The sequence below is a fragment of the Mobula birostris genome, chromosome 24 (genome assembly GCF_030028105.1).
Source record: "Mobula birostris isolate sMobBir1 chromosome 24, sMobBir1.hap1, whole genome shotgun sequence".
NCBI classification, from domain to species: Eukaryota; Metazoa; Chordata; class Chondrichthyes; order Myliobatiformes; family Myliobatidae; genus Mobula; species Mobula birostris.
Window position 1 is genome coordinate 39,571,539 of NC_092393.1, and position 72,089 is coordinate 39,643,627.

Sequence of the window (72,089 nt, forward strand, 5' to 3'; positions counted from 1 at the left end):
ATGAGGTGTGGAGGTTGGGAAGTCTTCTTTTCTCTTTTCCAGGTACTTAGGCCAATTTTTATTGCGTAATAGAATTTAGTGCCCAATGAAGAATTTTGCTCTAAGGTACTGTAGGAATGCCTTGGGAAAGTTTGGTACAATAGTATGCTTGTTTAGATTGGACCCTAGGATTTTTTTTTCAAGCCAATACCAATTTTATTCTGAAACCAGAGAATAATTGAGATATTCAGCTGGGAAGATTGTCGAGTCTTGATTTGGAAATCATTCCATTTCTCACTTCAGTATCACCTCACAAAATACACAGTACTCAAACTGAGATTTGTTGCACCAAGAAACCAAGCAATAAAGCATGGCTGATGTGTTGTTAAACTGCCTAAAAGAGCAGATGGGGACTTAGTTCCAATATTTGGAGAATAGCACAGGACTCTTACCCTTACTTTAGCTAATACTCTTAAATCAACAAGTAGATCACATTACATACAAACTTCTGTGAGTTTCCTTTGTGTAAACAGTAAGCTATCTTTCCCATTTTACAATAGCTCTTCAGAGAGTAATAAGTAGATTCAGCACTGTTTTGAGATATCTTGAAGCAAAGATCAAAAGTTCAAAGTAAATTTATTGTCAAAGTATATATATACCACCATATACAACTTTGAGGTCTATTTTTTGCAGGCATTCACAATAAATACAAGAAACATGATAGAATCAGTGAAAGACTGCACCCAAGAGGACAAATAACCAATATGCAAAAGACAACAATGTGCACAAATACAATAAGAAAGAAAAAATAATAATAACATTGAACAGAATATACATTGTACCAATAATAATATCTATAACTGGTATCATCCCAAAGCTACCAAACAATAGCATTAAACAATTAGGACGACACATCGATATTTATGTAAATCTCCAGAAAGCCACAATACTAAACATCACTAAATAGTCTGAAAGTTCCTTGCAATTGAGAAATGAGTGTGCTTGACTATGCCGATACCTCAGGTTTTTACCAGCCTGAGCTGAGAAAAAAAATAAAAGTACAATAATAATATAAATAAACAGTAAGTATCAAGAATGTGAGCTGAAGAATCCTTGAAGATAAGTCCATTGGTTGTGGGGACAGTTCAGTGATGGGTCAAGTGTAGTTGAGAGAATTTATCCCCACTGGTTCAAGAGCCTGATGGCTGAGAGGTACTAACTGCTTCTGAACTTGGTGGTGTGGGTCCTGAGGCTCCTATACCTTCTTCCTGATGGCAGCAGCAAGAGAAGAGCATGGCCTGAATGGTGGGGTCTTTGAGGATGGATGCCACTTCCCTTCAATAGTACTCCATGTAGATGTGCTCAATGGTGACAAGGGCTTTACCTGTGATGGATTGGGCTGTATCCACTAATTTTTGTAGGCAGTGAAAAGTGCTATGTAAATGGAATCTTTTCTTCATTTTGGAATGTATGCAGCACAACAGCCATAAAATTGTAGAGCTCCTGAAAAGAGGCCTTTGATAGGCAATAGACCGATTAATGTTTTGACAGATGGTCTCTCCTTAATGTGCATGTGACCTCAAGGCATGGTTAACAGATGCATGGGCCACGCAGGAAGAAATAGCTGATGATTGATAACTGTTGGTTATCTTGCTATAGGAAAGGTGTTATTAAACTGGAAAGAATGCCATAAAGATTTACAAAGATGTTGCCAGGACTCGACTGAGAGGTTAGACAGGCCTTATGCCTGTGTAGAAAACTGAGAGATGATCTTAAAGAGGGCTATAAAATCATGAGGGGCATAGATAGGGAGAATGTACTCGGTCTTTTCCTAGGGTTGGGGAATCAAGAGCATAGGCTTAAGGTGAAAGGAGAGCGATTTAATAGGAACTTGAGAGGCAACTATTTTATATGAAAGGTGGTATATAGATGTTGAATGAGATTGAGGTAGGTACCACAAAGGCTCTTAAAAGATAGTTAGACAGGTATAGTACATGGATTGGAAAGGTTTTGAAGGTTATGGGCCAAATGCTAGCCAATAAGTCTAGCATGGATGGGGCATCTTGGTTGGCATGGACCAGTTGGCCTAAAGGCCTGTTTCCATGGTGTGTAATACTATGGTTGGGGGCATTCCCAAGGGGAAAGTCACTGCAATGAGCAACTATCCTTTTAAGAAGAGTCTCTGTGAAGTGTGCTCCCAGCTTCAGGGTTTATGTGCTGGGGAAACACAGGCAGGCCTTGCCCTCTAGCAGCAAAACAGATTTTACCAGTACTATGAGGAGCTGTTTCTGTGGTAAAAGGCTAATGAATCTTCAGGCCAGGCTTAAATGAACCAAAATCATAGCAGCGGCATCCAAGCATGTATTGAATCTCATTTAATATCAATGGACATGTCTGGAATCCCCCAATTCCAGGGTTCATGAAACTTACAATGTCTCCAATTTTCCTTTCTTGCATTGTATATAAACTTTGGACTACAGTACACAATTTCTGCATCATTATCCATGCATGAATGCAGACAGTCAAGCAAATTAACATACACTGTATAAAAGATTATTACTCATATAAATTAATTTACATGCAATTGAAACTTATGAGAAAACTTAAACTCATCTGAGCTTGGAGTCATAAATCTGTAGTGATTAATGGCAGGGATTTGTAGATGGAGATGAGCACAGAGGATGGAAAGATGTATATATAGCAATGTAATGTTATTAAGGACTTTAATTTGTATAAAAATGTGATTACTCACTGGTACATTTTTGAAGAGTTTTATCTTGATATCTATTAAATGTCACAGCTTATCTTCCCTGATTCAATCTTCTCCTCTGATATACACCGTGATTCATTCCAAGAAAGAGATGGGGTAAGTTTAAGATGCTTATCTCCAGCCCCTCTGCCCCCACCAATTTTCCAAGGAGCTGAGCCTAGAATGGGAACACTGGAATGAGAAGAAGGAGATTGTAAATAACGAGGAAGAAAATACACAAATCAGTAGAGGTATTGAGTCTCTCTGCCATAGGAGTCAAGAGATGTTTCAAACACTTTTAGTAAGCACAGGCAGGCATTGGAACTAATAAGAGTGTAATGCCATACAACTAAAGATTAGAGTGTTAATGTTGGATATAAAATAAAAGCCCAATTATATATTACTTTGAGAATGTTTGCCTCAAGCTTCCTGTTCCTGTTAGCAAGCATGGAAGGAATATGCAGTACGCCCATTACATATTCATTCAGAGGATTGCTGGGATTGTGGAAAATTGTTGCTTCCTGTTCTTCGTTCACCCAGCAGAAAATCAGGCTTGATCAGTGCGACTTAAAAACTACCTATCCATTTCAAAGAAGAAGTTCAATCTTGCTGGAGGGAAACCATGAAATGATAGAAGAGGTTGAAGAGGAAAGGGACCAGGGTTTTCAGATCTAGCACAAGAAGCACAAATTCTGGCTTTTGGCAGGAGGAAAGAGATTCTGAGCCCCTTAGAAGAAGCCCTCCAGGCAACGATTCTGTATGTAAGAGTTGCTGAGAGGATCTGTGGGAGGACTTCAATTTCAAGGCTCGGTAGTGAATCAAATAAAAGATGAATGACTGCACCAGAATTGTCAAGATAACAATCTTACTTTCATATCAGTTACTCTCTCCTTGTACTTATGCCAGCTGCGCCTCACTTTTCAGGATAAACCTATCCCTTCTTTTTCTCTCTTCTCCTCTTGTACTTTCCTACAAGCATTGCAACACACAGCTCATTCTCCTGCAGATCACAAGGTGTGTGCCCCCTGCGCTGTGCAGATTTCACTCTTTAACATTCTGCATCATTCAGACCATTGTATTCACAGCATGCTCCACGAGCCTTTCATCAACAGCGGCCTGAGGTTCTGCAAAGCTGTTGGAGAGGCTACAACCAGAAGAGGTCAAATTCACCTACCCATGCTGCCTGCATCTGGAAAAGAAGCTTGGGGAAATCACTGCCGTGGCGAGTAGCATGTGTATCTATGATGGCAATTCGCTGACAGTTCTGGCAGACTTTTGTAGAGATCTCAGAGGAGGCTTCCTTTTCACTAGAGTGGAGAAACCAACTTGCCAATATTAGACATACATAGAAGGGAGAAGTCAAAAGCGTTCGAGAGCAACCATTGACTATCTTATGTATGAATAGTGATTCATAGTTTAGAACCATCAATGATTCCATAGAAAAAGTGCTCAACAAAATGCAATTTAAAAATTCTGGGTCTTGGCATATTTTATCAGGTCACTGGAATATATGACACTTCACCACAGCTGTAGGGTGGTAATGGAATAAGACCTGACACAAATACAAATTCATCATCTCATTTACAGTCTTAAAACGATGAATATTCCATTAGAAAATCTAGAAAAAAATGCATAGACATGGAAAACTTCTTAAACAGTTACACTATCCAATCAGTTTTGCAAAAAAAATGAGGAGCTCACTTCTGCAATTTGGATCACATTAATTATTTATTTGTCTGTATGTGTTCATATGTTATTACATGTGAAGACAGTGGGTTCATTTTCACTTTTAAATTCTGACTTTTCCCAAATGCTCTGAGGAAAATCTGTTAAATTATCACAAAAATTATATTGTCACAAGCACAAGAATTCTATTTGTACTAACTGAACCCCTTCACTCTGCAGTACTCTATAATTCTGTGCAGAAATTACACTTTCCATCTTTCAGCTGTTCATGGCATGGTAGCTAAAAATAAACACGAGGATTTGAATCCTGAATTGTAGTTAAGAAACTGAACTCAGGGAACAAAAGGATGTTATAAAGGGGAAGTTATATAGAGAGTAAAATATACATATCATGATTTGAATAACAAACTTGACTCTGGAATAAATCTCAGCACTAACCTGTGGTGATTGCATGCTCTGAGTGTGTCCTTTGATGTCCTTTTGGTTTTTGCTAGACCAGGAGTCTGTTTGGAGACTTTACACAGAAATATGAATTGACACTCAACAGTTTCCTGAACAGAAGTTCAGCTATGTTCTTTTGTGGATGGAGAAGAAAGAATTGGACCTGTTCAACAAGTGGGTTAAAAGATAAAAGTCCTGACAACATCTTTGAGAAATGCAGAACATACTTTGAGCTAAAATTGAAACACTGAGCCAAAAAAATCACCAGAGTATATTGGTAAGGCTTAGAAATATAGCCCACAAAAGCATATATGAAGTAATGGATGAAAGGTTAATGGTCCAACTCAGTATGTCCAAATGCACTCAAGTCTTTGATCACTGTTGTGATTGTGATGGAAGTCACCAGAGAGACACTGGAGCTGATGATATGGTAGTGTCATGAGCCCTGCAGGCTTGTGCGGCAAGCCATAGAGGGTTGGGCTTTGAGGTTTCTGGAGCACCTCTATTTATTAATTGTTGACTTAACTAGAGTTGTTAAGCCCTTGCACTTCCTGCTTAACCTTGTCAAGTTTACTTTGACTGGCACGGGATTTCTGCATACTGTGATTATTTAAAGTGGACTCCCAATTAGCACTTATTGCAGGGTCTTTGTTTTGGGAATGATTCGTCTTGCAGTGTTGCTCCATGTTGCCACCAAAGTTCTCTTGGAAATCCTATGTATACATTTTTATTTCTATCTCTACATGGGAGTCTGTCATTTTTCCACACCGGGGTTCTGTTGTTGCCAGCACACACCATGTCAGAAAGACCCCGCAATAAATAGACCCGGCGGAGGTTCAACAGCAGCTTGGACATCAGTTAGCTGGAGGTGAGAGTGTCTTCTATTCTCAGAGCATGTCCAGAGTCCACATTCCGAGTGTCCCATGTCTCCGTTCCAAGCTACTCCAGTTTATATTCAAGATTTCTTCCTAGGCTTTCTGGGTTGACGAGGTTCATTAGGTCTCCTATGGTATACCATGCTTCTGAGTTATTTGCAATGTTCCCAAGTTTTATGCAATGAGTTATACGCAAAGTTATGAGTTTACCAGCCCTGTCTTGAGAGCATCCGGTTAGTCCTGAGTTTACCAGCCCAGTCTCGAGACAATAGGTCTGTCTCAAGTTTACCAGCCCTGTCTTGAATTCCCCAGGGCTCCTTGTGCCATCAGGTGCCAGCCTTAGGGAGGGGTATTGCCTTCAGCCCTGTAGACCTGTGTGTGAGCCATTGAGCGATGAGCTTTGAAATTTCTAGAACACCTGCTTTTGTTTCTTAACTAGAATCATTAAACTCTTCTGATTTCTGTTTAATCTTGTCAAGTTTATTTTAACTGGCACAATGACATCATTTACTTCAATATTTTGGGTTGACAATACTTCCTTTGAATTGCATATAGTATCTACACTGGGGAATGCCTCTGACTGTTCAAACACCCTTGCTGGGACAAACTAATTGACACAGATATTCTAAAAACTTCTGAGGACAGAGAGCCAGCCAGATGCCAGAATACGCGATAGATCAGCTATTGATGGCAACTCTATCCTTGACCATGTTTAATATGCTAGGTTACAACATCAGTCCGGTCTGCAGCTTGAACTCAAGTCACAATGGTGCAAATAACTTAACCATGTAGCCTGGTTTGATCTAAGCCCATTGTCTTAATGTTTGGCCAATGCATATGGGAACATCTCATGGTCACCATTTTGCAAACCATATCTCTTAGGCTGAGGGCCAGCTTAACTTCAATTTACAATCCACATTAAGAACTGAAGACTGGTTCTTGCCTAAATTAGTATCTGCTATAGTCATATAACTCCAGAATACTCCCTGCCATACTCTCCTCTTGGCCACTGGACAGAAACATGTCCCAGGACAGCCAACTTTAAGCAAGATCTAATTAAGCAGGGCAGTGAAAATGTTCCTCACTTCGGATCCCTTCCCCAATTACTAACCTATGTGCATCAACATCTACGCTATCATCCCCAACTGGCTATCTACAAGACTGAGCAGAGGTGGCAAAAAAAAAATTCTAGAAATTTGGTCACATCCTCTTCTTGTGCACATTTTCTTTCATAATTCGAACTTTAAAATATAGACAATAGACAATAGACAATAGGTGCAGGAGTAGGCCATTCAGCCCTTCGAGCCAGCACCGCCATCCACTGTGATCATGGCTGATCATCCACAATCAGTATCCAGTTCCTGCCTTATCCTCATAACCTTTGATTCCGCTATCTTTAAGAGCATAATCCACCTCTTTCTTGAAAGCATCCAGAGACTTGACCTCCACAGCCTTCTGGGGCAGAGCATTCTACATATCCACCACTCTCTGGGTGAAAAAGTTTTTCCTCAACTCTGTTCTAAATGGCCTACCCCCATTCTTAAACTGTGGCCTGTGGTTCTGGACTCACCCATCAACGGGAACATGCTTCCTGCCTCCAGCGTGTCCAATCCCTTAAAAATCTTATATGTTTCAATAAGATACCCTCTCAGCCTTCTAAATTCCAGAGTATACAAGCCCAGTCGCTCCAATCTTTCGACATATGACAGTCCCGCCATCCCGGGAATTAACCATGTGAACCTACTCTGCACTCCCTCAATAGCAAGAATGTCCTTCCTCAAATTTGGAGACCAAAACTGCACACAGTACTCCAGGTGTGGTCTCACCAGGGCCCTGCACAGCTGCAGAAGGACCTCTTTGCTCTTATACTCAATTCCCCTTGTTATGAAGGCCAGCATGCCATTAGCTTTCTTCATTGCCTGCTGTACTTGCATGCTTGCTTTCAGTGACTGATGTACAAGAACACCTAGATCTCGTTGTGCTTCCCCTTTTCCTAACTTGACTCCATTTAGATAATAATCTGCCTTCCCGTTCTTACCATCAAAGTGGATAACCTCACATTTATCCACATTAAACTGCATCTGCCACGCATCTGCCCACTCACCCAGCCTGTCCAAGTCACCCTGCATTCTCATAACATCCTCCTCACATTTCACACTGCCACCCAGCTTTGTGTCATCGGCAAATTTGCTAATGTTACTTTTAATTCCCTCATCTAAATCATTAATATATATTGTAAACAGCTGCGGTCCCAGCACTGAACCCTGCGGTACCCCACTGGTCACCGCTTGCCATTCCGAAAGGGACCCGTTAATCGCTACTCTTTGTTTTCTGTCAGCCAGCCAATTTTCAATCCATGTCAGTACTCTTCCCCCAATACCATGTGCCCTAATTTTGCCCACTAATCTCCTATGTGGGACTTTATCAAAGACTTTCTGAAAGTCCAGGTACATTACATCCACTGGCTCTCCCTTGTCCATTTTCATAGTTACATCCTCAAAAAATTCCAGAAAATTAGTCAAGCACGATTTCCCCTTCGTAAATCCATGCTGACTCGGACTAATCCTGTTACTGTTATCTTAATTTAATGTTACTGTGTCTTAATTTCATCTTTTATAATTGACTCCATCATCTTTCCCACCACCGACGTCAGGCTAACTCTCTTCCTCCCTTCTTGAAGAGAGGGACAACATTAGCCACCCTCCAATCCACAGGAACTGATCCTGAATCTATAGAACATTGGAAAATGATTACCAATGCATCCACGATTTCTAAAGCCACCTCCTTAAATACCCTGAGATGCAGACCATCAGGTCCTGGGGACTTATCAGCCTTCAGCCCCAACTGCCTATCCAACACCATTTCCTGCCTAATATAAATTTCCAACGGTCAAGAAGGCGGTCTCTGCAAGCGTCGTGGAACTTGTAGAGCAGGACAAGACGTCCTGGTCATCCACTGCGCCTAGTCCCATCTCCAGCCATCTAGACTCTGTCTTGCCACTGGATCCAGTTGGGAATTGGGAAGAGAGAGTGAGGCTGACGCTGCGCAACTCTCCCTCACTTAAATCCAAATCACGCGCTAGTCTCGACATCATCATAATGGTGTTGAGGTCCTCATCGACGTCAATGATGGACGAACAACCAACCATAAGATGATGAGGGGCATTGATCATGTGGATACCCAAAGGCTTTTTTCCCAGTGCTGAGAAGGCTAACACGAGGGGGCATAGTTTTAAGGTGCTTGGACATAGCTACAGGGGGGATGTCAGAGGTAAGTTTTTCACACAGACAGTGGTGGGTGCATAGAATGCACAGCCAGAGATGGTGGTGGAGGCAGATACATTAGGGTCTTTTAAGAGACTCTTAGATAAGTACATGCAGTTTAGAAAATAGAGGACTATGCATTAGGGTTATTCTGGGCAGTTTCTAGAGTAGGTTACATGTCAACACAACACTGTGGGCCGAAGGGCCCGTAACAAGCTGTAGATTTCTATGAAAATCTATGCTTAAAACTACAAAGTTATGTACTCTGCAATCTTCTACTTCTGTGCCACTGAACTCTTGGTGTCTGTTGTATTCCCTTTAACATAAAAGTCTATTACACCAAAAGTATCAAAATTATCCTTAAAACTCACACTCACAAACAAGTATGCTATCATACAGTTCTCCAGAATAAATATACACACACCCCTCTGGTGTCCTGAATGGTCAGTAACCACCTTTCACAACTGGTGGCCCTGTCTCACCAAGCAAACCAAAACTGTCTGATAGCTGGTCTCTTACACACACACACACACACACACACACACACAGATCTACCAGTTATATCTACAAATTCAGCTGTCCGCTGTGTCCTTTGATCCCATGGTCACTGACCTGAACTGATCGAAGCGTGTGTGCTATACTTCAAAATACACAGCCCTTAGGCTGCTGAGATCACTGGGCACAGAGTGGGTCTCGAACGTATCCCAGACAAGTCCCCAAATGTTGAGACTGTGGTCAAGGTCACCGGGGAGACATTGAAGCTGGTGATATAGAAATGTTTATTGATCACAATAAATAGGCATTCTTGTGATGGCATTCGTGGAAGAGACTCACAACCCAGAAGTACATCACATTTTTATACCCTTAAGGTCAAAGGTAACAGTAGCTAATACAATACAATTTCAATAATGACATACATTGGGTTGACAATGCTTCTTTTGAATTACGTATCTACAATGAGAGACTTCAGTGAATGTTCAAACACACATTCTGGGACAAATTAATTGATACAGTCATTCTAAAAACTTCTGAGGACAGAGAGCTAGATACCAGAGTGCACAACAGATCAGCAATTGATTGTATCTATACCTGTGACCATGATTGATAAGTTAAGTTATATCATCAGCCTGGTCTGTCAGCTTGAACTTGAGTCACAATGGTGCAAATAATTTAACCATGTTTCCTGGTTTGATGCAAGACAATCAACATAACCCCCTTGTCTTAATGTTTGGATGATGCATCGTGAATATTTTATGTTTAACGTTTTGCAAACTATATCTCTTAGGCTGAGGACTAGCTTAATTTCAATTTACTACTTGCAATTTACAATGTACATTAAGAACTGAAGACTGGGTCTTGCTTGAATTAATACCAGCTATATTCACGTAACACTCCCTAACAAGGTAGCACAGTGCCTTACAGTACCAGCGACCAGGTTCAATTCTTTCTACTGTCTGTAAGGAGTCTGTAGATTCTCCCTGTGACCACATGGGTTTCCTCTGGGTGCTCCAGTTTCCTCCCACAGTCCAAAGATGTACTGGTTGGTAGGTTAGTAGTTCTTTGTAAATTGTCTGTGATTAGGCTAGTATTAAATTGGGGGTTGCTATCCTGTGCTATATCTCAATAAATAAATAACTAAATCAAATTAATCATAAAGCAGGAATTCACTTTAGCACAGGCCTTAGATAGAAACAAAGCACAGAGAGCTACAAGTAGACACATGACAACTCAAACAACTAACTTCGAGATTAGTTTAGGAACTAAAGGGGTTTTAAATAATCAAAAGTAATGCAGAAAGAATCACAGTGAAATTCATTAAACCATGAGATGGAAGAGACAACACCCAGAACTTGAAGCAACATGTTGATCAAAAGGCACTTCTCTAAAGAGCAGTAAAGCATTCTAATTCAAAGGGAGCCATAATCTTCAATGAAATAGTTGAAAAACTTCAAGGTTTTTGAATCTCACTTCACCATTAACAGTACCGTGATGTACTGTTCTATGTTCTAAAGTCACAATCAGGTTGAAGAGAAAGCTGAAACAGAACTCCAGGAGATGAAGCATAAGTGGGAACAACTTACACAGGGGTGAAATTGATTATCACATTTCTCATATTTTCTTACAGCATTAAAGGAGGCTGTTTAGCTCTTTCAGTCTATGCCAACACTCAGAGGATTCCTTTCAGTTCCATTGCTTAACTAACTTTCCTGTACTCCCCCTCCCTCACATGCCCTACCACCCCATCCACACCCACTGATTTTCCTGTCACCTACCTACACTTGGAGTAATTTACAGTAACTGATCAACACCCCATCCCCCTACATTGCTGAGATGTGAAAGGAAACTAAAATAGCCAGAGGAAATCCTGGCAGTCTCGAAGGAATAACATCAGATCCACACAGTTTGTACCTGAGGTCATGTTCGCTGTGCTATTGTATCAACAATGCTGCCCCATTGTGGTAGCAATTACTCCCAATGAATGGCTAAGGAAATGCCTAAACCCAACAGATTTAGATCAAGGAATTAAGGGGCTTCTACCAACTCCAGCTCTGGAAGAAATTATGACAGTATCGACCAACATTTGCATCAAACCTTACGCCAGAAATTGGTACTGGAATGTGAAACGTGCAACAATCTTCATTATTGATAACATTCAGTGCCATTTGGACAATACAAATTCCAACACACCAGAGATTATTTCAGCAGAAAGTAAGCAAGATCCCCAGGAGATACAAAGGAGCAGGAAGAAGAGTAGATGACATATAGATGAATGGAGTGAACAACACAGCTCATCTCCACTCTCTGATGAAACATGAGGCTTGGGCTAAATTCTGATAAATGTATTCCAGTTTTTAGGAAGAGAGATACACATTAAGGGTCACCTTTGTTGCAGAAATTTCATACAATATACAAACAATACCAGAAATACTCTTGTCAAACAGAGGTAAAAGAATGCCCAAACCTTGCCTCTATCTCACGCCAGGCTACATCTCTCAAGACAGCTATGAATTTGCTAGCTGAACTACTGAAAAGAAGTACAAAATAACCAAGTAAAATATAACTTGGAAAAGGAGAAGCCTCCTGCACATTGACTGATGCACAAATAAAAGGATGCCAGTACCACAACAACCATGTTAAATCATTTCTTGAATCATTAAGAGGGCAGCCAGAGCTTGTACGGGATTCAGATATGAAGACCTGGAATTCAGCTAAAAGTACTGATATCATTCCCTCAGGTCATACATCACAAAGGCTGAGAGGGCCAGCAAATGAGATGGAACTGAATCAATTTTTGGTTTGCACCTGAACTGATAAAAAAAAGAGAACACCAGCAGTGATGCAAGTGACATTGAATACAACATCTGAATCGGCAGGAAGCTCCACATCACTAACACAATGCATCAGCTCATGGCAGGGAATAATTGTGACATCCAAGACCATGAAATGGAGATGCAACACCCAACTACCAAGGCAATACTTGAGTGAAGTCATGAATAATGGATAAAGTTCACTGCAGGTAATAAAAGATCTCGAAATAGATACTCCAAGTTAAAAGTTTTCAGGGAAACAAACACAGAAATTTTGCAAGAATGACTTGGGATCTATACTGTTAAAGGCATATGCACATTCTTTATACTTATTTAACCACAGAATTCAGTTGTGTTTAATACTCTGTGTAGAAAACACACATTGGCCAAGATCTGCTTCCTTTCAGTAGGTGACTGCAGAGGGAACCAACAGCTAATTAACTGTGTTCCCAAGTTTCATGCCCGAACACTGCATCACAGAATTACTGAGCATTCCGGTAATTGCTCTGCCCTGCCGCTGCAGCCTTGTATTGCATTGGTTACTCAAGTATTACAGCATCTGTGGCTAGGGTACATACCAGAACCCCATTCATTTGAGCGGGTCACCAGTCTTACTGAATTAGGTCAGTGAGGGTTTCCGGTTTGTTTTAGCTTGATTTTAATAAATATTGCTTTCAATATATATCAATTGAATGTATGTATTTAAAATGCTAATATTTATATTCAGTTCATGCATTTCCCAGCAGGGACAGCTGGAGATAAATGGCATCTCAGACTGTTGAACAGCCATCTTGGGATTTGTCACCTGAGGACTCACCTCTGCTTTCTAGTCACCTTTGCCAATGAGCCCTCCAGCTCAACTGGTCCCACGTTGCCTCGACAAGTTAGTGTTGCAGGATAGGTGAGTGTGAGGTGGGGTCCTTCTTATCCTCTGGAAATACATGACCAGGAGTCTGAAAATAAACATGAGGCAAGCCTCAAAAGGTAATTGAGTGCTGGGAAACACAAGTCATATTAGTGCACTGGATTTTGTCTCCTAGATGCTTCTCTGCCACAGGCAGTCCATAAAGTGGAGTGGCCCATGATTACTCATGCAACCAGACCTGAGGCAGCATGTCCTGAATCCCTGATCTGGTGGCCAACTGATGGGCTGAGCTCTCAGGTGATCTTTTCAATGTCTCTAAATCCCCCTGGTGTTCTATTTATTTATTTATTGATTGATCTATTTCTCTATTTATTGATTGATTAATCATTGAAATACAGCACAGAATAAGCCCTTCGAGCCACGCTGCCCAGCAACGCCCGGTTTAATCCTAGCCTAATCATGGGACAATACAATGACCAATTAACCTACCAACTGATACATCTTTGGACTGTGGGAGGAAACCAGAGCACCCAGAGGAAACCCACACGGTCATGGGGAGAATGCACAAACTCCTTACAGGCAGTGGTGGGCATTGAACCCGGGTCTCCTGTACTCCAAAATGTTGTGCTAGCCACTACGCGGCCATGTAGAAATTAGAAATAGTCACGTATATTTTATATAATTTAGAATTCAGAAAAGGAATTCACACTTAACATATAGAAATTAATTAAAACTGTTCATGATAGATAAGTGCAAACCTTTTATTTGATCATCTATTGGTTTAGACGTAAGTTATTTGTGAAAACTGATTATGATGGGACTGGTTTTTAACAGTGGGGTGGCATCAAATGAGGATTGATTTTGCTTCGGATACCTCTGAGTTGGAAATTTAAACAAAACATTTTTGTAGCCCCACATTTTCACAGCTTTAATTTTGCTACTTGCTTTCAGGAAACATGCTGACTGTCATGTATTTATTGCATTCACCAGGCTTCAGAGCATCATATCGTGCCAACTTACTGCACTACCAGCTGAAATAGTCGAAAATGCTTTTCAACTGTATTTTTCTTGTTTAGCCTAACACTTTGTATAGGAAGCCAATTGTCCAGTAAAATATGAGTAGACTAAGTGAACAATAAGCCTAATTCATTGACCCTATTTGATTTGGATTTATTACAACAAAGTAACATAATGCTGCCCACCAATCAGCAGCCATGTCATCTCCTTGGGGAAGTTAAAACAAGATCCTCCATCAATTCAGTGCTGATAAAAAAAATTGATAGCTTCCTCCCTCACCCCAAAATGCTATCAAAGGGATTCATAGAGTTTCCAAAACTTACTTGTCCTTTTAGTTTTTAATATCCAACAGTAGGATTATCAGTTTCCCTGAAGGATTTATCCTCTTAGATTTTGAATGCTGGCAGCAATTCCTTATTGGCTGTTTGATCTAATTAAACTTCTGGTACATTTTGATGCTTTGCTGAAAAGAATGCATTGCTGATTTCCAAAGTAACTAAATTCATGCTCTTAATCATTATGAATTATCTGCACAACTCACCAAATGTAGTAGTGGCTACTGAAATTTCTCTTGCAGAAGAGAAAAAAGATTGCAAAAAGCACACTGTGTTTTATTTACATTGCCAGCTCTTCTCTTCCTACATCTCTCCTTCCTATGCACGAACAATTTGGTTAGCAATCCCATTCACATTAGTAAGCGCTTGTCAGAGAACACTATGGTTTAGCCAGAGATGAAAATGTTCTATTCCGAAAAAAAAAACCCCTTTCATGTCCTGATTCTGAGTGCTTTTTTCAACCATATTATTCCTCTTTGTGATCCAGCTGATATTCACAATTAAACATATAGAGGCATGCATAACATTTGTTCTGCCAGCTTATTTTCAGGATTTTAGTGTTGTTCAGTGGGAAAGTTTGCAGAAATAATTCACTAATGAGGAGAGATTGAATCAGCTGGAGGGTGACCATATAGAGGTACATAAATTCATGAAGGGGTATAGATAAGGAAGATAGCACAGTTTTTTTTCTTAGAGTACAGGAGTCTAAAATTAGAGGGCATATGTTTAAGGTGAGAGAGATTGATTTAAAGTGGACTGAAGCTCACGATTTTCACACCATGGGTTGTAAGTCACAGAGTCATAGAGAAGTACAGCACAAGAACAGGCCCTTGGCCCATCTAGACTACGCTAAAACCATTTAAACTGTCTACTCCCATCAATCTGCTCTGGGACCATAGTCCTCCATACCCCTACCATCCACGTACCTATCCAAACTTGTCTTAAATGTTGAAATCGAGCTCACATGCACCACTTGTGCTGGCAGCTCATTCCACACTCTCACAACCCTCTGAATGAAGAAGTTTCCCTTCTTATTCCCCTTAGACTTTTCACCTTTCACCCTTAACCCATGACCTCTGGTTCTGGTCCTACTCAACCTAACTGGAAAAAGCCTGCTTGTATTTACCCTATCTATACCCCTCATAATGTTGTATACCTCTATCAAATCTCTTCTCAATCTTCTACATTCTAAGGAATACAGTCCTAAACTATTCAATCTTTCCTTATAACTCAGGTCCTCCAGAGCCAACAAGATCCTTGTAAATTTTCTCTGTACTCTTTCAACCTTATTTACATCTTTCCTGTAAGTAAGCGACTGAAGCTGCACACAGTACTCCAAATTCGGCCTCACCAATGTCTTATACAACTTCAAAATAACATCCCATCTCCTGTACTCAATATATTGATTTATGAAGGCCAAAGTGCCAAAAGCTTTCTTTACAACCCTATCTACCTATGATGCCATTCTCAATGAATTATGGCCCTCAATTCTCAGATCCCTTTGTTCTACCACACTCCTCAGTGCCCTACTGCTTACTTTCTAAGACCTACTCTGGATTGTCCCACCGAAGTGCAAAACCTTACACTTGTCTACATTAACTTCCATCTGCCATTTTTCATCCCTTTTTCCCCAGCTGATGCAGATCTCTCTGCAAGACATGATAGCCTTCTTCACTGTCCACTACAGCCCCCAGTGCAAATTTACTGTTCCAGGTGACCACAGATCATTGACATAGATGACAAACAACAATGGACCCAGTGCCAATCTCTGCAGCACACCACCAGTCACAGGCCTCCAGTCAGAGAGGCAACTATCTACTAACACTTTCTGGTTTCCAATAGCTAATCCAATAAACTACCTCATGTTGAATGCCGGGCGACTGAACCTTCTCGACCACTTTCCCATGCAGGACCTTGACTAATGCCATAGTAAAGTCCACGTAGACAACAACCACTGCCTTGCCTTCATCCATTTTCTTGGTAACTTCTTTGAAAAACTCTATTAGATTGGTTAGACATGACCTATCATGAATTAGGCCATGCTGACTATCCTTAATCAGTCCATATCTACCCAAATACTTACATATTTGGTGCCTTGGAATCCATAAGTATGTAGAACAAGCCACTAGAGGAAGTAATAGAGGCATGTACAATTCCAATGACAATATTTAGAGGGGTACACAGATAGGAAAGGTTTAGGACAGAAGTTTTTATGCCATTTGACCAATACCATTAAGCAATGAGTCAGTGGACCCCTGGTTTAGAGGGATGGGGCCAAATGCAAATAGGATCAGTTCATCATAGACAAGTTGGGCCAAAGAGCCTGATTCGATGCTGTACAACTCTCTGACTCATAAGTTAATTGAAACTAAAGAAAATAAACCAGCATTTAGCTCAACCTATTTTTTTTTTAAAAAAGAGCATCAGCAACTATATCAAATGAAATGGGCGGCATTGGATACACCAGCAATGACACTGTAAAGTTGAGGGAAAATTGAGGATCCACTCCTGAACTTGAGGCTGAGTCACTGGTGCAGTGGAAGATCAGGCATGTGGATATCAAAGTCAAAATCAAAAGTCAGTGGGATAACAGAGTTACCTGAGTTTGTCTTTCAGTCATTCTCAAGTCACAGGAAGTCAAAATCAAAATTGGGCTGTCCTTAAACAAATACAAATCGAGATCAAAGTCTAGTTTATTGTCATAAGCATGCACAGGTGCAATGAAAAACTTACTTGCAGTAGTGTCACAGGCAGATGGCATTAGAGACGCAACATTCACAAGAAAAACATAAACATAAATAACATGAAATTGTACAAGTAAGTACAATCGTAACAAAGAAAAACGAAGTCCGTTGTTGTGCAAATTGGTTAGAGTGGTCAAGCTATTGCAAATGTGAGGTAGAGATTAGGATTGTGAAGGTAGGTTTCAGAACTGAATGGTTGAAATGAAGTACATAGCTGTTCTGGAACCCGGTGGTATGGGACTTCAGGCTATTGTCCCTCCTGCCAGATGGTAGCAGTGACAAGATGGCATGGCCTGAATGGTGGGGAGCTTTTATGTTGGCTGTTGTCTTCTTGAGGTGGTGCCTCATGCAGATACTCCTGCTGGAAGGGAGGGAAATGCCTGCGATGTATTGGGCTAAGTCTCACCAACTTCTTCTTTTCCTGCAATTTCAGATTGCTGTACCAGAACATAATGCACCCAGTCGGGATACTTTCAACAGTCCATCTGGAGATGTTTGTTAGAGTGTCCAGTGACATGGTGAACCTCCTTAACCTTCTGAGAATGTCAGGGACATACTGACATGCCGAGCCAGCCAGAGCTTCCCTGCAGTACCTCCAGCTGGGCTTCAACACAATCCAGCCCAATTAATCATTAAGTGCTCTTTCCGCTGTACTAAACATCTGACATCAAGACACGCAGGCAAATATGGACCCTCTAAGTGGAAGCAATTTTCTCAGGAGAAAGCATGCATGCGGAACAAGTGGGATTCATTTAGCTGGGGAGTTTCTCGGACTATTTTGAAAAAGCTATTATTCAAGTCCACCACCCATGTAGGCTGCACAATTGTGCTCTGTTTAGAATTTCAAAACAATTTAAAGTGAAAGATTTAATCATCATTATAGTTCCAGGTGGGCGTGTGCTCCAATTAATCATTGGCGTAAAGATCACATTCAGCATTGGTAGCTAGAAGTTTGATTTCACCCCTTATTCTTGCACTAAAACTTTTTGCACAATATGGAACCTGGGCTCATGCAAAACATTGTGAAGTTAGCTCATAAGATCTTTGAAACTGCATTAAATGGTTTATATCTATGAAAGATATATAATAAGTCAACTTACACAATTAGTTTAAGATAGCTGCTAATACTTTGCTGAGCATCTGTGACAGGATAGTTCTTCAAAGCAACACCCCACCCCAATCTCTCCCTACCTCCTGGCAGACAGATAGCAGCAATAACAAGCGATGTGAGAAAGGCTACAGTGGTGAAGGAGGGAGCTCCAGATTTCACATAATAAGATATTGAGGTTCAGGTGCATGCCCAAGATTGGAAAAGTCCACAAAAAGGGAAGGAACAGCCCACCCCACCACTGAGCACATCTACGAGGAGTGTTGCCACAGGAAAACAGCATCCCTCATCAAGAGCCCCCACCATTCATGCCATGCCTTCCATCAGAAAGGAGGTACAGGAGCCTTAGATCCCACCCAGCCAGGTTCAGGAACAGTTGTTACCCCTCAACCATCAGGCTGCTCAACCAATGTGGATAATTTCACTAAACCTCAACACCAAAGTGACTTCTCACTCTGAAGGACTCTACAACTCATGTTCTCAGTATTACTTATCTATTTATTTGTTGTATTTTGCACAGTTTTCTTTAGCACATCAGTTGCTTGCCTTTGTGCGTAGCTTTTCATTGATTCTATTGTATTTCTCTGTTCTACTGTGAATGCCTGCAAGAAAATGAAGCTCAGGGTAGTATATGGTGAAATATGTGTACTTTAGTAATAAACTTACTTTGAACTTTGAAACTGAGCTTAGCGAGGATAATCTCCCATTGGCTGGGGGCAGGCACATTTCTCTCAACATTTTGGAAAGAGTTCTGATTTAGATCCATGAAGAAAGCTGACTGTGCTGAAGGAGGGACTACTTCAAAGGGCAAAGAAATATGAGGAATGTAGTTCAACAAAGCCATTTGTCTTGGACCTCTCTGCTACCAGAGGATTAGGTGAGAGAATGTTAACGAGAAATGATGGCTTAAGCAGGAAATTGCAACAATACTTTGATCAGATTCAGCTGTTGTGAGTTGAGTGAAACACAATGCTTTGACCACTGGCACTTTATCAGTTCTAACTCAATGGGTACCCTCAAATATCAATTGTTTCATTAAAATGACCCTCCAAAGGAGTCTCATGAGGGCTTTCTCACTATTGAATGATTGTGTACTTCAATGAAAAATTTTCTCTTCAAGCATTTTTCCCCCCCGCCCCAACAATTTCAGTTCATGCCAATATATTACTGTTTGTCTCACTGTCAGCTGCTCTGGTTACAATACTGATGCATTGCCTTTGGTTTCAGCAGCAATCCTAAACTTTCAAAACCTCAGGAAATGTTTAACTTGCAGAAAAAAACTGATCTGGTGGAAGTGTGTCTTGCAGAGATCATGGAGCCACATATTAGGAAATAGAGCAAGCCTGTATCAAACCATTGATATGATAGGGTTGGGGAATTATTCACTGCAGACCTATGTTCAGTGCAAGTGACCCGCACAGAACATGTGAAGGACTATTAAGGATCACCTGGCCTCTCCTGACCAATTATTAGTGTACCAATTTGTTGTTAAAGGGATTAGAGTCTGGAGATGATGAGTTGGTTTGCGCTTGGGAATTTTATTAGAAGGTTCCAAACGAAATTGTCTCTCTGTTAGAGAACCTCTCATGGCCAATGTCTACCCCTCTTGCCAGCTGAATGGTGGGCAACAAATGATGGTCATGGTAAGCTTTCCTAGTCTCCTAGTCCCCTTGCTGCTCTCCAGACTCGACCTCAGTGCCCTCAGACTCCAGGTTTCCTTATTCTTCTGACCCCAGCAGCTGCTACTGTTACCATGGGCAAGGATTGCAGGATACGACATACGATGATGAAGTCTCACCATCTCTTTGGCGCGTACTGCAAGCCGCATCATGATACGGCACCAAAATGCTGTCTTCAGGAGATCATGACAATTGGTCCTTGTACGTGTGTATATGGAAACATGGCATTCAGTATTTTATGATCAATGACCAGGATTCGAAACATTCCTCATTCATGGAGAGATTTTGATTATTAAGTGAACCTTTATAAATCCTGAGTGCACCTTGGTCACCTTCACCCATGGGAGCCCAGCGGGTGCTGGCAGATCCTATGCCCACAGCACCTTGTGGTCCTCAATTAAATCAAAGAAGGTGATCCCAGTCATTTGTGAGTTAAAGGTCAGAGTGTCTAACTTATGCAGCAGTGAGAAGAGAATTTGAAAACTTGGAAAGAGTTGTACCAAAGAAGTTGAGAATCAATGTGATCTTAGCAACCACAGAGAGAACAGTGCTGACAAGAGAATGTTGGCTAAAGTCTTCTAAGTAATTTCTGGCTATCTTTGAATAATCTGTCTTTTGAACATTGGGGAGATATTGGTAGGATGTCTTGTCTCTGAAGACATTGCAGAAGTAATCCCTTCACTGATGGCTTTGCCTTTACCTTCTTCTCCACATGTCCCTGGCAAGTGACTAGTCATGACCATCGTAAATCCTCCAGTAATGGCACACCACCAGCCGTTTCATCTTTGAAACACCTGAGGAAACTATTTTCCAGAAGCTATTACCAGGAAAGAAAAAACAGTGTCCAGTAGTATTAGCACACTTTGTGGACTTGGAAGTTGTCTGTTCAACCTGAATAGTCATATACCTGAGATGAGCAGAGTGCTTTTCTTGCTAATCAAAGGAACAATCACTAACTAGCATTATGTGCATCTAGTTGTACTAAGTCTTCCATGATGGTCATATGATGCAACTTTGAGCCTACGATTAATGTTAAGATGTGCAGAATGTTGCATGAATGACTGAGGAATATGGCCAGATGTGCTTGTTTGGACAGTGACAGAAGTTTGCATTTGTTATCACTGCACTTTGAAACATATGTTTGCATGATCTAATTTGGACTAAATTAATCTGTGCATTAACAGCAGCAAATGAACCAATACCGTACCAAGTTTTGTTTCAATATCAAGTGATGCTTCTCTCTTTTTATAGTTAATAATTTGCCCTATGCATCCCACTTTGTGAAGTGCAAGCACTCAGGAATATTATTTAAATGGAACAATGGAAAACTTCATACACATAAAGCCATTGCTTTTCTCTCAGAGAAGTGGTGAAGAGGGTAGAAAGTTAGCAGTTTTTTCAACCTGGTTAAACTGATTATTAAACCAAGGTACAAGTGTTTTGTCATTGAGCTTGTGATCATTTGGGAAAAATGCAAGTTTGGATTTTGCAGTTAGTGATGAAGAAATGGTATCCCCTGGAAACTAGGAGAAAAATAACGTTCTTGTGTTCTTAGTAGTATTGATTTCCCTTTTGCTTATGGCAATTGTTGGGGGATCTCTAGTGCCCAGCTACAGTGACAACCTCAAGCAGGTAAATACTGTATGATGGAAGCGATCTGGTGCACAGCAAACCAGGAATGGAACAAAAACTAATTCTTTTAACGTTTTATTGACCACGAAAGGATAATGGAATATAAAGCAAATTAAAGTACATATATTTTTAAAAGCATGTCTATGAACAAATTTGGCTTGAATCTTCCGCTGACTGGTAAGTTTCCTGAGCCTTTAAACCTCATTTTCTTCCATCATGGTCTGGGGTGCAATATTCCTCTGTGTGGTAGTGCCCTGTTCCTGGGGGCATCAGTGCAGTCCATTACGATAGAGGAGGCAGGCTCACTGGTGGTCAAAGCCGACATGTAAATTGAACGTTTGTGCTTTGTGCTTCACATTTACAACCTTTGGAAAAAACACCTGGAATTATTACAAAACTATTATGTAATAAGTTTGTAATAGTAAAATGTGTTTCAAAAGTTTAAATGACATAGAACAGCCTTAAAATACATTTAAACTAACTGAATTAAATCAAACACTTCAGTTTAGTAGCACCCTCTCAGCAGCCTTTCCATTTATTTCAGGTATTTCGCAGTAGAAGCTGACACAATGGGACCTGATTATGAGTGTTATCTTCAGGTAAGGTTGCATGTAGATTCAGGTAAAGCATTTTGGTTCAGTTTTTGGTCAGCTCAACTGATTCTTGAAACCTTGTGAAGGGAATTTGTTTAGTGCTAGAACACATATCATCATTCATGATCACCATTGGCTGCTTCACCCTCAACAGATCATCTGCAAGTATTCCCTTATATGCAACACACATCAAAGTTGCTGGTGAACGCAGCAGGCCAGGTAGCATCTCTAGGACGAGGTACAGTCGACATTTTGGGCCGAGACCCTTCGGCAGGACCCTTCGTAAGTCCTGACGAAGGGTCTCGGCCCGAAACGTCTGTACCTCTTCCTAGAGATGCTGCCTAGCCTGCTGCGTTCACCAGCAACTTTGATGTGTGTTGCTTGAATTTCAAGCATCTGCAGAATTCCTCGTGTATTCCCTTATATATTGTATTGCATCATTTCTTAATGCATGCATTACTAAATGACAATAAAAGAGGACTGCGTGTCTTCATAATCTTAATCTTATCTTAAGTTTGAGATTGTTAAATTTACAGCAACCTCTCACATAGTGTAGGTTTGGTGAATGGGTTCCCTGGCCAAACAGAAGGTAAGTCATTTAACACAATATAGTTGACGAAACACATTCCCTACTTGGACTTCAGGAGCTGTTCAGGCAGCGCAGAAGTCGTGGACTACCATTAATACAGAGAGGAGTTCTGCACAACAACCTATGCTCAGGATCCTGGGATCCACTCACTTACATCCTTGAAAGATGAAATGCAAGCAGATCTGCTGACTTCAAAGCAGAAAATCTGTCCCCAGTTATATCATAAAAAACAGGTCATTTTGCAATACTTCTCTGAAGGAATGATAATCCACACATATATACTGTATATATGAATCTTTTAAGTGGATTGAAGCTGTTAAGCTGTAATTAAGGCTTAATTATGGCTATTAAAAACTTTGTTCAATGAAGCAAAGCTTTTGAAGCTCTTGTTTGAACATTGATTTTTGAAGGTCATGCTGGAGAAGGCTGCAAAATAGTACACTTTGTTAGGAACAGGATGTCACTGACAGTAACTTTTGAATTTTTGTGTCTAGTTGCATACTCCAGAATCTCATACTTCAGAAAGGTGAGCTCAGTTTCACACTGTGGGACTGAATGCCAATGGAGGGAAAATGCTAACAAATATACAATCATTTTAAGTGCAAAGTCTAGGCCAGATACAAGACCAGGTGATGTTATAGAAAGGTTGCTTAATGCTCCTGTCAATTTTGGAACACAAGGAGTTCCAAATGCTAAGAGTGAGGAGATGATAGTAATGTGAATCCAACAAATACTGAAACAATAATTCTACACAAAATTTTCAGCCTAGTACATTTACAAACCATGGACAAGGCAGGCAACCCTATCAAGGTCACTTGTCTAAATAATATTAAAAACCTGGATCAATCATGTGATGAGGATCATTTTCATGGACAGAGTGGATGTGGCAAAGTTGTTTCCCATGATGGGGGAGTCTAGTACAAAAGGGCATGACTTAAGGATTGAAGGTCGCCCATTCAGAACAGAGATGGGAAGACATTTTTTTAGTCAGAGGGTGGTGAATCTATGGAATTTGTTGCCACGGACAGCAGTGGAGGCCAAGTCATTGGGTGTATTTAAGACAGAGATTGATAGGTATCTGAGTAGCCAGGGTATCAAAGGTTATGGTGAGAAGGCGGGGGAGTGGGACTAAATGGGAGAATGGATCAGCTCATGATAAAATGGCGGAGCAGACGCGGTGGGCCGAATGGCTGACTTCTGCTCCTTTGTCTTATCGTCTTATTTACTCATTCCCTCAGGATCAAATTTCACCAGGTCCAATAATGAGATGAAAAGTCTTACATGCCCTGTTTTTTCCCACACTGAAGCCTCATATTCACACACACAGAACACAGAAATCTACAGCACATCGCAGGCCCGTTGGCCCACAATGTTGCGCCGACCAATCAGCCCACTCCAGAAACTGCCTAGGACCACCCTACCACACAGCCCTCTACTTCTCCAAGCTCCATGTAACCATCCAAGAGACTCTTAAAAGACCCTACTGTATCTGCCTCCACCACCGTCACTGGCAACGTCCTTTATGTACCTACTTCCAAGCACTTTAAAACTATGCTCCCTCCTGCTAGCCATCTCAGCCCTGGGAGAAAACATCTGGCTACCCACACGATCAATGCCTCTATTGTACTTCCTTATTTTCCTGCAAATGCCTGCAAGAAAATGAATCTCAAGGTGGTGACGTTCAGTTTCTGTACTTAAATAATCAATTTATTTGGAACTTAGCTGAGAGAGCATTGCACTTTCGGAGAACCAATACTGAGGGAGCACGACTTGGTCAGAGGAGAAAAGCTTTGGGACTGTTAGAATAGAAATTAGCTTTATTTGTCACAGTACATCGAAACATACAGTGAAATGCATCATTTCCGTCAAATCACATCAGCAGGGATTGTGCGGGGGCAGTCTACAAGTGTCACCACGCTTTCAGCGTAGCGTGCCCACAACTTACTAACCCTAACCCCAATGTTAGGAATGACAGTACTAAAGAATTGTTAAAATATTAAGGGGACAGAACTGAGGAACACTACACTATCTGGGAGAGAGGTGGTTAAGTATTTAAATGTAATTAAAGATAAAGGTTTTAAGGATCAGCCTTGTCACATGTACATAAAACATACATATATAGTTGTGTCTATAAAGTTGCTACGACACAACTATTGTTGCCAGAATTTCACAAGGTGACAAGAATTTTAGCTTTGTATTGAGTGAAGGAGCTACAATCCCCATTGGCTGAATCATTATATGAAGAGGTTACATTGATAAATAAAAGGAGGAAGTTATTCTAAACATTTAGATAAACAAATCTTTTTTTTGATTTATGAAACCAAAGGACCAAGTATCTCAATTTGACTGGACTTCATCTTTCTGTTTTAATTAAGAAACACAGTAGATTAAAATACTATGGGTCATGTTAACTTTGGAGCTTATGTTAGCATATTCAATGTAACAGAACGAATTAGGTGATTCTCTAAATCTAGCCTGGATTTTCTGATGAAAACTAGACATTTTAATTCTGGATATTCTCTCCCATCAGCTCCACTTAAAATTATTTTTGGGGTTTGGGCATCGTTAACAAGGCCAGCATTCATTGCTCATTCCTAATTGTCCTTGCAAACATGGTGATGAGTTGCCCTCTTGACCCACTGCAGAGTTTCTGGTGAAGTACACCCAGAATGCTCTGGGGTAAGAAGTTTCAGGAGTTTAGACTCATCGATGATGGCCCAGCAATATATTTCCAAATCAGGATGGTGTACAACCTGAAGGGGAATCTGCATCTGGTGGATATGCACTTGCTAAACTTGTCCCTCTTGAGGGCGCAATTAGAGTTGACTGGGAAACTAAGCGCAGTAGATAGCACATACTGCAGAATCTGTGCACCGGCGAAGGAGAGAATGAATGTGGTGAACAGGCAGCTAGTAATGAGATGAAAAGTCTGTTCTGCCTCACGTTTTGTTCTGGATTGTAAGAATGGTGAGCTGTTGGCTCACAACTCACCCAGGCGTGTGGATAATACTTCAACGCACTTGTGATGGGTGCCTTACAGATGTTGGAAAGGACTTGGAGTGTCAGAAGCCAAGTCATCAGTTTCTGACCTACACTTGTCGTATGGTATTCATGTGAGCGATCCCATTGAGTTTGTAGTCAATAATGAATCCCAGGACTTTGATGGTAGGGGATATGACAATGGGACAATTGTATGGTTTGAACTCTCTTGGAGATGATTACCACTCAATACCTTTATGATGTGATTTTATCATGTTGGAGAGAGCTGCTTCCATCTGCTGTGGTACTGACCAATTGAACAGAAGTAATGCTCAAAGATTCAGGGGATCAAATAAATGAGTTTGTAATATGTTGATATTATTGTTCACTTTGCATTACTATCATTTTAGTTAAAAGGAGGCAGTCCTATCATTGGCAAAAGGTCTGACTTGTTAGGTGATTTACTTTTTGATTACTACTGGTAACCACCTCGTTGTTTTGCACTGGTTGGCATCTCATCCTCTCTCAATTCTATGAAGAGCTCAATGGATTTCCTATTTTATTATTATTCATTCATGGGATGCATATTGTTATATTACCCATCTCTAACTGGCCCCAAAGTGACTTACTGGACCACTTCAGAGGGCAGTTAGGAGTCAACCACATGGGTAAACTAGGAGTCATATCCAGGCCAGACCAGTTTTCTTTTCCTGAAGAACATTAGTAAACCAGGTGGGTTTTACCACAGTTCCAGTTCTTTGTTCCAAATTCCCTAATTGCTTGAATTTATATTCTTCAGTTATTGTAATAGGTTTTGACTTAAAGTGATTGTAATTTCAAATCATTGTTCTTACAGTCAGCTCATCGTTCTTTGAAGAGGCACAGATAGGGTTGGAGTCACAAAGTATCAATCAGCAAATGGTATAAAATCTAAATCTGTTCCTTCATTTAGGTCCAACTAATGGTGTTCAGGATGGGTCTGCATCACAAACTGAGCTATTACAAGTGATGGACTCACTGCACTATATTTTTAATCTATTTACAAATACAATACAGAACAAGCCCTTCCAATCCACCGAGCCGTGTTGCCCAGTGACCCAGCCATTTAACCCCAGCCTAATCACAAGGCAAATTTTTTACAATGACCAATTAACCTACTAACAGGCACCTCTTTGGACTGTGGGACGAAACCTACACACATACAAGAAAAGTGTACGAATGTGCTTATGGAGGACGTCAGAACTGAACTCTGAGCTCCAGTTCCCCTGAACTGTAAGGCATCAAGTTAATTGCTCATGCTACAGTGGCACCCCCAAATAATCCACCTTTGAACAAGCACAGAATTATAGTCTGCCATGAGCAAAGTCACTGATCGAATGTGCAGAAGGTATTATCCAGCTGACAGAGGAAAGGATTCAAGTATCTCTGAAGAAGTCCAGGTCTTTCAGATTTACTTCCCCATAGACTTCTGGGAATCTCTGGCTCTTTCCCACTCAAAGAGAAGAAGGAGTTTGGGGACAGTATTCGGAACTCCAAGGCCACATATCGAGAGCACACTGCAGCCCAGTGTAGGTGGTGGAAGGAATGCACCACCCTCACACACCTGTCTGCCTCTTTGTGTACCTTCTGCCCCACCAGCCGAAAAGTGTGTGATTTCCACATTGACCTCAGAACCCAGAAAAACAGAGTATTAGTGAGACATTCTCAAGCCTGCTCAGGAAGAGAAAGAAAAATCTATAAAGGAACATCCACCTACAACCCTCCTCCAACACAAAAAAAAAAATCCAAAGACAACCTCTGATAGAAACTCCAATCTGCAGGCCTTCTCGAAAAGGACCATAATCTACAGCAGGGGTCCCCAACCATTTTTGCACTGCGGACCGGTTTAATACTGACAATATTCTTGCGGAACGGCCGACCCGGGGGGTGGGGGTGGTATGGTTGCCAATGGACAAGAGTAGCAGTCAAATACGTTGTGTTTACCCCGTAAAGATTACAATGACCATGAAGCCTTACATGGGCATCTGTGTATGCATGTGCAACTGGCGCATGCGTGTACCTGACGATTTTTTTCTAAAAATCGTTTTTGGTGATTCTGTTCGGGGGGGGGGGCTGTTAATCACAAACGGAATATAGGTGATAAGTGTCTAATACAATCAATTTCATTTCTAAAAGGGTTTTTCCAACGAATTTAATATTAAAAACAGCGCATATTTTCCTCGCATGAATATAGTGATAAGTCAATTATCAGGGCAGGACATTGGCTTGAAGTAAGTGTTGAACAAACTTCCAACAGAAATGGTAGAAGCAGGTTCGATATTATCATTTAAAGAAAAATTGGATAGGTATATGGACAGGAAAGGAATGGAGGGTTATGGGCTGAGTGCAGGTCGGTGCGACTAGGTGGGAGTAGCGTTCGGCACGGACTAGCAGGGCAGAGATGGCCCATTTCCATGCTGTAATTGCTATATGGTTATATAAGTCACTTATAATCAATAGCATCATAACATTTTAAGTAAAATTTGGATATTAAACACACAGCACATATTTTCCCTGTATGAACATATAAAATCATTGCAACACACCAATATCGTTGAATCAGTGGGAGCACTGGGCTTGTTTCCCTGCAACGAGACGGTCCTATCGAAGGGTGATTGGAGACAGTGATATTTGAAGGGGATTCCTTACGTCCAGTCTATTCTGCAATTTAGTTCTCGTTGCATTCATTGCAGAAAACTCTGCTTCGCAGCAAAATGTTGGAAATGGAAGCAACGTTTTCAGTGCTTTTGTGGCTACCTCACGATATTTAGCCTTGACTTTGATCCAGAATGCTGGCAGAGATGTTATGTCAAACATACTTTCTCGAGGAGTTGGTTTCCTTCCCGCACTGACATGGATGACGCGTGGGTAATGACCGCGCGTGTGTTCAAGTTCAACAGTGGGTGTGACAGGGAATGAGGAAAGGTGCAGCTGACTCATATCGCAAAATCATATCGTTTCCTCGCGGCCCGATCGCACATGCTTTGCGGCCCGATATCGGTCCACGGCCTGGTGGTTGGGGACCGCTGATCTACAGTCTATCTCTTTACTAACCTCAGTCTACAGGCTAGCAATAACGTCAATAACTCTCTGCAGGTTCCTGTTAAATAAGAATTAATCCAGAGTGTTCCTCAAACACAGGTACTAATCCCTAATCGAATTCTGGAGCAGTCAATAATCAATCAATAACTCACTTGTAACAGGGACATTAATCTGCCGGTAACTCAAATACTGCTCCACAGTTCAGATGTGACACATACCTTGCTCTGGAGTTACCTCTATTTCTAACAAATCCACAGTCACCTATCATAGAGAAACTCATGCACAGTTCATTGTAAAGAACATATCTAACCTGATATCTACTTCAAATTCAGGCAGCAGCCTAGAGTTCACCTTCTAGTGAGATATTACTCCAGTCTACCTCTTGCACTGGACCTAATCCACTGTCACCGTCTGCTGGTACAGTAATGTAGTGATCAGTGCAGGCAAGCACAGATCAGGGTTCAATCCAAGCCACCGCCTTTAAGGAGTGTGGTTGTTCGCCTTGTGATCGTGTGGGTTTCCTGTGGGTGCTCAGGTTTCCTCCCACATTCCAAAGACACATGGTTAGTAAGTTATCGGTATGCTATGTTGGCCCTCAAAATGTGGTGACTCTTATGAACTACCCAGCATAATCTTCACTGAAACGATTTGACACAAACAACACATTTCACTGTATGTTTCAATGTTTCAAGGTACTTGTGTCAAATAAAGCTAATCTAATCAAATCTGTAATACAGGCACTAGTAAGCATTCCATTTGTAACATCACCGCTGGTGAACAATCTACCTTGAACACAGACACTAATCCCTCTTCTACTATCCTAATCCCTTTTCTACATTACATCATAGTCCACCTTTAAAACAGGTATCAATCTACAAGACACCTCCCACACAGGCACCGACGATGAACCCAGTCCACCCGCATCACACTGTATCCCAAAAGAAATAGCTGTAAGAAGCAACCTAATCTCCAATGGGATCCCACCACCAAGCACATCTTTACCTCCCCCCTCCCACTTTCCGCTTTATGCAGGGATCGCTCCCTGATCTCCCTCCTGGTACTTACTCTTGCAAGCAGAACAAGTGCCAAACCTGCCCCTACAATTCCTCCCTGACTACCCTTCAGGGCCCCACACAGGTGAGGTGGCACTTCACCTGTGTGTTTGTTGGGATCATCTACTGTATCCAATGCTCACGGTGTGGCCTCCAGTATATTGGTGAGTCCCAACGTAGATTGGGGGACTGCTTCGCTAAGCACCTATGCTCCGTTTGCCAGAAAAAAATGGGATCACCCGGTGGCACCCATTTCAATTCTACTTCCCATTCCCATTTTCCAACACGTCAGTCCATGGCCTCCTCTACTCTGGCTATGAGGTCACAGGTTGGAGGAACAACACCTTAATAGTCTCTGCGTAGTCTCCAACCTGATGGTATGAACATTAATTTCTCAAACTTCCAGTGATTCCCCCCTCCTTCACCATTCCCATTTCTGTTTCCCTCTCTCACCTCTTCTCCATACTTGCCCATTTTCTCCTTCTGGTGCTCCTCAACCTTCCCTTTCTTCCATGGCTTTCTACCCGCTCCTAACAGAATTCTCCCTTCTCTACCCCTTTATCTCATTCACCCATCAATTTCCCAGCTCTTTTCTTCAATTGTCACCCCCTCCCGGTTTCACCTATCACCTACCACCTTGTACTTCTTGCTTCCCTCCCTCCACCTTCTAGCTCTAACTTCTCATCTTTTTTCTAGTCCTGATGAAGGGTCTTGGCCTGAAATGTCAACTGTTTACGCTTTTCCATAGATACTGCCTGGCCTGCAGAGTTCCTCCAGCATTTTGTGTGTCTTCCCGCACCTCTAATGCTGACAGTAAACTGCAGTCAAATTCTAACATAGACCTCTTAATGTACCTCAAATGTCAACACAATCCTTTAGTCCATCTCAAATGCAGGCCACCTCTGCCACAGTCTAAAAACAATCTAGAACACAAGGACTAATCTATAATCCATGACAAACAAACTATGATCTGCAAATGTAATTGAAACATTTACAAAAAGACCGCAGATACGGGGAGTATGAAATAAAACCAAAGATGTTGGAGGTATTCAACAGGTTAGGAGGCAATTGTGGAAAAATAATTCAGGTCTAAGACTCGTCAGAAATGAGAAAGAGAGAATAATGAACCTGTAATGAAGATGGTGATACCAGGTTGCTATGGGGATAAATTGTAGGCAATAGCCGATCGATGGGTTAATGGGAGCAGTTAGAGTGAGGAAAACATATACTAGACAAAAGTGATGAGATAGGGATGTTTATATAGGAACTCTCCCTCTCTAACGGTCCTCATCTCATTACCTTTGTTCAGAAAAATGAACATTATGAACATGGTTGCAAAGTGGAAATGATTGGAAATTAAATATCCAAGGGTATCAGGTAACATGGAAGGAAAGGAAGGAAGATAAGGGAGGTGGGGTAGTGCCCTTAATTAAGGATGAGATGAGGTTGAACATGAGAGACAATTTCAGACCTGAGCAAGGGAATTTTGAGTACATCTGGGTAGAGGTTTGCACTAGTAAAGGGGAAAAAAATCACTGGTGGGAGTTGTCTCTATTACAGTGGAATAGACATAAAATACCAAGAAATATCCAATTCATGTAAGAATGAAATGGCAGTTGTCATGGTAACTAACTTACACATAGATTGAGTGAATCAAGTTGTTTTAGGGAGTGTTGAGGAGGACTTCCTCCACTCAATTCTTGATAGCTTTCTTAAATAGCATGTTAGTAAACCTACAAGAGAAAATTCTATCTCAGATCTGGTCCTGTGCAAAGGGACAGGTAAAATTAATGATCTTGTATTTTGGGAAAGAGTGGTCACAATATGATTGAAATTCTAATACAAATGGAGGGGGCAAAATTTTTATCTAAAACAAGTGTATTTATGTCAAAATAAGGGAGACCGTAATGGGATGAGGGAGGAACTGGCCAATATAGACTGGGAACATTGGCTATATGGCGGAATGGTGGAGAAACAGTGAAAGACTTTCAAAGAGATTTTTCAGGGTGCTCAACAAAAGTACATTCCAATTAAAAGCAAGGACAGTGAGAATAGGAAGAGTCAGCCTTGGATAACAAAGCAAAAGAAAGAAGGCATCAAACTAAACATTCGTGCATAAAATGTTGCCAAGAGTCATGTGAAACAGCGGGAAATCCTTAAAAAGAACAAAGGCCCACAAAGAAGCAATAAGGAAATGGAAGATAAATAATAAAACTAGCACAAAATATAAAAACAGATAATAAAAGTTGTTGTGTCTGTGCAACTACATATCAATTAATATAAAAGCCCCACACAAATGGGAAGTGCCTTTAACTGGTGTATTCACATTGCAGGGAGAGAGAGCAGATCAATGCACATAGTTATCAGTCCATACATAGTGCTAAGCTTTGTCATTGCTTTAATAGATCCACACATTACGAAAGTTCTTATAATCGCACAAAACAGAAAAGGGTGGCTAAAGTTAAAGCTGATCACTTGGAAAGTGAGAAGGGGGAAATTTACATTGGGTAATGTGAAAATGGTCAAGGCCTTGAACAACTATTTTGCGTTAGTTTCCACAGTGGAGGACATGTCTAACATGCCAGAGAGAGATGTTATGAATGTGATCAGAGACAAGGACTTTGATAACATCACTGTCACTAATGAGGTAGTGATAAGCAAAGTAATGGAAAGTTAGATAAGCTCCCTGGTTGTGGTGGAATACATCCCAGGGTGCTGACTGAAATGGCAGAAGTTATGGTAGGCACTTTTGTGATAATTTACCAAAATTCTCTAGATTCTAGAAAGATCCCAGTGGATTGAAACATATCATATGTCACGCCACTTTTCAAAGAAAGGATGTAGGGAAAAGACAGGAAACTATAGGTCAGCTAACTTGATATTTGTAGTCTGGAAGATGCTTTCAGCTATCATTAAAGAAGAAATAGTGAGACATCTGGACAGAAGTGTTTCCATCAAGCAGAAGCAACATAGATTCATAAAGGACTGGTCCTGCTTGATGAATCTACTGGGATTCTTCGAGGATATAATGAGCACAGTTGTACACTTGGATTACCACAAGATGTTCAATAAAGTGCCATCCATAAGATAGGGATGCGTGGGGTTGTGGGGAATGTATTAGCACAAGTAGGTGGTTGGTCAACCAATAGAAGGAGCAAGTTGGGATAAATGGATGTTTCTGTGATTGGCAGTTGCTGATGAGTGGAGTGCCACTGGTGTCAGTGCTGGGCTTGCAACTGTCACAATATACATTAACGATTTGGAAGAGGGAACCAAGAGTTACGTATCTAAGTTAGCTGATGACACTAAACTGAGTGGAAAAGTAAATTATGAGGAGAGTTTACGGAGGGGTTGAGTGAGTGGGCGAGGTTCTGGCAGATGGAGTATAATGTTGGTACGCCATTGTATTTGGAGTATTGTGAGCAGTTTTGGGCTCCTTATCTAAGAAAGGATGTGCTGGCATTGGAGAGAGACCAGAGGAGTTTCACGAGAATGATCCTGAGAATGAAAGGGTTAATAGTTGTGGGCCTGTACTCAATGGAGTTTAGAAGAATGAGGGGTGATCTCATTGAAACTATCGAATATTGAAAGACCTAGATGGAGTGGACGTGGAGAGGATGTTTCCCATAAAGGAGGAGTTTGGTACTGAAGGGCATAACCTCAGAATAGAAGGATGCCCCTTTAGAACAGAGGTGAGGCTGAATTTCTTTAGGCAGAGAGTGGTGAATCTATGGAATTCATTGCCACAGATGTCCTTGGAGGTCAAGTCGTTGCATACATTTAAAGTGGAGATTGATACGTTTGGTAGGTCAGGACGTCAAAGGTTATGGGGAGGAAGCAGGAGAACGGGGTTGAGAGGAATGAATCAACCATGATAGAATGGCAGAGTAGACTCAATGGGCCAAATGGCCTAATTCTCTTTATATGCCTTATGGTCTAATGGTCTTAGTAAATGTAAGGCCGTCCACTTTGATTGGAAAGCTAGAAGATCAGATTATTATTTAAATGATGAAAGATTGTAGCATGCTGTTGTGCAGAGGGACTTGGGAATGTTTTTGTCTGAATGGTTGGTTTGCAGGTGCAACAGGTTATCAAGTAGGTAAATGGGATGTTGCCCTTCATTGCCAGAGAGATTAAATTTATGAGCAGGAGGGTTATGCTGCAAGTGTACAGGGTACTGGTGAGGTAGTACCTGGAGTACTGTGTGCAGTTCTTGTCCCTTTACTTGAGGACAGAGATACCGGCTTTGGAGCCAGAGCAAGGGACGTTCACCAAGATCATTCCAGAGATGAAGGGGTTAACCTATGAAGCGGGATTGAATCACCTGGGTCTCTACTTGTTGGAATTCAGAAGAATGAGAGGGGATATTGTATAAACACATAAAATTATGAAAGGAATTAAAAAGATAGAGGCAGGAAGTTGTTTCCTCTGACAAGTGAGACTAGAAATAGGGGACATACATTGTTTCAGGGGAATAGATTAAGGATGGAGATGAGATGAAACTGCTTTTCCCAAAGATGAATGAATCTGTGAAAATCTCTGCCCAGGGAATCAGCAGAGGCTATCTCATTAAATATATTTAAGACACAGATAGATTTTTGTGTAGCTGAGGAAGTAAGTGCTATGGGGAACCTGAATCCACAGCCATATCAGCCATGATCTTATTGAACGGCAGAGCAGGCTTGAAAAGCAAGATGGCCGGCTCCTTCTCCTATTTCTTATGTTTATCAAACATAGGTAATATTTCAGAGTAGATTGTACAAGTCTATATGTCTCAAGCAGAGCTTCAGGACCCACCTGGAAACATTAACTCTGCCTGACCTGCTGAATGTTTCCCTGTGCTTTCTGGCTTTATTTGTGTTTTACAACTCACTGCTTGCACCGACAACGATTCAGGGACCACCTCTGACAGAAGTGGTAATCCACAGTCCACTTCTAACGTAAGCACTTCCCAAAGGTCCACCTCGAACTGAGGTACTGATCCATTGGCCTCCTTCAATGGCTACAATTCTACACTCCCTCTCTGTTCTCCTCTAATGGAGGAAGAAATTTGCAACCCATCTCTAAAAGAGCCACTAATCTACATTTACCACCACTCTGGCACCGAGTAACAACCCCACATATGTACAATTCATCTCAAACCCATTATGAATCTTCCACCATTCCTGCCACTAATTTATAACCTACCTTTTTTCTGGTATTATCCTATAGCTCACTTCGAACTCTTGCACTACTCCAGATCCAATCTCCAGAGCCTACCTTTAACATGGTTACTAATCCACAGCTCACCTCTAATGCAAACGCATGTTTTAAATTCTGCATTGATACAGAAAATGAGGAAAATCAAATGGACTGGCATAGGATTAGTGAAAAATGGATGGTTGATTGTCAGATTGTCAGTGCAGAGGTTGATAATTCTTGATTGGTCAGGGCATAAAAGGATATGGGGAGCAGGCAGGAGATTGGGGCTAAAAGGGAAAATGGAGCAGCCACGAAATGGCAGAGCACACTCAATGGGCCAAAAGGCCTAATTCTACTCCTAGATCTTAAGAGCTGAAGATCCTTTTGCTGTGCTGTATCTCTTAATAACTATAATATTGTGATAAACACTAACTTAGAACCTACCTCTTGAACACTGCTCTAACACAAACACAAACCTGCACAAGTCCATTCCATTTCCCTTTCTCGAGGCCTGATGTTAAGGATCGACGGGTCCTGGGGTTGATGCCAAAGATCAAAGCCCCGAGGATCAGATCCAAAGTCCGTAAGTTGAGGCCTGTTGATTGGAGCCCCAGGTGTACAAAACTCTGCAAGTTCGCTGGGGTAGTTGAAAGCCCAGCATCTGTGCGTTCATCCAAATCCGAGTCTGCTGGCGTCTGGAGGCTGAGGAAGGTGGCCTGTCTTGGGGTTAGAGGACTGTGCATTTGTGTGGATGAGAGGAATGAACGGGGCTTGTTTTGCTGTCTTTGTTTGCCTGCTTGTTGTGTTCTGTGTTGTTTAGTCAAGTATTATAGGCGGAATGTGTGGTGAGACTAGCGGGCTGCTCCCAGCTCACCCTTGGGTGTGCTGGTTGTTTACGCAAATGACACGTTTCGCTACGTTACGATATACATGTGTTATGTAAACTTGAATCTTGAATGCCCACTTGATCTGTGACCAGAAAATGAATGCTGAAAATGTCCTTGATGACTTTATTTGAATTAAATGTGCCTGACTGATTCACTTTCGAAGATGTGAAAGTACCCAAAGGATCATCTGTTGATGCTTTCTCTGGTCTCTCCACGGACTCTGCAAAATGACTCAGAGAATCTCACTCGCGTTTCAGGGTCATCACAGAGCACACAGCTTGAATTTTGAAGGTGTGTTTCAGGTGCCTGGACTGATCAGGGATGCTTTGCAATGTGACTCAATCTCAAGGACTGCAATTATCTGATTCCTGCTGTACACTTTGCATTTGAAAGAGCCCTCGTCATGAAACGCCATAAGAGGAAGTTGTCTGAGGGCATCAGGAAGATCAGCAGCAGCTGCAGTCTGGAGCGTTTATGAGGAGCTTGTTAGAGGCACTTTGCAGTTGAAGTCAAATTTCTCCCAGCCCACAATAAAGAAATCAGTGTTGATTAAAATATAGGAAGCAGTTGGGATTAGCTGCACCACAAATAAATATATCGTTCAATAAAGGAGGAAATTAAGTAGTCTGAGGATTGTAAAATTGATTTTCTAGCTTTTTTTTAAACAATTTTCCTCAATTCTATAAATTTGACACTCAGGGTTTGAAATTGATTCACACAACTCTGAACAAAGACAGCAATATGCTGTTGAAAATCACCTTAACACTGAAAGCAATATTATTGCATTCTTCTGGGTGATGTACCCTGTTTGGACGTTTGACTCCTTAATTTTAGGATCTTCCTAGAATTGCTAAGATTTTCATTCACCTGGCACTGTTCTTTCAGTTGTAAACGTCTCCAAGCTGTTGTCAATAATTCTACAAAGCCATCTACAGTGAGATGTTTGTGAAACCACATTTCACAAAATACCTTTTGCCCTAAAATTATTCCTCTTAAAAGAGAAACATTCAAAGTGAATACTTTGCCTTCACTGCACTGTGACCTCCTATAACCTCAAATAGAGTCTCAAATGTGCCCCATGGAAGTTGAGACCATAGAGAATCTTAGCTTCCTAACCTCAGGATCTTTCTCGAATTTTACCTTATCTACCATTTGTTGCTGATTGCTGCATCAATGAGGTCATAAAGTCTCTGTTGTGAAGGAGAGGAAATGTCATTCTGATTTTTCTGGTATAGTCAGTACAGGAAGAAGGAGGCATGAGGACTTACCTGCATTTTGGGCTTGCCCAGGTATTCACAAGCAATGAAGTCTGGCCTTTGCCATGTTCCCATCCTGTGATTGTCAAGATAAGTTAGGAAGAAATGACTCAGTTATGCTTCCATAACTTGAAGGACGTCTTTCCTCATCAGTATTGTTCCTTGAACAAGAGGTTCAACCGAACTGGACAAGTTTTTGATTAGATTTCAAGTCCAGTCACATACTACATTAGAAAATCAACGAAGGCAGAACATTTTAGTTGGAATTTCCAAATATGAACACAAGATTTTATATTTTTGAATTTGGAATTTATCCAGTATATTTGGTTCACTTAGAACAGAGCTGCCAAGCATGAAAAGAAAGGGTGTCTGACAAACCTGCCAAGTATATGAATATTAAAAAATACAAAATCATCCCCATATTTCAAACTGCACTGTTATGTATGTCTATTTATATGCAAGTAAAGTGTTCAGGAGCCACATTATTCAATTTGAAGGATAAAAATGAAATTTTATGTAAATTTTTTCTTCTTAATGCTCCTGTGAAAGTGTGAATAACATACCAACAGGATAATTCCCCAGCCCATGCTTGTGGAAAGGCTATTTATCCACTAGGTGGCTGAGTATGCTGTTAATCACAAACCAATAAAGAAATCATGAGAGACATGTCTGATCGCCTGAAAACACCTCAGTGTTAATTACTCAATAATTTTGTCTATCCATATTTCTTAATGAACATATCATAATCTTACATTTAACATAGATGTTTTGTTCCCTCAGCTGCCATTGGCTTTTCGTTTTCCACACAATTGTGTTGTTCTTTGGAAATCATGATGCAAGATTGTAGATGTACCATAATCTCACAAAAGAACCCATTTTAGCCCACTATGCTGAAATACTTATTAGTCAAATCTCTCTCAGAGAAGGTTTGGAACAGGACTGTACCACATAACCGGAAACCAATGGGTTCTGTTGCAGACAGGTTACCCAGAGAGCAAATAGGCTGCTTAGTAACTCGCTCACATACATATTAAGCTGAAATGAAGAATTAGCACACAGATAATTGTCATTTAAAGCCTTTTATACTTCCTGACATTCTTCTGTATCACATTATTAAGCTGAGGATTTATTCACACATATTCAAATCAAATTTAAGCTGGCAGTTGCTAAATCCTCAATGGCTACGCAGTTAATAAACACCTCAGCAATACCCAAATCACTGACCTTGCAGCCTATTTCTCTGGTTAAACCCCCTCACCGGCTGCTCGAGGCAGGAAGGTTTGTCAATGGGTGAAGAGTCAACCTGCTTGAAATGATAAGAGGCAATTTAAATATTTAAGATGATGTCTGCTGTGGGAGTAATTTCAGTTCCTTGCAACAAACAGATGGAAGGGTGCACTCTGCTCAGTTGAGTTATTTTGGGTTAAGGAGGAGCAAAATAGTTTTGTTTGACTGGACCCAACCTTACTGAAGAGGCATTGGACTGCATTGGATACCCATTGTACACTGGCTGGAACTAATGAAGCTTATCAAATGAATAAAAATCCAAGAAAGCAGACCCAGGAACAGTAGGAGGGAAGAAATGACACCTTTTAAAAAAACCTTATTTAAAAATCTTTCTCAAAGAAAACCTGAAGATGCACATCTGAGAATTGAAACCTCAGTTTCACTGATAAATGTTGTAACCCTCTCACCAGGCTTGTATGCAAACTTGGCTCAATAGCTAACTTGGCTAACAGCCACGGGATTCAGCGGCAAGAAAGTCATTTTTTTAAACCATGTGCGTCCAGGGTCGGTATGAATTGGGTTTCAACCAAACAGAAGAGTTGAGATATTCCAATTAATGGAACCTTAATTTGAGCGAATGCTGTGTAAATGCTGCCCATACAAAATTATTGTTCAGCGAGAATTAACAGATTGTACGCTGTATACAATGATAAAGAAAGTATATTTGCCAAAATCAGCTTTATCAAACAGTTAATAAGAAAGAGAAAGGAAAAGAAAAGAGCCCATTACAGTGAAATCAGCCCAAAGTGCACATAACCATTGGAGCTCATCGTGGAGTATTCTCCTACTTACGTGCTGGACCCACAGTCGGTGTGAAGGCACCTGCCACATTTCAAACTTCTCTTGGAGTCCATCTCAAACAAACTGGATCTCCCTCAGGAGTATTGGCCCTTCCTGCTTGGAGTCATTCATTTGCACAAAGCACTTCTTGCAACGGGGACTCGCCTTCTTACGGCACTCTGTGGCATCTTCCCTTCTGCCCCATTCTGCAGCTCCCGCGGAATAGACCCTAAACCAGACTACTGTCCTTCAGAAAGCTCTATAAAAAAGTGAATTCCACTAATGCCCCACCTCCCCCTCGTATTCTCAAACTTCCGCTAATGCCCCACCTCCCCCCTTACCCCATCCGTTATTTATTTATATACACACATTCTTTCTCCCTCTTTCCTTTTTCTCCCTCTGTCCCACTGACTATACTCCTTACTCATCCTTTGGGTTTTTCCCCTCCTCCCCCTTTTCCTTCTCCCTGGGCCTCCTGTCTCATGATCCTCTCATATCCCTTATGCCAATCAACTGTCCAGCTCTTGGCTCCATCCCTCCCCCTCCTGTCTCCTATCATTTTGGATCCCCCCTTCCCCCTCCCACTTTCAAATCTCTTACTAGCTCTTCCTTCAGTTAGTCCTGACGAAGGATCTCGGCCTGAAACGTCAACTGTACCTCTTCCTAGAGATGCTGCCTGGCCTGCTGCGTTCACCAGCAACTTTGATGTGTGTTGCTTGAATTTCCAGCATCTGCAGAATTCCTCGTGTTTGAGGTAGGTAGTTCATGGGTTCAATGGCCATCTAGGAATTAAATGTCTGAGAGGAAGAAGCTGTTCCTGAATTGCCGATGTGTGGCTTCGGGCTTCTGTTCCTCCTTCCTGATGGTAAAATGAGAAAGGCCATGCCCTGGGTGATGGGGGTCCTTAATAATGGATGCTGCCTTTCTGAGGCACTGCTCCTTGAAGATGTCTTGGCTACTATGGATGCTAGTACCCAAGGTGGAACTGACTAATTTTATAACTTCTTTACAATTTTCAGAACTTTCTGTAGCTTATTTCGGTCCTCGGTGTTATCATTTCCGACGACCTGTTCTGGGCTCAACACTTTGACAAACTTCTATAGATGTGTAGTGGAGAGTATATTGATTAACTGCATCACAGCCTGGTATTTCCACTTGAACAGAAAGTCCTACAAAAAGTAGTGGATGCGGCCCAGGCTATCACAGATAAAGGCCTCCCCACTATCGAACACACCTGCATGAAACATGGTTCACAGGAAAGCAGCATCCATCATCAGTGATCCCCACCGCACAGGACATGCTCTCTTCTTGCTGCTACCATCAGGAAGAAGGTACAGGAGCCCTGGGACTCACATCACCAGGTTCAGAAAAAGTTATTAACCTTCAACCTTCAGGCTCTTGATCCAAAGGGGATAACTTCACTCAACTTCCCTTGCTTCATTATTGAGATGTTCCTGCAGCCGATGGAAACGCTTGTAATGACTCTTTGTCCCATGTTCTAGATATTTGTTGCTTATTTATTTATTTGTTTGTTTGTTTATTTATTTATTATTTTTTTTTAATTTGAACAGTTTGTTGTCTTTTGCACACTGGTTGAACGCCCAAGTTGGCACAGTCTTTCATTGATTCTATTATGGTTATTATTTTATTCTGGATTTACTAAGTTTGCCTGAAGGAAAATGAATCTCAGGATTGTATGTGGTGACATACAAGTATTTTGATAATAAATTGACTCTGAACTTTGAACTTTAATATTGAGTGGAGGCTTAATATTTGCCCGTCAGCCTATTCCTAATTAATTTTTCAACGTTATACATATTTTCTAAGAGTGTAGGAAAAGATAACAGTATCAGTGTTAAATGGACAAGCTTTGCAATTATATAGGCAATTAGCAGCTAATTTTAAGCAGTTATTTTAATATATTTCCATGAGACACAAGTGCTCAATTATGACAATCCTTGACTGAAAATCAGGACTGTAATGACAACATGGCAATAAAAATAGAGAAGGAAGTAAAAGGAATTAGCTTTTGATGGTCTTCTCAGACCAGTACAAGGGGTGACAATGGCTTAAATTGAAATTGAGTCATTCATGTAGTAAATTAGGTCAAGGTGCTTTACAGGAGAAAAATTTGATTCCAAACCACATAACTGTCAAATAATTAGTCTTGTAAAGGGGAAAAGAGAGATGGCAAAATGAGCAGGCTGAAGAAGGGAAGTTTCTAACCTTGTGCTTAGGTGAAAGTTGGGCTGTGATCTGCAAGGGATTAGAATGGGGAAGTGAAGAGCTTGTGGGTGTCTGCTGTGCAGAAGAAGAGCAAGGTCAAGGAGGAATGTGAAAAAAATTATAAATTGATGTCCTGTTGACTTGGAAAGACAAACTTGGTCAATGATATCCTTGAACCTGGGCAATAAAATTTTCGAAAGCATGTTTATTGGTACAGTTACACATGCAGAATGCTGGAGGAACTCAGCAGGTCATGCAGTTTCTCTAGAGAGGAATAAACAGTCAACTTTTCGGACCAAGACCCTTCGACTTGTTTCTGCAGAATCTTTTGTAATATGTTTATGCATCGTGGAGGATTGGCAGCGTGATTGTAGTTCAACAGCTAAGTTAAGAAGCAATAAATGTAACGATGCAGGTTTCAGCAGGTGGACAGTTAAGCAGCTGCAAAGTTGAAAATAAGAGGTCTAAAATAATGATACACATTGAGGGGGTTGAAAGCTCATTTTGAGGTCAAACAACTGTGATCGTTGGATCCTGCCTCACTCTCTGGGGATGAAGGGGATAACATAAGAGAAGTGTTTGGCAACTTTGGCCTGTACTCATTGGAATTTAGAAGAATGTGGGAGGATCTCATTGAAACCTACCAAATGTTGAAAGAGCTAGATAAGGTGGATGTGGAGAGGATGCTTCCTATGGTGGGGATGTCCAGAACTAGAGGGTGACCCTTTAGAACAGAGGAACTTCTTTAGCTTGAGAGTAGTGAATCTGTGGAATGCTCTGCCACAGGTAGCTGTGGAGGGCCAGACTGTGGGTATATTTAAAGTAAAAAGTGATAGTTTCCTGATTGGTCAGGGCATCAAAGGATATGGTGAATTGAGTGGATTCCAGGATCAACCATGGTGGAATGGCAGAGCAGCCTTGATAGGCTATATAGCCTAATTCTGCTCCTATGTCTTATGGTCTCGTGGTCTAAAATGGAGTCGATGGCTAGAGAGCAAAATTTCTGGTAGAATTTAAAAATATTGTCATGGTTGCTCCCAATATTTAGTTGTTAGATATCTCTGTTCATCTACTACTTAAACAGCTTAACAATTTAGAGACAAAGGGGAATATTGTGCCAAAGATTTGGAGGTTAAGCTGGGAATGTATTGCAGGGCGTTTGAATCATAATACCAAGGCCATAGCTATACCAGAATAGGATGGACCATTGGTAATTTCTTAAGGTACATTGGCAGTCATGGTGTATGATAGCCATGGCGAATGACTGATGAATGATGGAAGTGAAATTGTAATAGTACAAAGGATTTAAATATAATTGAGAGAAAAGGTCATAAGCGAAAGTAGGGTCCCTCAGTCTTCTACTGTCTTTCAGTGAGATCATGACTGATCTTCTTCCTTCATGAAAGAAGATCTGAAGATGCTAGAAATCTGAGCAACACACACAAAATGCTGGAGGAACTCAATAGGCCAGGCCGCATGCATGGAAAAAAGTACAGACGACGTTTTGAGCTGAAACATCAACTGTATTTTTTCCATAAATGCTGACTGGCCTGTTGAGTTCCTCCAGCATTTTGTGTGTGTTGATCTTCTACCTTGACGTCATTTTCTTCCTCAATCCCTATGTCCTTGGGTTCATCTTAATATCAAAAAATCTATTGATGTCTGGTCTGAATGAACTCAGTGACTGAATCTCCATTTCCCCTCAAGTTATTGGATTTGAAAGGATCCTCCCTTATGAGTCTAAAAATTTCTCCTCAATTCAATCCAAATAGGATGCCCCATCTTGCCGAAATTGTCATGTTATTTGCATCCTACTATAGAAATTCCCTTTCTATCCATCCCTTGGATCTGTCTCAACTTCTATGGTAGCTAGACTAACTTACTTTCTCTCTTTCTCAGTTCCAATGAAAGGTCTTCAACATTAACTGTTTCTCTTTCCAGAGGACCAGTTATGCCTTACCGCAATTGTACCAAGCCTTGATGAGACAACAGCTTGAGCGTTGTGTGCAGTTTTGCTCTCCTTCTTTTGGAAAGAATATCCACGTTATAGATGATATACAGCAAAGGTTCACCAGACTGATTCCTAAAATGGCAGGATTGACACAGGAAGAGAGATTCAGACAACTGGATTTATATTTGTTGGAAATTGGAAGGCTGAAATAGGACCTCATTTAACCTTATAAAATCCTGATAAGACTGGACCAGGTGAAAGAAGGATACTCGTGAAGGCAGGGAAATGCAGAACCGGAGGCCACAGCATAGTGGTAAGGCGTAGATATTTAGGTCTGAGGTAAGGAACAATGTGTTCTTCCAAACAATGTGGAACCTGTGGAATTCTCTACCACCATAAAGCAAAAGAGTCTCAATTATTAATTATACTCAAGGAGTTATATGTAGTTCTATGGCTAAAAAGAGCGAGGAATATGAGGAGAAAGCAGGAACAGGAACTGAATTTTGAAGATCAGCCCTGATCTTGGTAGAGCAGAATCAAAGTCACAAGTGGCCTACACCCACTTCAATGTTTTACGCTTCCACGGTATGTCTATGTGTTACACTGATGTTTTCTTGTGTTAACGTCAGGTGGTAAGTTCAAGATTTTGACTCACTGGGAATGAAGCAATCGGATTTTGAGTTCTATCTGGATGGTGTGCAACTTGAAAAGTAAAGGCATTCCCATGACATTTTGTGGCAAGTCAATAATCCCAGACAGGAAAGTATTCTATGTTGTGAAGCTCTCTGAAGAATAATGATGCACGGACTATTTATGTGAAAGACCAACTTGTAGACTTTTTACTTATTCTAGGATACTGTATGAACTTGAAACTGGTGAACCTAACTACATAAACACAAGTGACTCCGCAGATGCTGGAAATCCAGAGTAACCCACACAAACTGCAGGAGGAACTCAGCAGGTCAGGCAGTGTCTGAAGAGGGAAATGTACAGTTGACATTTTGGACCAAGCTCCTTCATAACCCAACTACATAATTAATATATCTCAACTGAAAATAGAGGTTAAAATATATTTCACTTCAGAGCAGCAGCTCCATGAAATAAACTCACATCAAAAGCATTCATTAAAAGCTTAAATGATGTTTTAAAAAAGGAGGCCTATCTTCTCAAACTGCAACTGAAGATTTCAAAGGCCAGCAAAGAAACATAATTCCTGTGTCACTGGAGTTGTGGAAAAGGCCATTGAGATGTCAAATCTAAGGTACAAGTGGTTAGGATTGTTTTTCACAGGTTAGCTCTTACAGAAATTGAATTCCAAGGTCTTTAACTAAGAATTTCTGCTTAACCACTTTTATATCTTGTTGACACGATGATTAAGATTGGGAAATTCTCTAGTATTGCAAGTCCAGATCAATTATTTTGTTTAGCTCTAGTAAGTGTTGGATTCCTGATGAGTGCAGACTATTGGAATTAAAGGTAATTAGTAAATTACACGCTGTCTTCTAGTATGAATTAAACACAAACTGGAAGTGATATATGGTCTTACTAATACTTATTTAGATTCATTTGAGAGGATCTAATGTAGATGCTTTTGAAACATTTCGGGCACAGACATGAATACCCACTTAGTAAATAAATAGATTGGAGACTTCTAGAGTAGCACAAAGAAAAATGTAGCTGAGCATTAATATAATTCATAGCAGGGAGAGTTAGGTATTTATGCATTTGGTTCTGAGCAATGTGGATGGAGGAGAAAACATTGATGTAATTTGAGCTAAAACATAATTTCACTTCAAACAATCTAGAGAGAACAGATTTCCCAGTTCACGTAAACTGCTTTAATAATCAAATTTCAATTTTGGACTACCATGCTTGAACACATAGAAACTCTTTCTGTTCCAGCTCTGCCGTCTACTGGCAATTTCTTCCCTCATTTCCCCAGACAATGTAAAACCTTTACAACTTCAAGCTTTTTGCAAATTCCTTCTCCTTTTTCCTTAGTTTCTTGTCATGTTTAGCCTTAAATTCCAAGTTTAGAATATGGTAACACTACAAAAGTTGTATAACACATTATGGTTCAATATTTTGAACTCTGTGGACCCTAGATTTTGTGTCTTCATTATGAATTCTTGTTTGCCACTGTCACACACCCTGACTAATTAAAAAAAGTGTTACAAGCAATTAATTAGAATATTGTAGCATAATTATTGAAATTAGAACCATAACAATCACCCTGCAGTACTCTTATGTCATCATTTAAAATAAGTTAGGAAATAATTAGGTTGACTTTACACCCTCCGGATGTTGATTGTTTCCAGTAGCAGTTACAGTACAGAAATTTCATTGCATTTTTCACACAAGTAGACTCATGAAGAGCCCAAAGCCAATGTCCCTAATAGATGAGATTTGGCATACAGTGTCTAATGCAATAATAGAAATTCTAATTGGCTCTTTCACAGTCAGGAAAGTAGACAGATTCTTTTCAGTTCTCTATGTAGTTGTTGGTCTGTCAGTGCCTGTGAGTTTTAATCCACCCAGCAAACATCTTGCAGATGTAATTATCATTCCCCAGAAATACCAGATTTTCTAATGAAGCTGTTTCCAGAGACCAACTGCCATTATTCCTTACCTTCAACATTCTCAAGAGAACTAAGCTGAAAAAGGATTTGCAAATATGTTCTACTAATTAAAGCAAATACTGGTTGTCAGACAAAGAGAGGGAACTTCTGCTGCAAATAAAAATGCAAATAGCAAATACATTTCCAAAAATCTTTCTTCAAGTACTCACTGACTCTCAGAAATATTCTACTCATGAACTTAGTTTCTGTAGTAAGGGTGCTGAACAAAAACTAAGGTGTAGTTGGGAATACCGTTGAGCACGTTTAGGTCAACTGAAATGACTGCAGAGACAGAAACAGAGAGAACAGTATCATTTTGGCTGCCCCCAATCACTTCAGTTGTCTTGTAAGCTGTAAATCAGAATGCTATCCTGACCTCTCTTGTTGAACTCCTGAGACACAGTTAGCAGTACGGCAAGAAGCTACTGGCTTTGCTGCATTGCACCACAAGTAGATATTTGTTCAAAGGGAAAAAACATCCAAAAAGAAATGACTGTTTTTTTTTCCTTCACATAGAATGTGATATGTTTGGATGAGATATATGGATATAAATTATTTTGTTCTGGTGTGTATTAGCCAATATGCAGAGCCATCTCAACATCAAAGCACTACTCTAGAAATGGAATGATAGCTGCAAAATATATATTTGATTTGCAAAATCTAACAACATTCTTACTCATTCCCAAACAATAAAATTCTACCTATTTCTGAATTACTGTAGTACTTTTTCCCACTTTCTTTTTGTTCCTTTATGCGTGATTAAGAGGGGAACAGATCCAGATTAAAGGGAAAACATTCTTCTTACAAACTGCTTACCCCACCTTCCCCAACAGAAGTCCCAAAAAATATAAGTCCTTCTCTCTCTTTACTGTTAATAGCCTGCTATGAAGGTAGAATTATCAATATTGTTGATTTAATAATTGGAAACAACAGGAATTCTGCAGATGCTGGAAATTCAAGCAACACACATCAAAGTTGCTGGTGAACGCAGCAGGCCAGGCAGCACCTGTAGGAAGAGGTGCAGTCGACGTTTCAGGCCGAGACCCTGACGAAGGGTCTCGGCCTGAAACGTTGACTGCACCTCTTCCTACAGATGCTGCCTGGCCTGCTGCGTTCACCAGCAACTTTGATGTGTGTTGATTTAATAATTGGTTTAGTTTTGTGTGGCCTAGTTTCCAGCAAGTCAGATTTAACATTAAAGCCTTAGAGTCAACCCAACACTGATTTCCAAAGATGCTGTTCTCTGAGACCAAGTAACTTATTTCTTGGTAGAGAGGAAGCTTCAATCAGATACAAGTATCCATTTTATACACTGCATGATCCTTCCCTCCACTTCAGTCAGAAAGAAGCAGAAGAGTAGCTACATTTTACATAACGATTTTGTATCACCTCCACCAGCTGGATTTGTAGCTGCTAATGTTGCATTATGTATCATATTCACAGGTGCTGCTCTTCTGTGCTTTCTTCTTTCCACCTTAACCCTGTCTGTCTTAATGACTATCACTCAGGTCTCGGTTCATCCATACATTAAACAGGTGATCGGCGCCCTGCTTCCATTGCAAGTCCCAACAATCCCCATCTAAAAATATCAGGGCAGGACTTGCTGCATTAATTTATTGAGACCTCCTGAATTCAAAGCAGCTTTGCCTGCACTGGGAGTAACACATCGCCTCCATTGGATTTTTTGCACCTTGCTTCTATCCACCAAAACTATCAATCTTTCCACAGGCAGGCACAATGGCATTGCATTGTTGATGACAACAATGATAGTTTATAGTTCACAAAGTGTGGTCTACATAATAGTCGTTTGGTCAATGCTTCAGAGTCTACTCAGTGTTGTAGAAGTACATGGAGTTGCCCGTGCATGAAGGACCTTTCCTTCACATAGTTGGAAACAGACGTCGATGAATAGAGCATTTTGAGGATTGGCAAGGCCCAAAACACTTAGCTGATCTCAGAATATTCCAGCAGCAGTTCTCTTTGGAGAGTTCTCATTGAACTGCTGCTGGAGTTTAGAAGAATGAGGTGGGGGCGGGGTATCTCATTGAAACCCATCGAATATTGGGAGGCCTGGATAGAGTGGATGTGGAAAGGATGTTTTCTTTAGTGGGGGAGTCTAGGACCAGAGGCACAGCCTCAGAATAGAAGGCCATCCCTTTAAAACAAAGATAAGGAGGACGTTATCCAGAGGCTGGTAAACCTGTGGAATTCATTGCAATGGATGGCTTTGGAGACCATTGGTTATATTCGAAGAGGAGGTTGATGGGTTTGATTAGCAGGGGTGTCAAAGGTTATGGGGATAAGGCAGGAGAATAGGGTTGAGAGGGATAATAGATCAGCCATGATGGAATGGCGGAGCAGACTTGATTAACCAAATGGCCTAATTCTAATTCTGCTCTCATGTCTTATGGTCATATGATCTTTGTCTAGGTTTTCATGACTCCTATGTACTAGCATTAATGCTTAATGCCTGACCTGGTCCTTCTATTCTCAAGTCAATTATATTATCCCAAAGCCTCACATTGATATTCATGTCAACTGTTATTGCTGTGTAATTACCTATTAGAATCTCTTCACACACCAGTTTCAAAAAGATATATCATTTTACTGCCCTCCACAAAAGCTTAACAAACAATTATTATCCAGGCATAGACTCATCATGTTTATTGATCCTTCTGGTAAGATTGGATCTCCATGCTAATAGTAAATCGCAACGAATTTCTATTGGACTGACCACTGCAACAATATTGTGTCCTGAGGTAAACTGATCCAAATTTTTAACTCAGAAAGTATGCACATTTTGAGCCCTTGGGTAACTTGCTGTTTGATTTTCCATCCATGAACAGTCAGTTCAATTTGGCCAAATACATACATCGAGTGGAAATGCAATCATATATCCTTCTACAGCAATAAATGTACATTTTATTTCATTCTTCATTAGATACCCAAGAGCGTTAGGACAACTGTATGTTATGAGAATGGAGTTCAGACCTGCAAGGAGTAACCACATTCCTGAAGGGCAGTAGTGAAACAATAAAGTTGGTACAATGATGCAACAATTTTTATGATGCTAGACCACAAGTTAGTGGTTTATATTGAATTTCCTTTCTTTATTTCTCATTGTAACTATGAACCCAGGATACCAAAGAACAGAAAAATGTGTGAATAATAACAGCCAGCAATGCTAATACTATCATCTTATGGATATTGATGCTATTATTTTCTATCTTCTACAGTTGCTTCTTTCCAATAGCTATTAGTTAATAATTTGTTAACTTTAAACCCTTCAATCAGGGAAAATGGCTTTTAAGTTGCATCTTGCAGTCTCCCCATTGATTGAGAATTGAGCAGCTAACCTATTAATGCATCTTATGAACTATTGGGAAAGTGGGTCCTACAATCTGCAGGTTTGATCCCTGACCATTTACTCTTTGGCAAGGGCACTCATTGATAATAGTCTGCACATTATAAGCTGGCAGTGCTGAGAGGTGGTGATGCTCCAAATGGATGCTCTGCTGTTCTAAAGCAGATGGCACTGTTGTACAGTGCTGTGCAAAAGTCTTAGACAAATATATATATATAGCTAAGGTGCTTAAGACTTCTGCACAGTCCTGTATGTTATGTCTTTCCAGTTACATATACTGCTTAATACTACTCTGTCCTTGAGCACATCAACAAGTGTGTAGATAGAGTGACATCACAAAAACAAATAAAAGTTTTCCGCAATCAGAAACCATGGATGAACAGAGAAGTTCACTTCCTGATCAAAACCAGAGATTCAGCCTTCAGGTCTGGAGACCAGGAGGCTTACAGCTCAGCCAGGGCCAACCTGAGGAGGGGAATCTCTCAGGCTAAACACATATACAAACAGAGAATCGAGGAGCATTTCAACTCCTTGGACCCCCGGTGTATGTGGCATGGCATACAGGTCATTACAGACTTCAGATCACCTAGTACTGTGCCCCCTTCCAAATCTGCTTCCCTCCCTGATGAGCTCAATTACTTTTACGCTTGCTTTGACTGAGAGAACAAGGAGGTCACCCTCAAAGCGGATCTCCCACTCGTTGAACTGCCTCTCTCACTTTCCACCTCAGATGTTTGTGCCACCCTGAGCAGGGTGAATGTATGGAAGGCAGCTGGTCTGGATGGAATACCTGGCTGTGTGCTCAGAGTCTGGGCAGGGCAGTTGGCCGGGGTCTTCACGGACATTTTTAATCTGTCCCTGGCCCAGGCAGTTGTCCCCACAAGCTTCAAGATCGCCACCATCTTGCCAGTGCCGAAGCATTTCACCTCCACTGGCCTGAATGTCTTCCGTCCAGTTGCACTCACCCCCATCATTGCAAAGTGCTTTGAGAGACTGGTTTTATCACATGTGAAATCCTGTCTGCCCACTACCCTGGACCCCCATCAATTTACCTATCGCACCAACAGGTCAACAGAGGACGCCATCTCCACAGCATATCACTCTGCCCTGACCCACCTGGACAGCCCCAACTCTTATGTCAGAATGCTGTTCATTGACATTAGTTCAGCATTCAATACTGTGATCCCCTCCAAGCTGATCGCCAAATTTCGCCGGATTGGTATCAGCTCATCCCTCTGCAATTGGACCTTGGACTTTCTGACTAACAGACCCCAATCAGTTAAGTTAGACAACCTCTCCTCCTCCACTCTCACCCTGAACACCAGCTTGCCTCAACGCTGTGTGCTGAGCCCTCTTCTGTACTCCCTTTTCACCTATGACTGCTTCCTGTACACTGTCCTAACTCCATAATCAAGTTCACAGACAACACCACGGTGGTTGGTCTGATCAGAGGGTATGACAAGACGGCCTACAGGGATGAGGTCCAGCACCTGGCCGTGTGGTGTGCCAACAACAACCTGGCCCTTAACACCCAGAAGACCAAGGAGATCATTGTGGACTTCAGGCATGCTGGGAGCCACACTTACATTCCCATCTACATCAACAGAACTGTAGTGGAGCATGTATCAAGTTTCAAATTCCTTGGTGTCCACATTTCCGAGGATCTCACCTGGTTCCTGAACTCCTCCATCCTGATTAAAAAGGTGCAACAGCGCCTTTATTTCCTGCGGAGCATCAAGAAAGCTCACCTTTGTCCCAGGATACTGACGGACTTTTACCGCTGTACCATTGAGACCATACTCACCAGCTGCGTCTCAGTGTGGTATGGCAATTGTCCCGTATCGGACCGCAAAGCACTCCAGCGTGTAGTGAAAACTGCCCAGCGGATTATCGGCACCCAATTGCCCATCATTGAGAACGTCTGCCATAAACGCTGCCTGGGCAGGGCGAAAAGCATTATCAAGGATGCATCGCACTCTAACCATGGACTTTTTACTCTCCTCCCATCCGGTAGGTGCTACAGGAGCCTCTGCTCCAATACCAGCAGGCACAGGATGAGTTTCTTCCCTGAGGCTATGTCCCTGCTGAACCTCACATCACAGCGCTAAACAGTATTGCACCCATATTGTACTGTCTCAATACTTCCATATTTGTGTGCTGTAGCACTTACTTTTTATTCGCAGTTATTTTGTAAATAACACTATTCTTTGCATTTCTGGTCAGATGCTAACTGCATTTCATTGGCTTTGCATCTGTACTCGGCACAATGACAATAAAGTTGAATCTAATCTAACCTAATACTATTAAGTGAATACAAAGCTAAGTACTCTTATTTCTGTTTCCCGACCACCTTCCTATTTTAACCAATATACAGTATTGTGCAAAAGTCTTAGGCATCCTAGCTATATATATGCTTGTCTATGACTTTTGCACAGTACTGTATCATCTATGCCTACATCTATGATGCATTCTGAGTGTTTCCAATAGTTTGCGATTTCACTTCAATGGACTGAAATGGCTGTAAAGAAGAATGCCAAGTCAAGTTATGTTTTTCCAATTAATTGAGCTTGCTTAAATGTTTTAAAATTATGTAATAATATTTCTAAGTGACTTCTCTAATTTTATTGTAAATGCTAATAATTTTAAAATATTTTACTGTTTCATAGTTTTGCCACTGATCAACAAGGTACCATGTACTGTATGTCCCAGAACAAGCAAGTTAACCCATGGATGCCCATTATTGCAGTAGGCTAAATCCTGGGCAGTCACTGGATGGCTGTTTAAAGCATAAGAGTAATTAGCTTTATTAAGATAAAGCCTAGCTGTTATAACAGTCCAGGCATTGTCCAACTCATTGGCTTGGTCAAATGGCCTAATTCTGGTTCTGCTCTGTGATTTTCCAAAAAGATGTTGGGTACCTAAGGTAGGATGAGGAGTAGAAGTAACTAATTTGGAACATGTTATATGTTGGTGTATCATATTAATTTTTGTAAAACATTGAATGAATGAATGTCTGAGAACAGTTCAATATGCCAATTTAACTCTTTCTGAACTCATAGCATGTGGGGATTGTATGTCTGTTAATGAGTAACAGACATAATGAGTATGTCTGTTGTAGAGTGTCTTTATGAGGTAAATACTGTAGGTCTGTTAATGTCTAATGTCTACTGATAGCAGCTGGACCCTTTCTTAATCTCAGTCAGCATTAAAATTCAAATGTCTGTCAAGCTGGTTTGTTGGAATCTATTTTGGATTCGGGTTTATCGCTATAGGTAATATTAAGATTCTTTTGTAAGTCAAAGGAATGTTGTGATCTACAAGATTATGAAGAATGACCATTCCAGTGACTAATTGATTTATGAGGACTGTGCTAATGGACACAGAATGTGTTTGAACAAAGTAAGCCTGTGTTGAGACAAAAAAACAAAAGAACAAGAGTTTGGCTGTTTCAAGATGTCATTATGCGTTGGCAAAACTCTTAATTATTGGGGTGCCTTTCCTGCTTTCGTTGGACTTTAAGCAGGGCCAGAAATTATGAATGATTCCTATGATCAATGGGTGATTTCACAAGTGAGCCAGAATTTGGAATTCATAGAACATAGAACATAGAAAACCTACAGCACAATACAAGCCCTTCAGCCCACAAAGCTGTGCCGAACATGTCCTTACCTTAGAACTACCTAGGCTTACCCATAGCCCTCTATTTTTCTAAGCTGCATGTATCCATCCAGGAGTCTCTTAAAAGACTCTATTGTTTCCGCCTCCACCACCGCCGCCGGCAGCCCATTCCACGCACTCACCACTCTCTGTGTAAAAAACTTACCCCTGACATCTCCTCTGTACCTACTTCCAAGCATCTTAAAAAAATGCCCTCTCCTGCTAGCCATTTCACCCTGGGGAACAGCCTCTGACTATCCACACGATCAATGCTTCTCATTACCTTGTACACCTCTATCAGGTCACCTCTCATCCTCCGTCGCTCCAAGGAGAAAAGGCCGAGTTCACTTAACCTATTCTCATAAGGCATTTTCCCCAATCCAGGCAACATCCTTGTAAATTTTCTCTGCACCATTTCTATGGCTTCCACATCCTTCCTGTAGTGAGGCGACCAGATTTGAGCACAGTACTCCAGGTGGGGTCTGACCAGGGTTCTATATAGCTGCAACATTACTTCTCGGCTCCTAAACTCAATCCCACGATTGATGAAGGCCAGTGCTCCGTATGCCTTCTTAACAGCAGAGTCAACTTGCATAGCAGCTTTGAGTGTCCTATGGACTCGGACCCCAAGATCCCTCTGATCATTCACACTGCCAAGAGTCTTGCAATTAATGCTATATTCTGCCATCATATTTGACCTACCAAAATGAACCACCTCATACTTATCTGGGTTGAACTCCATCTGCCACTTCTCAGCCCAGTTTTGCATCCTATCAATGTCCCGTTGTAACCTCTAACAGCCCTCCACACTATCCACAACACCCCCAACTTTTGTGTCATCAGCAGGTGTACTAACACATCCCTCCACTTCCTCATCCAGATCATTTATAAAAATGACAAATAGTAGGGGTCCCAGAACAGATCCCTGAGGCACACCACTGGTCACCGGCCTCCATGCAGAATATGACCCATCTACAACCATCTCTTTGCCTTCTGTGGGCAAGCCGGTTCTGGATCCACAAAGCAATGTCCCCTTGGATCCCATGACTCTTTACTTTCTCAATAAGCCTTGCATGGGGTACTTTGTCAAATGCCTTGCTAAAATTCATATACACTATATCTATGGCTCTACCCTCATCAATGTGTTTAGTCACATCCTCAAAAAATTCAATCAGGCTCGTAAGGCACGACCTGCCTTTGACAAAGCCATACTGACTATTCCTAATCATATTATGCCTCTCCAAATGTTCAAAAATCATGCCTCTCAGGATCTTCTCCATCAGCTTACCAGCCACTGAAGTAAGACTCACTGGGCTATAATTTCCTGGGCTATCCCTACTCCCTTCCTTGAATAAGGGAACAACATCTGCAACCCTTCAATCCTCCGGAACCTCTCCCGTCCTCATTGATGATGGAAAGATCATTACCAGAGGCTCAGCAATCTCCTCCCTCGCTTCCCACAGTAGCCTGGGGTACATCCCGTCCGGTCCCGGTGACTTACCCAATTCCCCTGATAACAGTGATAATCTAGTAGTGGCTGACAATCGCGAGCCCTGAAATCTATGCAATTTGCTATGTAGCATTTTTAATGGTTCATTTGTGCTTTCTGTTTTATGATAATAAATGAGGCTTAAGTTACTTTGTTGTGCTTGTACGCTTATTACCACATCTCCTGAACACTCCAATAGCTGGAGTCTGGTTAATCCAGCCCATTACAGTTGGTTAAGAAACATTCCAAACAATAGATTCTTCACAAAATATTATGTAGAATAATTTAACTCTTATTCTCAGAGCTTCTTTCCCAACATAATCCAACATAATCCTCCTTTTGTAGAAAAAAGCTCTCCAATAAGACAAGATATAAAATGTGAGATGTGACAAAGCTTTGGTGAACAGATGCAGGGTTTTCAGGTACTGCAGTCTCTTAGGGGTAACCACACTCCACATGTTTTGTTTGAACTATACAAACCCCTACTATTGTTTTATAAAACTTACATTCATTTCACACAACAGATTTCTATTTCTCATTGCAATAGTGACATCTTTTGCTTTTTATGATTGTATTTTTTCATTACCCTGTGGGAAAACGTTTCTAGAAAAAAATTATGGGCAAGAACAGAAACAGAAACAGGTATTGAAAATAGAAAATGACGGAAATGCTCAGGAGGTTAGGCAACATCTGTGATGGGAGAAAAACAATAAATGGTTCATCGAAGACTTCAATTCATCATCACTTCTTTTCCAATTATTCTATAATTCTCCGCCATTTTTTTTCAGGACATCCTTAGAGTTGAATACAAAAGTAAAATGTTGTAAGTGCTGGCATTTATCTCTACAAGTTCCAACAGCTGGTAGAATCCTGCACAAATACCTCTTTCCAAACATGCAGGCTGAGTGCACTTCCAGATTCTCTAGCTGCCTTCGCTATCCAGAAGTCTAAACAGCAAAACAGTAGCTTAGCACAGGACATTGAAAGAATTTTTTAAGAAGTCTTGATGCTGGAAATATAAACGAAAACTGAAAATGCAGGAACATTCAACAAGTCAGGCAGCCTCTGTGGAAAGCCAAACAGAGTTAACATCTCAAGTCGAAATAAGTCTTCAACTTGAAACATTACCTTTGTCCTCTTTTCACAGATGCTGCTCAGCCTGCTGAATGCTTCCAATAATTCATGTTTTACTTCAATGGACAGAAATGGCTAGAGTGAAGGATGGCTTGTAAAGGCAAGTTATATCTTTCCAATTAATTGGGCTTGCTTAAATGTTTTCAAGCATTTAGTAATATTCTAAGTACATACCTTTTATTTTTATTGTAAATTGTGGCCATTTAAACATATATTTTATTGTTTAATAGTTTTGCCACTAATGAACAAGATACCACATAGATAGTTCACAAGTTTGCCCCAGCAAGGTACCAAGATTTACTACTAGGAAGTAGCATCAGACTGGTGCTTGGGGCAGCACAGGCAGTTATTGATGCTGGGAGAGAGCAAGCCTCACTTAGCGGGCAGCTAAGAAATCCCAACTGGCAGCTGGGGAATTTAAAATCTAGGAACTGGTTAAAATTGGAATAAACATTGAAAATGACAAATGGTGATTGTGAAACAGGTAGATTGCCATAAGAAGTAAAGATCTTGAGGGAAGGAAATTTGCCCCTTTACCTGCTGTAACCTGAGGCACAAAGGGATTTGGGGGCCCTTGTGCAGGATTCCATAAAGGTTAATTTGCAGGTCAAGTCTGTGTTGTTCGTCCATCGTTGACGTCGATGAAGACCTCAACACCATGGTGGTGGTGTCGAGACTAGCGCTTGATTTGAATTTACATGAGGGAGAGTTTCGTAGCGTCAGCCCCACTCTCTCTTCCCAATTCCCATCTGGATCCAGTGGCAAGATAAAGTTGAGATGGCTGGAGATGGGACTAGGCACAGTAGATGACCAGGACATCTTCTGTGTCTTGTCGTTCTCTACGCATTCCACAACACTTGCAGAGACCGGCTTCTTGACCGTTGGATCTTCCATTGGTCTCGTCCACTCAATCTGCCGGAGTCTATCTTCACATGCTGGGATAGACATCTCCCTATCTCACCGAGGGTTTGAGACCCATCTGCTACCCTCACCTGGTTTAGCTGGCCTGTCGAAGCCTTTGCCCGGGGTGTGGCCACTGTCACATGCAAACAACTACGGGGAGCCACAGGTGAGAGCTGAGTGCCAGGTGGGGACCAAAGGTGGACACGAAAAGGACACGACATGCTCCCCCACCAGAGGTGCTACCCCTCCCTGACACCCCATACACCCCAGTCAAGTCTGTAGTGAGGAAGGCAAATGCGATGTAAGCATTCATTTCAAGAGGACTAGAGTATAAAAGCAAGGATGTATCGTTGAGACTTTATAAAGCCCTCACTTGCAGCGTTGGGCCTCTTATCTTAGAAAGGATATGCTGAAACTGGAAAGGGTACAAAGGAGGTCCACGAAGATGATTACAGGATTCAATGGCATGTCCTATGAAGAGCGTTTGATGGCTCTGGGCCTGAATTCACTGGAATTTAGAAGAAACCTAACTGAAACCTATCAAGTGGTGAAAGGTCTTAAAGGAGTGGATGTGGAAAGGATGTTTCCTATGGTGGGAGTGTCTAAGGCCAGAGGGCACAGCCCCAAAATAGAGGGGCATCCTTTTAGAATTGGGATGAGGAGGGAATTTCTTTAGCCAGTGTGGTGAATCTGTGGAATTCATTGCCACAGGCAGCGTGGAGGACAAGTTTTTTATGTTTATTTAAGACAGAGGTTGATAGATTCTTGATATTTGGGGCACAAAGGGACACAGAGAGAAGGCAGGAGCGTGGGTCTGAGAGGAAAAGTAGATCAGCCATGATGAAATGGTGGAGTTGACTCAATGGGCCAAATGGCCTAATTCTGCTCCTATATCTTATGGTTATATGGTACCTTACATATAATCTCACACCACACGCTCTGCTTACCTGTTACCTGCCTTCTGAAACAGTCAAACAAAACATGTAGTAAAGATCCATTAGGGGTTGATAATGAATGCTAGCTTTCCCAGCAAAGCCGACTTACAAATAAAGAAAGGGAAGTAAGTTTCAAAACTAAACATTTTTAATTAACCTTTATTACAGTAATAAACCTACTGCTGTCACTTTATTTGTTGTCAGGATTTTGTATTGGAACAATCATGTGAGCATGGAATTGAGTGCAGGTGAGAGAGAATCTCTGCAGCTCATCTGTCACTGATAGACCATGCAGCGTGGATTTAATGGAGTTGAATGTTGTAAAACTGCCAATTGCAAGAAAGGACAGAACACTAAACAGAGACCCTTTAAAATTACTCTGATTGTCAAAAAATCCTTAAAATACCAGTGAGAAATAGAATTAAACTGTCACTCTCCTGTTTAATAATTAATTATTTTTTGTGGATCCTCACATAAACCATTAATCTTTTGCACCAATAAACAAAGAGAGGTAAATACTAATTGTTTAAAAACTGCAAAAACATTAGCGTGATTGAAATAAAATGTAAAAAAATAGATTCTCACCATTTTCTGGCCCATTCCCTTTCCAGTAAAGCATTACCACCATTCAATTTGCTCTGTGGTGTGAGCTTGTTGTGAATGCCAATGAAATCACCATCATAAATCCTGCAAGGATAAAGTAAAATAGTCACTGAGAATTCTAACAGACAAAGGGTTGTGAATTCTGCTTCCCGTCTCAATTTATCATAAGTACTCCAGGATCCCACCTCAAATAAATTAAAAATTAAATGGATTGGTTTTTACTAAACAATATGGCAGCTGATTTTTTGCTGTGAGCAGTTCTCTGGTAGTATCTGTATTTCTGCTTATGAAAAGGTAAATAATGCAGATGCTGATGCTAATCCAGATTTGGGAACAGCTTCTTTCCAACTGTGATAAGACTGCTGAACGGATCCTGACCCCGATCTGGGCCGTATCCTCCAAATACCCGGACCTGCCTCTCGGTCTTTTTGCACTACCTTACTTTCCACTTTCTATTTATGATTTATAATTTAAATTTTTAATATTTACTATCGATTTGTACTCCAGGGAGCGGGAAGCGCAGAATCAAATATCACTGTGATGATTGTACGTTCTAGTATCAATTGTTTGGTGACAATAAAGTAAAGTATAATCTTGCTGGAAGTCTAAAATGAAACAGGAAATGCTGGGATTATCACTAAATTATGTGCATTTGTGAAGTAAGAACAGAGAAAAAAATTCAAGTCAATACATTACTGTCTTTCTTTTTTTTCAAAGGCTGCTTCATCTCCTGGTAGTTGTGTGTAGAGATAGGAGTGGGATTTCTGGTCAATGAAAAAGACTACTTGCTTTCTGATACTAGTACAGCTGTTCTTTTGACCCAAGATCTGGATTCATCTGGTTGACTGCAACTACTTGTGAAATTATGCTGGGTATTTATAGCTCTGTACAAATATGCATTGGGCTCATGGGGTAAGAAAAAAATAATCATCTAAATATGGGACTAAGTAGCAATCTAATGAATAGATGCCAATAGATGTGGCAATCCGGAAGATCATTACATTGTTGTAATTGGTCACATTGTAATATTGGTATTGTGGAACATGTTTGAGGAAGAATAAGGTTTTTTATGCATATTGTATGGTTTTCTTTGGTTTGAGTGTTTAATCCACAAAAAGAGAATGTACTCAGTACTAGCATCAATTACCTAACTGTATAAATATTCATTGCAAAAACTTTTTCAATATTTCCATATATTCATAGAGTTTACATTTTCCTTTGCTATTCAAACTAAACGGCTGCACAATAGCATAAATTACTGCTCTTGAGATGGATCTGGCATTTAGCTGAAGGACTAATCTATGAGAAGCTGTCACATGGACTCCTCTTGTTTCAGCAGTGATATCCTCCAGCTGATATTCAGTGCTTTTGTCAGTCCTTGGCTGCGATAGGCTTCCTCTTCCATCGTTGCGTGTCTCTGTACAGCAAAACACTGCAGCATCCAGCAAATTATAATAATCTTGCAGATCCTGCCAAAACTGTTTTGTAAGATATCCCGGGTCCAGCTATCTGAAGTGCTGCTTCAAGACATCTTTCAGTTGATACGATAATGATCCCAGTGGCTGCACGAGCTGCCTTTTAGCTCAGCTGCTGTTCATGCTTGACTCATTGGTGTCATGAGCTTAGGCTGAAAAGATTAGTCTTCATCTTCTGGAAACTGTCCATACAATATGTCTTTTTTTTCCAACAGCACTGGTGTGAAATGAAGGGATCATGACTGCTGACTTGGAACTGGAAAATTTGGTAAATTTTCCCATGGAACAAATTTGATAAGGAAATTCAGAAACAATTAAATCTTTCAAAATAACAGGGTAAGGTGCACTGGCTTGTATTGAAATATGCTTATTGATAACAATTATTGGAACAGCATTCATTCATGACCCTGGTTTCTCAACAGGCAGGAAACAACAAGATGGAGTGACCTTGATTTTTCCCTTGTTCTCTCAAGTCATTACTGCTGGCTGCCTTCACATTGGTATTGTAATTATAATGATAGTTTGAGCGAGATCTACTTTTTTCTTGTATGAATCGTCTTCATCAACAAACAAAAACACAGTAAGCACAATTTTGAAAGGAATGTGCCCAGTAGTTCAGCCTTCATAAACTCAGCAAGGTGAACAACCTATGTATTGGCTGAGGCTCTAGAATTCTTTCACAACACCTCTCTCTCTTTCTTCCTGCAAGACATTCCTTCTAACCTCACTCTTTGATTAAGTCTTTTGATGTCTCCTCTAATATCTTTCCAATTGGTTCAGTGTATTATGTTGTTTGATTATTTCCCATTAAAGCTGTTTATGCCACGTTAAAGCTGGTCTAAGTGATTGTTATTCATTTATTATTGTCACATGTCCAGATACAGCAGAAAGCATCTCTTGCACGCTGCTTTTAGAGTACAGATCAAATCATTACACAGTGTTTTGAGCTAGAATAAAGTAAAATAAAGGAATGAAAGACAGTGTGGAGGTTAACATAATATTATTAGTGCGCCAGATATCCCATTTCAATTCCTCACCATCAGTTCTCCCTGTGTCTGCGTGGATTTTCTCCATGTTCTCTGGTTCCTCCCACATTCCGAAGACATAACAGATTACAAAGCCTTCATAGTTACATAGGGAAGTATGCTGAGGATGTCACTGTTATTAGACACATCGATGTGAGGGCAAGTCAGAAGCTATGATTGACAGCAGAGGTCCAAGCACGGCTGAAAGGTTGGGATGCTGCCTTCACATCGAGGGATGAGACAGCTCTCAGGTCAATGCGAACTGCACTTTCCCATGCCATTTGAAGGCAAAGCAGGTTTATTCACAAAGAATATGCAGCCATTTCTATGACACCAGAGACACAAGGCGCATGTGGCTGAGCATTCAGACCATAATGTACTACTACATGCTAATGACGGGAATGTCTCTCTTCCTGATAGATTGGATGTCTTTTACACTCGGTTTGATGCAGGGAAAGACGGGCCGGCAAGGAGGACTCCCTTCACCTCACCCTGAGGAGCAGGCACTCTATCTAGCCACAGCTGATGTGAGGAAGGCCCTTACCAGGGTCAACCCACGTACCGCTGCAGGGCCTGATGACGTACTTGGGTGGGTGCTGAGGGACAGTGCAGTCCAGTTAAATGACATCTTGACCCCTCAGGCTTCAAGGTGGCCATCATCACCCTAGTGCCCAGGAGGGGGACAGTAACCTGCCTCAACTACCACCGTCCAGTGGCACTGATCTCAACAATGACCAAGAGCTCTGAGCGGCTGGTTATGGATCGCACTAAATCCCATTTTCCTGTTACAGTGGACCCTTTCCAGTTTGTTCATTGCTCAAATCAGTCCACTGATTGTAAATTGTGACTAATCTGGAGTCCAATCTGTATTGTCCCATCTGAAAATAGTGCCTCATCTGGCAGGATGCTGTTTATTGATTTCAGCTCAGCGTTCAATATGATCATCGCTCAGAATCCGGTGGGTAAACTGTCATCATGGGGTCTCAACTCCTTTCTCTGTAACTGGATCCTAGACTTCTTGGCAGAAAGACCACTGTCAGTCTTTGTTGGCAGAATCGTCTTTCACTTCATCACACTGAGCACTGCTGGCCCCCAGGGCTGTGTGCTCAGCCCATGCTATTCATGCCGCTGATGCATAACTTGCATTTCCAGTTCAAAATGAATCAAATTTACTGATGATACAAAAGTGATTGACCTCATCACTAATAAGGATGAGACGGCTTACGGAGAGGAGGTAGCGTAGCTGGTAGAATGCTGTGAGCATAGCAATTTGAGTCTCGATATGGACAAGACTGAAGAGATTCTGAAGGTGCAGGCTGACCATCTTCCTGACTACACATACACAGCCCTTCCATGGGAGTGCACATAACAGACATTCTCACTTGGTCCCTCAGCACCAACTCTTCGCTCAATGAAGCACAGCAGTGTCTCCCCTTCCTGAGCAGACTGAGGCAAACGAGGCTCTCCCCCCTCCCATTCTTAACCAATTTTTTACAGGAGCACCATCAAGAGTGTCCTGTTCACCATGAGAATATGAGAATTGCAAGGCATCTAACCACAAAGGATTGCAAGGACTACTGAGAGGGTTATTGGAGTCTCTCTTCCACCCATTAGAGATACTTATCAGGAGTGCTGCGTACGCAGGACTCGATGATTCCTCCCATCTGTCCAACAATCTCTTTGACACCCTACCATCAGAAGTACCATAGCAGTCGGACAAGAACTGTTAGGATGGAAAACAGTTTCTTCCACCAGGCCCTAAGACTACTGAACTCTTTGCCATCACCTAGGTCTCATCATATGTGAAGCACCAGTAGTGCTGTACCATTTATTTTTTAACTTGTATATGCACCTTATCATTTGTTAACTCATTTGTGTTACATGTGAAACCCCACTGGTTTCCTTGGCTGTGTAAGTCCAGGGAATGCACGCTTAGGCCCTGCCAAACCCGTGAATCTGAGACAGCTCTCCCATCACAAACCCCAGTTTGTATGGATGCTGTGTAATTTGCTGCCCTGTTACAACTCAGTGCCAAGAAACAACAGACAGCACACTGCATACGATTAAAGGAATTATATTTATGAATCTTAACTAAAGGGTTAGTAAAGAAAAGAAAGAAAAAAACAAAAAGTGCCCATTATAATTAAACAGTCAAGTGTGCACAAGTTGGAGCTCAACTCTTCCGAAAGTCACACATATTCACCGATCCTCAGTAGACCCCAGTACCTTGCTCCATCATTTCACGGTCACCCACTGGGCCAAATTCTACAACCAGTTCCCTCCAGCATTTTCTCTCTTCATCTCCCGCCAAACAAAAAAAATCCCAAAACCAACCTTAGCGTTCCTCTCAAAACTTCCCAGTTCCACCTTCCTAATTAGATGACACACATTCCTTAGCATCCCTTTACTGCAACGATAACCCAAAGAGGCTGAAAGCAGAACAGACTGCTCTTACAGAACTGCTAAAATGAAATGCTTACAGAATAGCAGTAAAAATGTGAACCAGGGTGTTACATGAGTGTGAGTTATATGTACTCTGTTGTGCACCTTTGTCCTGAGGAACCTTGTCTCGTTTGGTGGTGTACAGGTGTATGGTTGAATAACAATAAACTTGTACTTGGGGTCACAAGGTTATTTGGTCACATGGGTGTAATTGTTTGGCACAGGCTCATTGGGCTTGAGGGGCCTATTACTGTGCCACATCTCTATAAAAAATAAAAAAGTAATAACAATGCAGAATAAAAGCATAAAAGCTACTGAAGGAGTAAGTACAGGTAAATGATAAGGTGCAAGATCATAACGAGGTGGATTGTGAGGCCAAGGGTCTATCTTATCGTACAGGAAGTTCTTTCAAGAGTCTGATTAGAGTGGTTTAGAAGCTGGCCTTGATCTTACAGAAATGAGTAGACTTAGCTCCAACTCAGTAATACTAAAGAGCCCAAAGCTGGTGAGTGGCTTTGGCTGGGGAATGTAGTCAGAGCTGATCTATTTTACAAAAGGGAAGCCGTGTGATGTCAGTGAGTGTTGCTGCAGCTCAACTCTAGCAATCTGGGTTTGGTCTGGTGCCACTTATGTGTACTTGCATGTTTTCCTTGTGACAATGTAGGTTTCCTTTGAGCTCTACACATCATAGTTGCTGGTGAACGCAGCAGGCCAGGCAGCATCTCTAGGAAGAGGTACAGTCGACGTTTCGGGCCGAGACCCTTCATCAGGTCTCGGCCCGAAATGTCGACTGTACCTCTTCCTAGAGATGCTGCCTGGCCTGCTGCGTTCACCAGCAACTTTGAAGTGTGTTGTTTGAATTTCCAGCATCTGCAGAATTCCTCGTGTTTTCCTTTGAGCTCTCTGGTTTCCCCGTGCATCAACTAGACATGCTGGTAGACAATGGCTGCTGTAAATTGCTCCTGATGTAGGTGGTGGTAGGAGAATTGGAGTGGAATTGGACGGAAGTTAGTGAGGAATAGGACTGATGTGATTGTTCACAGATTTGATGAAGTCGATAAGAAATAATGCGAGAAAGACTTTCAGTGGATGTCAGGTTTCTGATGTGCATATTCAAATCACGTAACAATTGTTTCAACAGCACGTCATTGGTGCCTCCTTTATCAATAAAATGTGTGTCACCAATCACATTAGATACTTAGGTGCTTGAATTGTGACTGAAACTCATGAGTGCTGCCATCAAATAACAAAGATAGCATGATAACTGATCTCCCAGTTATTATCAATACAACTGCATTGTTCCATTAGTTCGAGAGAATGGTGCCTGACAGTGATGAAGATCTTTCTTTTCAGCTCCAAGGTCTTCCTGGTATTTTTAAAAGGGCATAAAATTTTAAAAAAAAGCACACTGTCGTCCAGATAGTGAATGCAGTCTTAGGAAAAGAAGATTTGGTGAGGAAGGAAGGTTGGAAAAAGACATATCTTAAGGAAAAGAACCAAAGAAGTACATCAATGCTACTGCAAAATAATAAAGGCAGAAAATAAACTAATTAATGAAAAGGGTAAAGCAATCTGTATCAAAATAAAATTGAGAATAAACGTGTACTAAATATGACATTAGATTATAATGTGTCTTACATTATATATGATAAATGGGAGCAGATACTAACTCATGCACATAATGTATTATCCACCTTCTAGTATTCAGTCTCAGTCATAAAACAGTCTCTATAAAAGCCATTAGACCATATATGGTACTTATCCTTGTTGCCTTAATAAAATGGGTGGAATTTCTATTTATTCCATGTTTGTACACTGTCAAATTGGCATTGCCTTAGAGGTCACTATGTCACCACACAAAGCATTATTATCAAGATCCATTGAACTTCTTTGCAAATAAATAAAGCTGAAGAAAGCCTCTGTGCTGGAAGCATTAACAAAGACTATTATTGACTGTGTCTCCATTTACACAGTTGATAACCCTGCAAAGTATAGCACGGAGATGACCTTGGACGGAATTGATTGACTGCTGAAGCATCTGTTGAACAGATGACGGCACGTCTGACCTCCTGGTTCATCGCTGCACTCAGCACTAGCCCCCATGGCAGTACTGATGGGACCAAATCCACTCTGCATCCAGCCTCTCTATCTTATGTCAGGAAGGAGTGGTGAATAAATGCAGACCCCATTCATTTGAATATGCTCACAAATGCAAAGAGATTTGAATTACTTTACCTTATGTTAATTATTTTAATTATTTTTTCTAGTGTTCTAATTAAACTTTCTAACTTTAAAATGTGTCTCTTTCTATGCTTGTGGAACTCCCTGTTTACTGGGGTACCTTTCGCTTGGTTCTTGGTACTTCACCTAGACTAAAGGATTGGGATCAGTGCCTAGGATGGTTCCAGAGTGATTTCACGAGTCGGAATTCAGAGTTCCCCTGGCAATCATGACAATCAAGACCCCGATGACAGCAACAAACAAGAAGTGGAGACCACAAATCATGAGCCCTGAAATCTTTGTAACTTACTACGTAGTATTTTGTGAGGTTTATTTGTGCTTTCTGTTTTATGATAATAAATTAGGCTTAAATTACTTTGTTATGCTTGTAAACTTATTCCCACATCTCCTTGTCACTCAAATTCTTTGGGTCTTTTGGGTCATATCAACCCAGCCAATTACATAAGAGGTGTTGAAAGGTATCTCAAATGTGACGAAGGGTCTCAGCCCGAAACGTCGACTGTACCTCTTCCTAGAGATGCTGCCTGGCCTGCTGCGTTCACCAGCAACTTTTATGTGTGTTACTTTAAAAAGTGAGATTCCAAAGAACCCATTTCTGGGGTGGGACATCAGTGATTCCCCTTTTGATGCCTTATTACTGCTTGGAGCTTGCTCTGTTTCACAGAGATCTATTAAGTGTTGAGGGTCTACTTGCCAGAACCTCCACATTGAAGAGGGAAGAAGGGGCAGTAGGGTACTACCTGGCCCAAAGAACCTTTTAAGTGAATCAACTAACTTTGGATATAATTAAAACACTTAAACCTGTACTTCAGCTTAGTTTGACTTTATGGTTAAGGTCTCACCAGAACGCACAGGATTTCAGTCAAGTACTTTAGCTACTTTTCCAGAACTCGATGTTATGATTCATATGGGCACTTTCACATATTGAACAGTACGAATGTAGTTCCATAGTCCATATTAGCTATCTATCTTCAGTTGATGCTTCACGTTGTAAGGAGAAATCTGACAGTCAGTAGGAGGTCTAAGTTTTTAATTGAGGTATGCTCACTTTACGTTCAACTATGCTATAATTGATCCATTCACTTGAGATAGTTTGAAAGAAGAGATTATGGATGGAGGTAAAGCTCATTGTACATTGCATTTTACACAGAAATGGCCCGAAACATTAATTGTACTCTTTTCCTAGATGCTGCCTGGCCTGCTGAGTTCCTCCTGCATTTTGTGTGTTGCCCAAATTTCCAGCATCTGCAGATTTTCTCTTGTTTTATACGGAATACCATTAACTTATATCAAAGGGACATTAAAGGGTCAATTCATATGGACTGTTTACAGGCATTTTTGGAGCAGCAAATGAAAATGGAATGCTCGTCTGGATTGTGTTCCTATGACAGAAGATGACTTCCTTGTTCAATCTATAGGTAAGAGTACATGACTTTCTAAACCTTTCATAAAACTTTTAAGTATTTCTTGAACAGTAAGTCTAATAAATTGTAAGGAAGTTACTTTTCATCCCTTTACAAATTATGATTTTAAAGAGGCAGTACTCCTGAAAAAATTTGCTGCTATTCATGAATTCAGATGGAATGTGAAGGCACATTCAGTAGACCTTGAAATAAGGAAGATATATTGCTGATAGTTGTCCTTCATCAAGCCAACAAGAGCCATGGAGCTCGTATGTGTTACCCTGGATTTCCATCATCTGCAGAATCTCTTGTGCATATCATTTTGCTTAACCGCTTGTGTTTGCAGATATGTGCTCTCTGTATTCTTGAAGAAAATAGATAAATTCCTTCAAGAACAAAGCCCCACCTCTTTCATATGTTAAAACATAGCCCAATCATACCAACCTCCGGATTGGCCTGTTAATGGTAGCTACGTAAAAATCATAATCACTTCCGCACTTGCAGACATAGGAATAAGGAGCTTAAATAGCAGAAATCTTCAACTTGCAATTGACAGTGTTTTCAGTTACCATAAGATCATAGGACATAGGAGCAGAATTAGGCCATTTGGCCCATCGAGACTGCTCCACCATTTCATTATGGCAGATCCAATTTTCCTCTCAGCCCCATTCTCCTGCCTTCTCCCTGTATCCCTTCATGAACTGACCAATCAAGAATCTATCAACCTCTGCCTTAAATATACAAACAGATTTGGCTTCCTCAGCTGCCTGTGGCAACAAATTCCACAGATCCACCTCTCTCTGGCTAAAGTAATTCTTCCTTATCTCTGTTCTAAAAGGAAGCCCCTCTATTCTGAGGCTGTGTCCTCTGATCTAGACTATCCCACCACAGTAAACATCCTCCCCACATCCACTCAAACAAGGTCTTTAAATATTCAATAGGTTTCAATGAGGTCACCCCTCATTCTTCTGAATTCCAGTGATTACAGGCCCAGAGCCATCAAATGCTCTTCGTATGACAAGCCATCTAATCCTGGAATCATTTTCATGAGCCTCCTGTGAACCCTCTTCAGTTTCAGCACATCCCTTCTAAGATGAGGGGCCCAAAACTACTCACAATACTCCAAGTGAGGCCTCACCTGTGCTTTATATAGTCTCAACATTACACCCTTGCTTTAATATTCTTGCCCTCTTGAAATGAATGCTAACATCGCATCTGCCTTCCTCACCACAGACTCAACCTGTAAATTAACCCTTTATGAATTCTGCACAAGCACTTCCATGTCCCTTTGAGTCTCAGTTCTTTGTATTTCCTCTCCATTTAGAAAATAGTCAACCCTTTCATTTCTTCTCCCAAAGTGCATGACCATACACTTCATGACACTGTATTCCATCTGTCACTTCTTTGCCCATTTTCCTAATCTGTCTAAGTCCTTCTGTAGCCTCTCTACTTCCACAAAACCCTCTGCCCCTCCACCTATCTTTGAGTCATCTGCAAACTTTGCAAAAAAGCCATCAATTCCATCATCCAAATCACTGACATATAACATAAAAAGAATCTGACCCAACACAACCCCCTGTGGAACACCACTAGTCACTGGCAGCCAACCAGAAAAGGCTCCCTTTATTCCCACTTTTTGCATCCTGCCAGTCAGCCACTGCTTTATCAATGCTAGAGTCTTCCCTGTAATACAATGGGCTCGTAGCTTATTAAGCAGCCTCATGTGTGACACTTTGTCAAAGGCCTTCTGAAAATCCAAATGCACAACATCAAGTAATTCTCCTCTGTCTATCCTGCTTGCTATTTCTTCAAAGAATTCCAACAGGTATGTCAGGCAAGATTTTCCCTTGAGGAAACTATGCTAACTACGACCTATTTTATCATGTCTCCAAGTATCCTGAGACCTCTTCCTCAATAATCGACTCCAACAGCTTCCCAACCACTGTCAGATTAACTGACCTATGATTTCCTTTCTTCTGTCTCTCTCCCTTCTTGAAGAATGGAGTGACATTTGCAAATTTCTAGTCTTCTAGAACCATTCCAGAATTTAGTGATTCTTGAAAGATCCTTACTAATGCCTCCACAATCTCTTCAGCCACCTCTTTCAGGACTTGGGGTGTACACCATCTGGCCCAGGTGATTTATCTACCTTCAGACCTTTCAGTTTCCAAAGAACCTTCTCACTATCACTAGTGACTTCACACTGTAATACTGATACATCTGACTTCAGCTTCTCCTTCTCAAAATTCAGGGTGAATTTGATCATATTATGATCACTTACCCTCGGGGTTCTTTTATAAGCTCTCTAATTAATTCTGGTTCATTGCACAACACCCAATTCAGAATTGCTGATCCCCTAGGGGGCTCAACCATGAGCTGCTCTAGAAATAGAAATACTCCCTTTTGAAATCTAGCACCAACCTGATTTTCCCAGTCTACCTGCATATTGAAATCCGCCATGACATTGTAATATTGCTCTTTTGGCACACATTTTCAATCTCCCTTTGTAATTTGTAGACCACATCCTTACCATTGTTTGGGTCCATATGTAACTTCCATCATGGTCTTTTTACACTTGCAGCTCTTTAGCTCTATCCACAATGATTCAGCACCTTCAGACTCTATGTCACCTCTTTCTAATGATTTTGTTTTATTTTTTACCAACAGAGCAACGCCACCCACTCTGCCTTCCTGCCTGTGCTTTCGATACAATGTGTATCCTTGGACATTAAACTCCCAGTTATAATCTTTCAGCCATGATTCAGTGATGCCTACAACATCATACATGCCAATCTGTAACTGTGCTTCAAGCTCATCTACCTTTTTCTGTATACTGCATGCATTCAAATGTAACACTTCCGTCCTATATTCACCCTTTTTGATTTTGTCCGCCTTCTACATTGCAATTCATCCTGTTGACTACGGTTTTGCCCTATCTTCAGCCACTTCTTGCTAGAAGTCTCACTATACATTGCCTCTGTTTGTAACCCAACTCCTTCATCCTCAGCACTATCACTCCGGTTCCCATTTCCCTGCCAAATTAGTTTAAACCCACCTGAACAACTCTAGCCAATCTGCCTGTCAGGATGTCGGACCCCCTCGAGTTCAGGTGTAACCCATCCCTTTTGTACAAGTAACACACATCAAAGTTGCTGGTGAACGCAGCAGGCCAGGCAGCATCTGTAGGAAGAGGTGCAGTCGACGTTTCAGGCCGAGACCCTTCGTCAGGACTAACTCCCTTACTCACTCTTCTTCAGTTAGTCCTGACGAAGGGTCTCGGCCTGAAACGTCGACTGCACCTCTTCCTACAGATGCTGCCTGGCCTGCTGCGTTCACCAGCAACTTTGATGTGTGTTGCTTGAATTTCCAGCATCTGCAGAATTCCTGTTGTTTGCCTTTTGTACAAGTCATACTTTCCCCAGAAAAGTTGCCAATGATCCATAAATCTGAACCCCTGTCCCCTGCACCAGTTCCTTAGCCATGCTTTCATCTGCCAAAACATCCAATTCTTACCCTCACTGGCACATGGCACAGGCAGCAATCCAAAGATTACTGCCCTGGAGGTCCTGTTTCTCAGCTGCTTTAATTCTGCTGCACTGTTAAATTAGCATCAGAAGCATACAGGAACAAAACCCCATCTTCCTAATGAGTATGTCGTACCCTTTTGCATTCAATCGCAAACTCTCCAACTTTAGGTTACTCACACTTTCTTACTGTCTGTATCAGAATTGGTCAGTTTTACTTGTTATAATTTTCATTTGGTTTTTCCTATTTTACTTGTATAGTCTGGCCTGCTGCCACATTGTACAGCTTACTATTAGTGGCACATAATATAGAAAAAGATTCTAATGACATCCTCAACACACTGGGATTCACCCAGTCAGAGGTATACTCTTTGTTCTCCCCATCTCTCCCTCATCTCTCCTACTGAAAACTCATTTGTCATTTTCTATTTCTTCATCCTGTTCGAGAGTCATTGACCTGAAACATTAACTGTTTTTCTTTCAATAGACAGTAGACAATAGGTGCAGGAGTAGGCCATTCGGCCCTTCGAGCCAGCACCGCCATTCACTGTTATCATGGCTGATCATCCACAATCAGTATCCAGTTCCTGCCTTATTCCCATAACCTTTGATTCCGCTATCTTTAAGAGCTCTATCCATCTCTATCCAGCTCATCTCCACAGATGTTACTTGGCCTGCTGACTGTATACAGTTCTTTTTCCCTGTTTTTATTTCAGTTTAGCAGCATCTGCATTTAAAAAAAATGTTAACTTTGATCTTCTGTTTGCTTGTCAAATAAACCACATGGGGTTCAAGAAATCCCACCTTAATACAAAATTATTAATATTACATGCATAATGCTATACATGGAAATGTATGAAAATAGAACATGTATTGGATACATTTTTACCAACAGACACATTTCTATGACAACAAGGCTTAGGCTACTAAAATGTTACATCTGGTCAATCCTGCTGTATGCTTCCGAAACATGGTCTATAACACCAGAACTCCAAAGAAACTTAGAAGCAACAGAAATGTGGTTTCTTAGAAGAATGCTGAAAATATCATATAGGGATAGGGTAACTAATGAGACAGGACTCCAACATGCCCATACAAAAAGATCTTTAATGAGAACATTAAATGAGAGGAAACTTAAATTCCTGGGCTGTGTCATCAGAAAGGGAGGAATAGAATGCCTTACATTACAAGGCCGTATGCCTGGGAAACGTGGATGAGGAAGGCAAAAAAGAAATTATATGGACACTGTGAAAGAACTAACAGATCTAAGTGTGCGAGATATCATTGACGCTGCGAGGGATCGTTCGATGTGGAGAGCCATGATCGCCCAAGCATGTAACACGCAAGGCACATGAAGAAGAAGAAGAATTGGATACAATCCCTGTACTACAGTTGGTGTGATCATGTAGAACAACCATATTCACAAGCAAACCAAGAATGCTCAGTATATGAAAGACTGGAGTAATGACAAAAGAAGAAATATTATGTTTTGAAACTGTGAGAAAAAAGACTATCACAGTGACCTGAGAAATTACTTAACATCAAAGGATAACCGGTGACAGATGGTATGGATAGGGTGTAAAAGAGATGGGTGATTCTGAGAGTGATAGTCACAGTCACCTTCAAAACAACCAAAAGCCCATACTTCATGTGGACAAGACATTCCAAATCCTCTTTTACTTTATGGAAATTAGATCATCACCAGGGACGCACAGCATCAGGTTGTTAAATCT

At 41.1% G+C, this 72,089-nt stretch overlaps 1 long non-coding RNA gene across 2 annotated transcripts; it reads right to left on the reverse strand.

Annotated features, from left to right (window-relative positions):
* Positions 1–21,828: 21,828 nt before the first annotated feature.
* On the reverse strand, positions 21,829–59,035 carry LOC140187348 (uncharacterized). 2 transcript variants are annotated; one of them, XR_011883073.1, is made up of 3 exons: positions 58,938–59,035; positions 58,229–58,330; positions 21,829–22,046 (listed from the first exon to the last, which is right to left on the reverse strand). It is a non-coding gene; the product is annotated as an uncharacterized lncRNA (long non-coding RNA). The 2 variants fall into 2 exon arrangements; XR_011883072.1 differs by lacking the exons at positions 58,229–58,330; positions 58,938–59,035 and adding exons at positions 37,312–37,375; positions 38,524–38,602.
* Between the last annotated feature and the right edge of the window lie 13,054 nt (positions 59,036–72,089).